Source organism: Hemitrygon akajei, chromosome 7 (genome assembly GCF_048418815.1).
Source record: "Hemitrygon akajei chromosome 7, sHemAka1.3, whole genome shotgun sequence".
Taxonomy (NCBI): domain Eukaryota; kingdom Metazoa; phylum Chordata; class Chondrichthyes; order Myliobatiformes; family Dasyatidae; genus Hemitrygon; species Hemitrygon akajei.
This window is the reverse complement of record NC_133130.1, coordinates 18297105-18369193: the sequence shown is the minus strand read 5'-3', so window position 1 is coordinate 18369193 and position 72089 is coordinate 18297105.

Below are 72089 nucleotides of genomic sequence, written 5' to 3'. Positions count from 1 at the left end.
TTTAATAACATTTCACAGAGTTGCTTGGTGTTCTTTTGCATTCAAAGGGTAGTTTTTGCCAGGATACTGACTCACCAGCAGTTGGCCCTTCCAGATACAGGGGTATTATTACTACAATCAATTGAAACACCTTGACTGCACACAGAGATCTCCATTTAGATAGATAGATAGATAGATAGATAGATACTTTATTCATCCCCATGGGGAAATTCAACATTTTTTCCAATGTCCCATACACTTGTTGTAGCAAAAACTCATTACATACAATACTTAACTCAGTAATAATATGATATGCATCTAAATCACTAACTCAAAAAGCATTAATAATAGCTTTAAAAAAAAAGTTCTTAAGTCCTGGCAGTTGAATTGTAAAGCCTAATGGCATTGGGGAGTATTGACCTCTTCATCCTGTCTGAGGAGCATTGCATCGACAGTAACCTGTCGCTGAAACTGCTTCTCTGTCTCTGGATGGTGCTATGTAGAGGATGTTCAGGGTTTTCCATAATTGACCGTAGCCTACTCAGCGCCCTTCGCTCAGCTACCGATGTTAAACTCTCCAGTACTTTGCCCACGACAGAGCCCGCCTTCATTATCAGCTTATTAAGACGTGAGGCGTCCTTCTTCTTAATGCTTCCTCCCCAACACGCCACCACAAAGAAGAGGGCGCTCTCAACAACTGACCTATAGAACATCTTCAGCATCTCACTGCAGACATTGAATGACGCCAACCTTCTAAGGAAGTACAGTCGACTCTGTGCCTTCCTGCACAAGGCATCTGTGTTGGCAGTCCAGTCTAGCTTCTCGTCCAACTGTACTCCCAGATACTTGTAGGTCTTAACCTGCTCCACACATTCTCCATTAATGATCACTGGCTCCATATGAGGCCTAGATCTCCTAAAGTCCACCACCATCTCCTTGGTTTTGGTGACATTGAGACGTAGGTAGTTTGAGTTGCACCATATCACAAAGTCCTGTATCAGTTTCCTATACTCCTCCTCCTGTCCATTCCTGACACACCCCACTATGGCCGTGTCATCAGCGAACTTCTGCACATGGCAGGACTCCGAGTTATATTGGAAGTCAGATGTGTACAGGGTGAACAGGACCGGAGAGAGTACGGTTCCCTGTGGCGCTCCTGTGCTGCTGACCACTGTGTCAGACCTACAGTCTCCCAACCGCACATACTGAGGTCTATCTGTCAAGTAGTCCACTATCCAATCCACCATGTGAGAGTCTACTCCCATCTCCGTTAGTTTGTGCTTTAAGATCTTGGGCTGGATGGTGTTAAAGGCACTAGAGAAGTCAAGGAATGTAATCCTCACAGCACAACTGACCCCATCTAGGTGAGAGAGTGATTTGTGCAGCAAATACGTGATAGCATCCTCCACTCCCACCTTCTCCTTATACGCAAACTGAAGCGGATCCCGGGCGTGCCTGGTTTGTGGCCTCAGATTCTGTATTATCAGCCGCTCCATGGTCTTCATCACGTGCGACGTCAAGGCAACAGGTCTGAAGTCATTCAACTCCTTTGGTTGTGGTTTCTTTAACTTATTTAACTAATAATGTAAATTCTAAAGCCAACTGGCTGCACCAGTGATGATTTGGTGTGTCATATTAAAGGGGGAGGGGTGAATACAATCAATTAATTTTTATTTTATAGTTGTAATTATTTTAGATCACTTTGAAGAGATTTGTTTTCACTTTGACATGTAAGAGTCTTTTTCTGTTGATCTGTGTCAAAAAAAGCCAAATTAAATCTGCTGAGATTCAATGTTGTAAAACAAGAAGATATGAAAACTTCCAAAGGGGGTGAATACTTTTTATAGGCACTGTATGTCTGAATGAGACATGCCAAATACAGAGATCAGAGCTGTAGGCTTCTTGATTCACAAGATGGACTGAACTGCTGATTCAGAAAAGGCAAAGGGTGGAGATGTGTGTTTTATGATAAACTCTCGGTGGTTCGCTGACGTGGCAGCTTTGTCAAACTCGTGTCTCCCTGACCTTCAATGTATAACAGTCCAATTCCATCCATTCTCCAGGTAACATCAATGTATAACCCTTAGCACCAGAGGGTGCATAACACACTGTTATGCTAAGATAAGGAATGCCTACCGTTCCATGCCCACACAGCATTTGGGGAAATCCATTCACTTGGCAGATTTTCTCCTACTTATATACAGGCAGAGGCTAAAGAGCAAAACTCCAGAGATTAGGACAACAAAGAGGTAGTTGTGGGAGGCAGAGGTGTAGCCATGAGATTGCTTCAAGTCGGTGGATTGGGCTGTGTTCAAGGACTTACCTGTGGATTGAATTAATTCACCATGGTTGTCACGGACTTTATTAAAACAGTTGTAGATGAGTGTGTCCCCACAAAATCATTTAGACTCTTTCTCAATCAGAAGACCTGGACGAATCATGAGATCTGCAATCTGCTGAGGGACAGATGAGAGGCATTCAGATCTGGTGACCAAGAAAGTTATAGCAGGGCCAGGTATGATCTCTGAAAGCCATGTCATGGGCAAAGTGGCAGTCTGGACAAAACTGAATCAATGAAGGATTCTCAACAGCTGTGGCGGGGTTTAAATACTATCACATCTTATAAAGTTAAAGCAAGGGACATGGGGACAACAGGCCTTTGCTTCCATATGACCTCAAAGCCTTCCATGCTCACTTTGACCAGCAAAACATGAACTCCCACAGATGACCTGTGATTTCAGTCTGTGTTTCTTTCTTTTTCTCGCTTGATGCTGGCAGGAGATTGTGCTGGAGTCCTGGGTCTTGTGGAAGGGTTCGTCGACAGTTCATGTTATAATGTGTTCCTGCTTTCTGAAGGTCGTTCCTTTCTTTTTGGGTGATTTAGGTCATGGTGGCCTGTAGATAATGAACAACACAGTGCTAGATTGAACTGAACTGAATATGCTTGGACTCTTTCGATTTTGTGTTTTTCACTCTTTTTTTTGCCTTTTGCACGATTTGTTTTTCTTACACGTAGGGGGTGGGTTGTTGGTATAATGTTTTTCCATGAACAGTTTCCAGGTTTTTCTTGGTTTCGTGGCCGTTGGTCAAAAGATGAACCTCAGGGTTGTATACTGCATATAGACTTTAAGAATAAATGTATTGTGAATCCCAGCATCTGCAGAATATCTTATTGCAGTCTGGCTTCCACACTTTAAAGCAAGGTTGATGAGTTTTTGTATTGCACATCAGAATAGAATGAATACAGGCGCAGAGCCATCAAATGCTCTTCGTATTACCAGCCGTTCAAAACTGGAATCATTTTCATAGAATGCCATGGACTCGATCCGAGACATCCCTGATCCTGGCAACGGGGAGGCAACATGCCATCTGGGTGTTTCTATCACACCCACAGAACCTCGTCTCTGTTCCTGACTAAGGAACCCCTTATCAACACGGTAGTCCTCTTCCTCTATGCTCTTCTGGGCCACGACACCGGACTCAGTGTCAGAGATCCAGTCAATGTGTCTCCCCTACCCTCCTGGTAGGGATCATCCCCCTCAATAGTACCGAAAATTGTATAATTGTTATTGAGGAGTACAGCCACAGGGGTACTCTGCACTGGCTGTACACTTCCCCTCCTTCTGACAGTCACCCAGCTACCTGTCTCCTGCAATCTAAGGGTGACTACCTCCCTGTAGCTCCTGTCTATCACTTCCTCATTCTCCCAGATGTATGGAAGGTCATCGAGCTGTGGCTCCAGTTCCTTCATACCTTCTCTCAGGAGCTGCAACTCAGTGTACCTGGTGCATATGTGTATCTCTGGGAGACCTCCTACATCTCACACACAGGACAGAGCTCTGCCCTGGAACCTTTCTCACTAAGCTACAAAGCCCTAACAGATGTGGAATAGATGAGCAGAGAGAGAAAGCTATAAGATACTTTACCTCACCCAAGCCAGATGAGCCAAAGTCACTTTAAAGACTGGCTGCTCTGCCTGCACTTGAGTTATTTTTTCGGTCCCTTCTAATGAATCCCTCTTGCTGATTGGTCACTCCTCTACTCAGGGAAGCTGCCAGGAAACTCTGCCTTTCAAATCTCGATCACCATCCTGGTTAAAAGGTAGCCCTGACGTTAATTGTCCAACTCGATCACTGACATATGTCGTGGAAGTTGTTATTTTGTGGCAGTGATGCAATGCAATACTTAAGAAATCCTATACATTTCAATAAAATATATTAAAAATGAAATAAAATAAGCAGTGCAAAAAGAGCAAAAGTAGATTTCATTGTCCGTTCAGAAATCTGATGGCAGAGCAGAACGTTCCATGTGTGTCTTAAAGCTCCCGTACCTTCTCTCTGATGGTAGCAGTGAGAAAAGGGCATGTTGTTATCAGACTATGCAACAATATCTGCTATGGTAATGAAATAATTCTGAGCATAGATCCACATCACTGCTCACGTTATTCGATCCATACATCCAATATTTGGAGATCAGAGTAGAAAGGCATGGCTAGATAAATGCAAGCACATTATCATCATCATGTGCCATGCTGTATGTACGATGTGAGTGATCATGGTCTATCTGACCATGGTTGTTCCTGGCAAACTTTTCTACAGAAGTGGCTTGCCATTGCCTACTTCTGGCAGTGTCTTCACAAGATGTTTGATCCCAGCCATTACCAATACACTTCAGAGATTGTCTGCCTGGTGTCAGTGGTCTTATAACCAGGACTTGTGAGATTCACCAGCTGATCATACGACCATCCACCACCTGTTCCCATGGCTTCATGTGACCCTGATCAGGGGACTGAGCAGGTGCTACACCTTGTTCAAGGGTGACCAGCAGGCTAGCAGAATGAAGGAGTGTCATTACACCTCCTTTGGTAGAGTCATATCCCAACCCCACGAGCCCTATATCTGCAAATACGTATTTCCCCAAATAAGAACCTAGGATATAGAACCTTACAGCACAGTACCGACCCTTGAACCCACAAAGTTGTTGCATCTGTAGGGCTTTCAGCTTCTCTACGATCTGTCTAAGGCTTTCCCTCCTAAATAACCTTGCATTTTTCTGTCATCCATGTGCCTACTTCTGATTAAGATGTTGCTTCTGAACGCGCGTGACAGCTTCTGGTAGTCAAAAAGATAAGAAATCCGACTAAAAATATCACCAAAAATACCTTTTCTGTGGTAAAATGTGTTAAATTATCGCCACAAACAGTGAAGGGATGAATGATGGTGAGGCGAGTTCGTGGAGTGTGGCAGGATCATTGCAGATGGAGTTCAGATGCCCATATAGCTATCCGGGTGAGAGATTGAATCACTCTGGGCTCCAGAAGGAGGTCAGGGCCTGGGCAGAGAAGTTCTGGCGCTCGTTCAACTGGCCCGGGTGCGAGGTTGGATCATCGTGAGAGCCAAGCTGATCTGAAGAGCCTGAGAGCGGCTTCGGACTGGGCGACAGAATCTGGGCCCAGAGTGAGTCACTGGGCAGTGAAATCTGGGCCTGGAGTGAGTTGCTGGATGGTGTGGTCAAGGCCCGGAGCCTTTTGCTGCAGCTGGGTCCAGGTGCAAGGTTCCATGTGTTATTTAGACAATTTAAGCACCAGCCCAGATCAGAGGCTAATCTTGCTTGCTCTCTGCAATCTACACTCCTCTCTCCGGGGTGTGGAACCCTTCGCTGTTCCGTTGTTGGGTCAATTCAAATGCCAGACCAGATAGACTGAAAAGACAGCATGTTGGTTGGGATGAGAGCCAATTCCACGCACTCTCTGCAATGGTCAGTCTTCTCTTCATGGAGCTGAGGCTACGTAACCTGCTCCAGCTGCTGTGCTCTGAGCCTGCTAATGTGATGAACCGATAAGCGAGGCTTTGGGCCTACTCTGGACTGATCCGGGGTTCGGATCAGAGGACTCAATTTTGTTTCAGAATGCTGTTGTTCCCTTCAATTGTTTGCATGATTTGTATTTGTTTTTCTTTCTCTTGCACATTAAGTATTGGTCTTCTATTTTTTATTTTGATTCTTTTTACTTCTTTAATTGAGTTCTTTCAGATTTCTTACTGAAGACTGAAACTTGACACATTTCTTCAGGCATGGTGTCAGAATCAGGTTTAATACCACAGATATATGTTGCAAAATTAATTGTTTTGTGATAGCAGTACGTAATAATTTTAAAAACTATAAATTACAATAAGAAATATAAATATAAAATTAAATTAAGTAAGTAGTGCAAAAAGAGAGCCAAAAAAATAGTGAGATCGTATTCAGGTCCATTCAGAAATCTGATAGCAGAAGGAAAGAAGCTGTTCCTGAAACATTGAACATGTGTCTTCAGGCTCCTGTACCTCCTCCTTGATGGTAGTAATGAGAAGAGGACATGTCCTGAGTGTTGGGGGTCCTAAATGGTCTTGAGGCATCGCCTTCTAAAGGTGTCCTCGATGTTCCCATTATGGAGCTGACTGAGCTTACAACTTTCTGCAGCTGATTCCAATCCTGTGCAGTAGCCCTTCCATACCAGATGGTGATGCAACCAGTTAGAATGTTCTTCACAGTGCATCTGTAGAAATTTACAAGAGTCTTTGGTGATTTAACAAGTACCTTCAAACTCCTAATGGAATATAGCCACTGTCTTTGTAATTAGATCAATATATAAAATTGAGCAGTATCGTAGCAACACCCTACTTGAATATTTCATACACAATTCCATACACTATACTGTGGAGTGTAAATCTCACCACCACGGTTTGGACAAGCACGATAGATCTCACTTCCAAAAGGTTATTAGTTAGCCAGACAGGCTTAACAGCAACTCAACAGTTTCATGGCTGTCATTACTGATGTCACGCTTTTAATTCTAAGCTAATTTAATGAACTGAATTCAAATTCCTTCTATTGAGATAGGATTTGAACTGATGCTGCCAAATTGCTCATCCATGCCTTTGGGTTGCTGGCATTGGGACATCAGCAGAATTCCATCAGGAAGCAAGAACTGTTCAGCATCAGAATCAAGTTTATAATCGCTAACATATGTTGCGAAATTTGCTGTTTTATGGCAGCAGTACAGTGAAAGACATAAAAAGCTATAGTTTACAAGAAGAAATATTTAAAAAACTAAATTAAACAGTGTAAAAGCGGAGCAAAATAGAAAGTGTCCATGTGTTCATTGATCATTCAGGAATCTGATGATGGTGGGGAAGAAGTTGCTCCTGAAACACTGAGCGTGCATCTTCAGGCTCCTGCATCTCCTCCCTGATGGAAGCAATAAGAGGGCATGCCCTGGGTGAAGGGGCCCTAAATGATGGATGCTGCTTTCCTAAGGCAAAGGCTTTTGAAGATGTCCATGACGGAGGTGAGGCTTGTGTCCACGATGGAGCTGGCTGAATCTACAACCCTCTACAGCTTTTTCCGTTCCTGTGCATTGGAGCCTCAGAAATCAGGCGGTGGTGCAACCAGTCAGGATGTTCTCCATTGTACATCTGTAGAAGTCTGCTAGTGTTTCTGTAGAAAAACAAATTCACTCATAGTTCCATGGACGACAATGAGACAGATCATTGCTATTTACCGTGTGACAGGGGATATAAGGGGACTTCCTCTATTTCAGGATTTTAATTTTCACAGGAGAAGGAGGGGAGACGTTATAGAGATATACAAAACCAAGAGTGGTTATAGTAAAGATGATTGTATGCAGGTTTTCCCCCTCAGGTTGGATCATACTCGAACTAGGGGTCATAGGTTTAGGGTGAAAGGTGAAATATTCAATGGAAACTGAGGGGAACTTCTTCACTCAGAGGGTGGTCCACGTGTAGAATGAGCTGCAAGCAGAAGTGATGGATGGGGGGGTTCAATTGCAATATTTAAGTGAAGATTGAATAGGCACATGTATGGAAGGGGTTTGGAGGGGCAGCACATAATGTAACTATTAGTGTATATTGTTGTTCATCCATCCTCATCACTAGAGTAACACTAGAATACTACAGCACAGTACAGACCCTTCAGCCCTCAATGTTGTGCTGATCCATATATTCCTTTAAAAAAAAGTACTAAACCCACACTACCCTGTAACCCTCTACTTTTCTTTCATCCATGTGCCTGTCCAAGAGGCTCTTAAATACCCCGAATGTTTTAGCCTCCACCACCATCGCTGGCAAGTCATTCCAGGCACCCACAACCCTCTGTGTAAAAGCTTCGACACCATTATGATGATGATGGTGTTGAGACTAGCACTTGATTTGGATTTAAGTGAGGGAGAGTTGCGCAGCGTCAGCCTCACTCTCTCGTCCCAATTCCCATCTGGATCCAGTGGCAAGACAGAGTCGAGACAACTGGAGATGGGACGAGGTGCAGTGGATGACCAGGACATCTCCTGTGTCTTGTCGTGCTCTACGCGTTCCACAACGCTTGCAGAAATGGCCTTCTTGACCGCTGGGCTTTCCATTGGTCTCATCTGCTCAATCCGCCGGAGTCTGTCTTCACATGCTGGGATAGACAACTCCCTATCTGTTACACAAGCAAGGCAGTGGACAAACCCAAATGCAGAACATAGGCATGGAGGTAGAGTCAGGAGGCATTATTAACATAGTAAGTGTGTAGTCGGTATCCAGGAACAATGCTAGACTTTTAGAACTGGCAGTCCTAAGAACCACAAAACAAGGTTATTCACACCAGAGTCAACCAACAAACTGGCAGCTCCTTGTTGTGATCACAGGGTTTTTATACTGCATTTGCTGATGGAAAGCAGGTGTTTGTAGTTAGTGGAACCTGGGAATGATTGGAAACTAAACGAGGTGATTGAGGCCCAATTCATGAGGACGATTACCAGAAAGGACCACAACACTATCTCACTGAAGGTTTGAGACCTGTCGGCTACTCTGACCTGGTTTAGCCAGCTTGTCGAAGCCATTGCCCGGGGTGTGGCCGCTATCGCATGTGAACAGCTACGGGGAGCTACAGGTGAGAGCCGAGTGCCAGGTGGGGACTAAAAGTGGGCTAACTGCCTTGTAAAGGACGTGACATGTTCCCCCACCAGAGGCGCTACCCCTCCTTGACACTCCATACACCCCAGTGTATATATAGCACCAGTGATCAGCAATCAGGGATCAATTCTCGCCACTGTTTGTAATGAGTGGGTATGTTACACCCCGTGAATGTGCGGGTTTCCTCCGAGAGCTCCAGTTTCCTCCCACATTCTAAAAGTGTTGTAAGGGTTTTAGAAACAGCTTCATCCCCTCCGCCATCATATTTCTGAACGGTCGTTGAACCCATGAACACTATCTTGTTATTCTAATTTTTTTTCACTATCTTTTTAACTTCCCTCTAGTTGTTGCATTCTATGTTGGCGCTAGAAGCATGGAACCTGTGAGCTGCACCCAGCACATCCTCGGACTGTGATGATCATTGACCACAAACAAAACATTCCACTGTATATTTCCATATTTTAATATACATGTGACAAATAAAGCTAATCTCTGATTCTTTGGAAGGCATGGCTCCAGGTGATGGTTGATGGGATTGAGCAGGAGAATCAGAATCAGATTTAGTATCACCGGCATATGTCATGAAGTTTGATAACTTAGCAGCAGCGGTACAATACAATACATGATACTATAGAAAGAAAAATAAATAAATAAGTAGACCAATTACAGTAAATATATATATATTAACTAGATTAAAGATAGTACAAAAACAGAAATTATATATATTTTAAAAAGTCAGCTAGTGTTCATGGGTTCAATGTCCAGTTAGGAATCATGTAGCAAAGGGGAAGAAACTGTTCCTAACGTGCCTTCAGGCTTCTGTACCTGTTGCCTGATGGTACAATGAGACTTTTTTGTCCTAGTTGCACATAGTTTATGTTTAATTTGTGTTTCTCTTGTGCAGGGGTTCCCAACATTTTTATGCCATGGACCAATACCATTAAGCAAGGGGTCCATGAAGCCCAAGTTGGGAACCCCTGCTCTTGTTTATCTGATGCCATGTGCCTGTGATGCTGTTTTTCATTGCACCTGTGTATACATGTACTTGCGATTACAACAATAAACTTGACTCTTATTTGACAAAAGTGCTTTCTTGATATTTGAAGTTTGGGATGTACTCTCGAAGTAGCTTTGGTGAGTAACTACAGTACATTTTACAATGCAGCCTCAGTGTGTCATTTAGGGAGAAAATAGAATGTGGGCCACAGAACTACATCTGTGGGCTCCATTATCTCAGAAAGCATATGCTGCCTTTGGAGAGGATCTAGAGCAGATTCACAAAAATGATCCCAGGAAGGAAAGCATTAATATATGAAGAGCATTTAATGACTCTGCACCTCTCTCGCTGTAGTTTAGAAGAACGGGGGGGGGGGGGATCTCATCTAAACCTATTGAAAGCTAAAGACCTAGATAGAGTGGACATGAAGAGGATGTTTTCTACTGCACGGGAGTCAAGGGCCAGAGGGCAGAGGACATCTCTTAGCCTCCTCCTCCCTCTGTCCGATCAGTGTCATGTGAACTATGGGTGCAGGTGATGGATGGTCATGAGTAACTGGTGCATATCACAAGTCCTGGTTACGCGACCACTGTCGCCAGGCAGACAATCTCTGAAGAGTCTTGATAATGGCTGGTGTCAGCTGTCTTGCAAAGACACGGCCCAGAAGGCAGCAATGGCAAACCACTTCCGCAGAAAAATTTGGCAAAAACAGTTTACCATGATCGCCTACGTCATACGACATGGCACACAAAGAACAAACTGAACGAACATGAACACAGTGAACTGTTGCTGTAACGTGACAATTAGAAATCAATATTACATTGGAAGACACATTAACACTGCTGTGGAAACATGGGGCAGAGGAAATCTCACCCCGGGGCTTCTTTACATCTTATCCCAGTTCCCTAGAAGAGAAATAGTAACTGCAAATCCAACCGTCTGAACCATTAAAAAGTGAAGTGAGGCAATATGAAATTTGTGTCACTGAAGGAAGAGCTTGTGTTTGCATCGTATCTTTCACAGGCTCATGACTTACTTCAACTAAATTACAGCGCTGAGCTCATTCCAGATGGCATTTTGTCAAGCTCCAAGAACACTCTGTGATACTCCGAGGTCACTGGTGGTCACATAGATCAATAGTTTTCTTGCAATTATATATTTCCAGAGTCACTGTAGGAAGTTAAGTAGACGATTTGTTTGTCTTCGAAGCTGAACCATTCTCTTCTCTCTTGTTCCTCAGTGTTTCCAATAGCTTTTCCTTTTATAGACTCAATGGACAGCTTGAGACTTCTCCCCAGGGTGAAAGTGGCTAATACATGTGGGCATAATTTTAAGGAGATTGGAGGAAGTAGAGGGGGATGTCAGAAGTAAGTATTTTACACATACAGTTAAGGATGTGTGGATTCCTGTAAATGCCTGCAAGAAAATTAACTTCACGGTAGGACTTCATTCCTTGGAAGGTAGAATATTGAGGGCAGATTTGATAGAGGTATACAAAATTATGAGGGGTGTAAATAGGGTAAGTACAAGTAGGCTTTTTACCCTGATGTTGGCTGGGAGGACAACTAGAGGTCATGGGTTATTGGTGAAAGCTGAATAGTTAAAGGGGAACATGAGGGGCAACTTCTTCACTCAGAGGGTTGTGAGGGTGTGGAATGAGATGCCAGCTCAAGTGGTGCATGTGAGCTTGATTTCAACATTTAAGAGAGGTTTGGATAGGTGCATGGAAGGTAGGGGTATGGAGGGTTGTGGTCCCAGAGCAGGTCAATGGGTGTAGGCAGCACTGAAGGGCCTGTTTCTCAAGGTACTTTTCTCAAAGCTGCTGCACAGGCTGACAGTGTTGTTAAGAAGGCATATGGTGTGTTGGCATTAATCAACTGTGGGACTAAGTTCAAGGGCCATGAGTGAATGTTAGAAGGATATAAGACCTTGGTCAGACCCCACTTGGAGTACTGTATTCAGTTCTGGTCACCTCACTACAGGAAGGATGTGGACTCTATAGAAAGAGTGCAGAGGAGATTTACAAGGATGTTGTCTGGATTGGGGAGTGTGCCTTATGAGAATAGGTTGAGTGAATTTGGCTTTTTTCTCCTTGGAGTGACAGAGGATGAGAGGTGACCTGATAAAGATGTGTAAGATGATGAGAGGCATTGATCATGTGGATAGTCAGAAGCTTTCTCCCAGGGCTGAAATAGCTAACACGAGGTGGCACAGTTTTAAGGTGCTTGGAAGTAGGTACAGAGGAGATGTCAGGGGTAAGTTTTTCACACAGAGAGTTGTGGGTGCATAGAATACACTGCTGGTGGTGGTGGTGGAGGTGGAGGTGGATACAATAGGGTCTTTTAAGAGACTCTTAGATAGGTACATGGAACTTAGAAATGTAGAGGGCTATTCGGTAGGGTAACTCTAGGCAGTTTCTAGAGTAGATTACTTGGTGGGCACAACATTGTGGGCCAAAGGGCCTGTAATGTGCTGTAGATTTCTATGTTCTATGTTCAATGGTCTATTTCTGAGTTGCTAACAATTTGATTTTTAACTGGAAACTTGTTTCCTCTCAGCATGCTTGAGGGATAAATGTAGGCCAGCAAGCTAGAAGAACTTTTTTGCCATTCTTCAGTGAAATGAGACAATTTTTTGTTCACCCATTCACAGCAGTTGTTAAATGGCTCCTTCTGAAAGTGTCTCATCTCTAGATCCTTGGTTGTTTTATTATTACTGGCAAATGTACTGAGATAGAGTGAAAAACCCAGTGTGCAGTACTGGCAGATCATCCTGTACATAATTATATCAAAGTAATAACATCAGTTTGCCTAGTGAAAAATAGATGGAGTCCTCTCAGTGCCTGAGACTGAATAGGGAAAACATAGAACTTTGGACATAGAGTAGTACAGCATAGCGCAGGCCCTTCAGCTCACAATGCTGTGCTAACCTATAATGTATAAACCTACTCCATGATCAATTTAAATATTTCCTCCCATGCAGCCCATAATGCTCCACTTTACCCTACTTCCATGTGCTCTTAAATATCCCTATAGTATCAGCCTCTACTACCAACCCTGGCACTGCATTCCAGACACCTACCACTCTATGCAAAAAACCTGCCTCTGATATCTTCCCTAAAGTCTCCCCCTCTCAGTTTAAACTGGTGTCTTCTGGTATTGGCCATTCCCACCCTGGGGAAATGGTGTTGACTCTCCACTCTAATCGTGCCTTTCATAATGTTATACACCTCTATCATACTGCCTCTCATTCCTTTTACATTCCACGGAGAAAAGCACTAGATCACTCAGCCTTTCCTCTTAAGGCATATTTGCTGATCCAGGCAACATCTGTTTATTACTTCCCCCAGTGCTCTCTCATTCTTCCCTTTCTCCCGTAGTCCACTCTCCTATCCTATCAGATTCCTTCTTCTCCAGCCCTTTACCTTTCCCACCCACCTGGCTTCACTTGCCATCTTCTAGCTTGTCCTCCTTCCCCTCCTTTTTATTCTGGTGTCTTACCCCTTCCTTTCCAGTCCTGATGAAGGGTCTCGGCCGAAAATGATTCTTTATTCCTCTCCATTGATGCTGCTCGACCTGCTGAGTTCCTCCAGCATTTTGTGTGTGTTACACTGAATTTCCAGCATCTGCATTATCTCGTGCCTTTAACATCCTGGTAAAGCTCTCACCCCTTCTAAAGCTTCCATATTCTTCCTATAATGAGGGGATAAGAACTGAACAGAATCCTCCAAGTGAGGATTGACCAGAGTTTTACAGGACTGCAATGTTGCCTTGAAGCTCTTGAACTCAAGCCCTTGACTAATGAAGGCCAACACACCATACGCCTTCTTAACCACCCTTGCAACTTAGATGGCAACTTTGAGGGATCTCTGGGTGTGCATCCCAAGATCCCTCTGATTACATTGCAAAGAATTCTGTCAGTAACCTTGCGCAAATTTCCGGGTTGAAATCTATTCACTATTTCTCTGCCCAGTTCTGCACCCTTTCAACCTATGGCAACCTTCCAAAAGATTCACAACTCCATCTCATCTGCAAACTTACTAACCACCCTCCATTTTCTCATCCAAGTAATTTATAAAAATCACAACAGATCTTGCAAAACAATAGTCACTGACCTCAAGACAGAATACACTCTTTCTTCTACCACCCTCTACCTTCTATAGGCAAACCAATTCCAAATCTACGCAGCCAAGTTTCCTTGGATCCCAATACTTGTGACTTTCTGGGTAAGCCTATCATGGGGAATCTTGTAGAAAGCTTTACTAAAAATCCATGTACACCACATCTACCACCCTACCTTCATTCATTGGTTTGTCACTTCCTCAGGAACGTCAATCAGGCTCATGAGGCATGACCTGCCCCTAACAAAGCCATGCTGACAATCCCTTATCAGACTATGCTTCTCCAAATGCTCATAAACCCTGTCCTTAAGAATTCTCTCCATTAGTATATCCACCACTGACATAAAACTCACCTGTCTATAATTCTCAGAATTATCTCTACTATCTTTTTTGAAAGATCTGTAAGGCTGTAGACTCATGCAGCATGGAAACTTGTCCATCACTCTAACTCTGTAGTTGGAATGTTTCTGGTTTCTGGTCAGTCCTTTTCTTGTTCCAATTTTGGGTGATTTTGAATTAGGAAGGCATGCAGTTAACAAAAATGAGCTGATCTAATTATGTCTGGACTCCTTCGATTTTGTATTTTATATTCTCTGCTTTTTGCTCATTTTGTTTGTTACTGTTTACATGATTTAATTTTTTTGCCTGTGGGAGGGGAATGGTGTCTGATGAATTTCTTTGAACAGGTTCCATGAGTTTCTTTATTTCATGGTTGTCTATGGGGAAGACAAATTCCAGGGTCGCATACTGCATACATTCTTTGATAATAAGTATACTTTGAACTTTTTGAACTTTGCGTTCATTCATAGCAACCAAGATGCCCATCTAAGCTAACCTCATTTGCCCACAACTGTCCCAGATCCTAAATAATTTCTATCCTTACATCTGTCCAAGTGTATTTTTAATGTTGCTACTACTCATGCTTCAAGATCTTTTTCTAGCAGCTCATTCCATATGTGGACTGACCTCTGGGTGAAGAAGTTGCTGCTCTTGATGGGGACATCAAATTTCTTTAGTGTCCTGAAGCTTAGCCACACAGTCACGATTGAAGAGAGAGTAAAGCAATGGGAATAAGACCATAAGATCATTGTTTCCTCTAAGCTACAGGGGGGCACAGCCATGCAGTAACTGAAATGTTCCCACACACATAGCCTTTGTTGTCATGCAGCTGTAATTTTCTTTTTATATAGTGTTTTATTAAAGTGCTATGCAGCTTTCAGGCCATGTAAAAAATTCCAGCTCAGAGAAATGGCTGGTCTGCGCAGCTGTTAAAAAAAAACGGAGGGAACATTGCATGAGACCATAAGATAAAGATTCAAGATTCAATGCCAGAGTAGCTGCTGAGTCTCTGCACAACGTCATGTTACATAGAGGTGGAAAAGAAATGAGCAAAATTAGGCAATTCAGTCCATTAAGTCTGCTTTGCCATTCATTCTTGGCTGATGTTATTTTATCATCACTATTTCTCTGCCTTCTCCCTACAAACCCTTAACCCTCTAATTAATCAAGAATCTATCAACTTGTACCTTCAATGAACCCACCTACTTGGCCTCCACAGCCCTCTGTAGCAACAAATTCCACAGATTCACCACCCTTTGGCTGAATAAATTCCTCCTCATCTTATTTCAAAAGGGACATTTATCTATCCTAAGGCTGTGCCCTTGGATTCTAGACTGTCTCTCTAATGGAAACATTCTCTCAACATCCAATCAATCAGGCCATCCAGTATTTGGCTGGTTTTGATGAGATCTTTATTCATTCTTCGAAGCTCCATTGAGTACTGGCCAAGATTCATTAAATGCTCCTCATACATTAAATCTTTCTTTCCTGGGTTCATCCTAGTGAAACCCCTCTGGAACCTCTGAAGGGCCAATGCATCCTTTCTTTTACATTTAGGGTCCACAACAGCTCACAGTATTCTAAATGCAATCTGACCAAGACCTTATAAAGTTGGGTTGAGTTTTTCTCTGATTTTGGCAATTTACTTGCAAACGTTTCATCATCATACGAGAAGATTGATTCCTGGGATGGCAGGACTTTGAAATGAAGAAAGATTGGATCGACTAGGCTTATACTCACTGGAATTTAGAAGACTGAGGGGGGATCTTATTGAAACGTATAAAATTCTAAAGGGATTGGACAGACTAGATGCAGGAAGATTGTTTCCGATGTTGGGGAAGTCCAGAATGAGGGGTCACAGTTTAAGGATAAAGGGGAAGCCTTTTAGGACCGAGATGAGGAAAAACTTCTTCACACAGAGAGCGGTGAATCTGTGGAATTCTCCGCCACAGGAAACAGTTGAGGCTGGTTCATTGGCTATATTTAAGAGGAAGTTAGATATGGCCCTTGTGGCTAAAGGGATCGGGGGTATGGAGAGAAAGCAGGTACAGGGTTCTGAGTTGGATGATCAGCCATGATCATACTGAATGGCGGTGCAGGCTCGAAGGGCCGAGTGGCCTGCTCCTGCACCTATTTTCTATGTTTCTATGTTTCTAAGACATCATCAGTGTTCTGTTGATTATGGTGTGTCCTTGGCCTTTATATACTTATTAATCAGCTGATTGATAAGCATTCAAAGGACACACCACAATTAATAGCACGCTGATTATGTTGCCTCGTATGGTGAAAAAACATTTGCAGATGAATTGTCAAGATTGGAGAACAACTCAACCCAACCATCAATCACCTGAGCTACATGCACATTTTCCAAATTATTTCCAACTTCATAAAGTCACAGCAATACTTCCTTGCTTTTATATCTTAGTCCCCTTTAAATGATTTAAATGGGATTAACATGGGTTAGAACAAATGGTGAACTGAAGGGCTTGTTTCTGACCCATGTCAATGAAGGCACTCCACTTCAAAGAATCAGTCTCAGAACTTAATAATAAACACAAGAGATTCTGCAGGTGCTGAAAATACGGAGTAGCATACACAAAATGCTGGAGGAATTCAGCAGTTCAGGCAGCATCTACGAAGGGGAATAAATAGTTTACACTTTGGGCTGTGACCCTTTCATCAGGACTTCATAGAGTCCCGATGAAGGGTCTCAGCCCTAAACATCGACTGTTTAATCAGATGCTACTGAGTTCTTCCAGTATTTTGTGTTGAGTCTCGCAACTTAGCTAACACCACAAAAACAAAACTGCCGATTTTTTTGTAAAATCTAATTTGTGGGATTTTGCTGTGCCCATATAGCTAAAATGACAGCATTTTTAAGGCAGTACTTTGGCTGAGGGACCCTTGGGGATGATAAATAGAATCATGTTGCCTCCTGCAGTGAGACACTGTATGATCTGTTCCTTTGGGTTTCTTTTATCCGTGCGAGAAATAAAAAGATTATTGAGTTATTCTGTGGTATAAATCACTTGTTATTCAGTAGACTGGCCAACAATATCCAGCATACAAATGTAGTCGAGCGTCTCAGAACACGACGCGATGGTTGACATCAATAAGCTTTAATTGGTGTCATAAAATCTCTTAATGTCATATCCTCTGATGGTTTATAAAAAGTCAATTTAATAAATTCCTGTTAGAATGCTGGAGATTTTGCTCATTAACTTCCATTTTGTCACAGTCAATGTCATATGAAACAGTATTCACATCGTAAAATATTTATTTATACAGGTATTTCTCTTGTGGCGCTCTGCACGGGCTGCCTGCCAATCTGAAGCATAACTGTGCAGTTAGATGAGGCAGGACATTCATCCCAGCTGAACCATGTTGGCAATTTTTGGAATTGGTTTATCATTGTCACGTGTATCGAGGTATATAAAGTTCAAAGTTCAATATACATTTATTATGAAAGTATGTATACTTTATACAACCTTGAGCTTCATCTCCTTACAGGCAGCCACAAAACAAAGAAATCCAATAGAAGCAATTTATAAAAAGATTGTCCAACACCCAATGTGCAGAGAGAGAAAAAAAACAAACCATTCAAACAATAAGAGTAAGCAAATGGCACTCAAAACTGAAGTTCACGAAAGTGAGCTAGTTGCAGGCCACAACCTCAGTTCAGGTGACTGAAGTTCAGTGCAGAGTTGGGTACAACTTGCTGAGCAGCCAGCTGAACATCGGCTCGATGCTCACCTCCAGTCTAGACACCCTTCCCTTTTCAATATGGCCTGATAAAAGGCATAGATTGAGTAGATAGCCAGTGACACTTTTCCTAGGGTAGAAATGACTAACAAAAGGGGGCATGATTTTAATATGATTGGGGAAGCGTATAGAAGAGATGACAGTAAATGTCCACACTGGGGTCAATGTCGAAACTAACACAAGAACAATGTTGACGTTGACATCAAGAACAGTGTGGTCACTGACCTCAGCATGGAGAATGACCGCAGTCCAGACATTAATCTCAGCGTCGACTTCCTGATCAGTGTGGATATTGACTCCACTGTGGACATCAAGATCAGTGTCAACATCAAGATCTGTGTGGACACTGAGATCAGTGTGGACATTGACCCCACTGTGTACCTCAAGATCAGTGTTGACGTTAACCCCTGTGTGGATATTGAGATCAGTGTGGACATCAAGATCATTGCGGACATTGATGCCAGTCTGAACATTGGCCCCCAGGGTGGACATTGAGATATGAGTTGACATCAAGATCAGTGTGGACATTTACTGTAGTGTAGATATTGACCACAGTGTGGACATTGAGGTAAAAGTGGACTTTGAGATCAGTGTGGACATTAAGGTCAGTCTGAACATAGACTTCAGTCTGGTCATTGACCCCAGTTGGGACTTTGGCCGCATTGTGGACATTACGGTCAGTGCAGATGCTGAGATCAGTGTAGACATTCACCTCTGTGTGGGCATCAGGATCAGTGTGGACATTGCCCCCATGTGAATATTGGTCACAGTGTGGACATTAAGGTCAGTGTGAACATAGACTTCATTTTTGTCATTGACCCCAGTTGGAACTTTGGCCTCATTGTGGACATTACGGTCAGTGTGGATGTTGTGATCAGTGTAGATATTAACCCCTGTGTGGACATCAGGATCAGTGTGGCCATTGACCCCAGTGTGGACATGGAGATCAGTGTGAACATTGCCCCCATGTGAATATTGGTCACAGTGTGGACATTGATCCCAGAGTGAACATTGAGATCAGTGTGAACATTGACTCTTGTGTGAACTTTGTGATCAGTGTGGACAATAAACACAGTGTGTCCATTGACAGCAGTGTGGACCTTGACATCAGTGTGGACATTGAGATCTCTGTAGATATTGACACCAGTATGGATGTTGAGTTCAAAGTGAACTCCAGTTTTGAGTGCTATTTGCTTACTCAAATAAGGGCAAATACTAACTCAGAATTCTCACCCTTCACTGGGGGATGGGGACTTATTAGACATTCCAAATCAGAGCACTCCTTCCCCTCGCTAAGCAGAAATGGGAGAACCCAGTCCTTGAGGTCTCTGCCTCCAGCTACGGGAGACTTGATTTGCGATTCAGCCTGTTCCCTTACACTCTCCTTCCTCCTGGAAAGTATGGATAGTCCCCCTCTCCTGGGGCCCCGATAGTTCCAGGCAGATCCACTGCCGTTATGTCAGCACTAGTCTGAAATAAAACAAAGTCTGCGCCCACCATTTTATCAAACTTCCGCACCACAATCGTAACTTTGCCTAAAGCTTCAACAGCACTTAAAAGTCGAATTAACAATTCATCAGGAGTACAGATACCATACCACTCAACACGCACGCATTCATTACGGGTAACCCTGGATTAACACCACCGCTCATCCCTGGTGGCATCCATACCCACGTATTGTAATCGCTTTACCAGACAATAGTTTAGCACAGACTTAAACACACACCCACTGGTTCAATGCTCAGGGCAATCACACATATCCAGCAAAATCAATCCCGAATGAGAACCCCACAATTGTAACCCTCGGGTTCTGTCATCTGCGTAAGTCTCGGGAAGACAGTCTCTGGCCCCGCCAAACGTGTGAGATTGAGGTGTAAAACCTCTTGTTTGTGTGGATGCTGCGTGACGTGCTACCCTGTTACAAATCTGTACCACGAAATAACAGACAGTACACCATATGCAATTAAACGATTTGGCTTTATAATTCTTAATTTGAAGAAAGGGTTAGTAAAGTAAAACAAAAAGCAAAGGGCCCATTCTAATGACACAGTCTAATGTGTACAAGTTGGAGCTCACAGTTTCCCTTCCACTGGTCCTCCATCGATTTCCCCAGGCCTCATCAACTCCCGGCCCCACTCCAAGTCCACTCCTTTCTGGTGTCTATGACCTCTCTGTTCTGGCATCTTCTCTCTCCATCTTCCGCCTAACAAAAGACCCAGATCACCTCAGTGTCAGGCACACAGCCAGAAAAAACACTCCCCTCATTGGACAGCTCACATTATCTCTAACCATAACTCAAACACTGCTGCTGCAGCATGACCACTATATTAGCGGTGAAACCTGTCCCAGGGTGTTACACGTACATTGAAAACAGTGTGGATATCGAGATCAGTGTGCATATTGAACACAGTGTGGATATTGACCCTAGCGTGGACTTTAAGCTCAGTGTGGATTTTGACCCCAGTATGGACATTGTGATCAGTGTGGACATTGACTCCAGTAAAGTCATTGACCCCAGAATGGACACTGTGATCTGTGTGGAAATTAACCCTAGTGTGGACGTTGAAGAAATAGAACACATTGAGATATGTGGACATTCAGAATAGTGTGTGTCAGTACCTCAAACTGAACATTGTCTTTTTGTGTATTTCCCCTTAGCTGTCAGTCTGTGGTTTTGTATTGCCATGTGCTCCTGTCCCCACTCCTGCTCTACTCCGGCCAGTACTCCGCCTCTCATCTGTTTCTCATTATTACCTGTATTGCTGCCACCTGTGTCTCATTGTGCTCCACCTATCATCTGCCTCTCTGTTTATTGCTCAGTGTATCTCAGTCCTGTGTTTTCACCTGTTTGTTTCCTGATTGTGTTTTCCTGAGCCTTTCCAGCATTTGTATTTGTACTCTGTCCGTCTGAATATCGACTCTGCCTGTTTCCTGCTTCTGGTTTTTGGATTTCTCTAGAATATTTGATCTCCACCTGAACTTTGATGCTGCCTCTGTTGCCCCTCTGGATTCGCTACTCAGTAAACCTCACAGTACTGGGTCTGTGATTCGATCCCTGCTTCAGCACTATGACAGTACTATCTGGCCAGAATGGATCCAGCAGACCCTGGTCGTCTGAGAGCTGCCCTGGAACAACAGGGAGTGATGCTGGGGAGACACCAGAACCAGCTGGACTCCATGTTCAGGGCAGTGGAGTCGCTTTCTACCAACGTAGCCAATCTTGTGGCCCATACTCAGTCAGTCCAGCTGTCCCAGAGTGCCCATCGAGATTCTGCGACTGCATCTTCTGCCCTGCCCTCCGCGTTCTCACTTACTCCTCCTGTCCAACAGCCCCATCTGCCTCCTCCAGAAACATACTCAGGAGAGCCTGCTCTTTTCTTCCCCAGTGCACCCTCATTTTTGAACTACAACCAACAACCTTTCTGACTGATTGAGCCAAGGTGGCCTACGTCATCACTCAACTGTCCGATTGGGCGAGAGAACGGGGAACAGCCATTTGGGAGGCAGGCTCACCTTTTTGCATCAGTTTTCAGTTATTTTCTGAGGAGATGAGAAAAGTGTTTGACCACTTCAACATGGGAGAGAGGCGGCCTGTGAAATGCTGCTCGTGCACCAGGGGTGCAGATCAATGTCAGATTACGCCGTAGAGTTCTGGACCCTAGCCACCCCCAGCAGCTGGAACTCAGAGGCACAGTACAACACCTTCCTGAATGGCCTCTTGAAGACATCAAAGATGAGCTGGTCTCCCAGGACCTTCCTGCCGCCTTTGTAGCCCTGGTGGATTTGGCCATCCGTATTGATGTTTGCCTTCAACAGCGCTGCAGAGAGAGGGGTTCCAGAGGGTCCCTGTGGGCATTGGGTGAGTTCCAAGCTCCTCATCAGTCTACATTGCCCTGCTGTTTGCCCCCATCTACTATTCCCGTTCCACAGCCCGAAGCTATACATGTTGACCGTACCCGCCTGACACCGACTGAAAGACAAAGGAGGGTCAGCACACGTTCCTATCTGTACTGTGACCAAGCAGACCACTTCATCCCCACCTGCCCAGTAAGAGCCAAGCAGTCACCAGGAGGATGAGGAGTCCTGTCCAGCCCTCCTCGACGCCACTCACTCTCATACCTGCTTCTCTGGAGTGAGATGTCCAACGGCGAGCGGTCTCCATCTTGGTCAATTCTGGTGCGGAGGGGTGTTTTATCGATTCTGGATTGGCTGCCCAGTGGGGTCTACCCACATCTGCTCTCCAGTCACCATTGGTGGTCATTGCATTGAACGGTCAGAGACTGGCTAACATCATCCATGTCACAGCCCCGCTGAGCCTCAGTTTATCCAGCAACCATCATGAACAGTTAACCCTTTATGTTATTGATCTCCTTAAGCTCCCATTGTCCTGGGCCATCCCTGGTTAGTTAGACACAACCCCCACACTGACTGGCTCAGTCGCAAGATTGTAGGCTGGAGCCCATTCTGTCACTCTCACTGCCTCTGCCGTGCTCAGATCCCTTTGTCTCCAAGCCCAGATCCCCCTGAGGAATTTCCGCACCTGAGTGCCATCCCTACTGAATACATGGACCTCAAGGCTGTGTTCAGCAAGCCCCGGGCCACTTCCCTACTGCCTCATCGTCCGTATGATTGCACCATTGACCTCTTGCCTGGCACATCTCTCCCAAGGGGCCGCCTGTATTCCCTGTCCGTACCTGAAAGAGAAGCCATGAGTAAGTACATTCAAGAATCTCTGGCTGCAGGCATCATCCGACCGTCTTCCTCCCCTGCTGGTGTCAGATTTTCCTTCGTTGAAAATCTTCGTTTGAATCCCAGTCTGGGCATCGACTCTGTGTGGACACAGAGATATGTATGAACATTTACCTCAGTGTGAACATTTACACCAGTGTGGATATTGAGATCAGTGTGGAAATTGAACCCACTGTGGACACTAACCGCAGAGTGTACATTGTGTTCACTTATTATTATATGTTTGGACTTTGACCCCAGTGTGGACATTAAGATCAGTGTTTATATTGACTCGTGTGTGGACATTGAGATCAGTGGGTATATTGACCCCAGTGTGGACATTGAGATCAGTGGGTATATTGACCCCAGTGTGGACATTGAGATCAGTGGGTATATTGACCTGTGTGTGTGGACATTGAGATCAGTGGGTATATTGACCCCAGTGTGGACATTGAGATCAGTGGGTATATTGACCTGTGTGTGTGGACATTGGGATCAGTGGGTATATTGACCCCAGTGTGGACATTGGGATCAGTGGGTATATTGACCCCAGTGTGGACATTGAGATCAGTGGGTATATTGACCTGTGTGTGTGGACATTGAGATCAGTGGGTATATTGACCTGTGTGTGTGGACATTGAGATCAGTGGGTATATTGACCTGTGTGTGTGGACATTGAGATCAGTGGGTATATTGACCCCAGTGTGGACATTGAGATCAGTGGGTATATTGACCTGTGTGTGTGGACATTGAGATCAGTGTTGACATTGACTGTAGTGTGAACAATGATATCTGTGCAGACATCAAGATCAGTGTGGACATTGAGATCAGTGTTTATATTGACTCGTGTGTGGATATTGAGATCAGTGTTTATATTGACTCGTGTGTGGATATTGAGATCAGTGGGTATATTGACCCCAGTGTGGACATTGAGATCAGTGGGTATATTGACCTGTGTGTGTGGACATTGAGATCAGTGGGTATATTGACCTGTGTGTGTGGACATTGAGATCAGTGGGTATATTGACCCCAGTGTGGACATTGAGATCAGTGGGTATATTGACCCCAGTGTGGACATTGAGATCAGTGTTTATATTGACTCGTGTGTGGATATTGAGATCAGTGTTTATATTGACTCGTGTGTGGATATTGAGATCAGTGGGTATATTGACCCCAGTGTGGACATTGAGATCAGTGGGTATATTGACCCCAGTGTGGACATTGAGATCAGTGTTGACATTGACTGTAGTGTGAACAATGATATCTGTGCAGACATCAAGATCAGTGTGGACATTGAGATCAGTGTTTATATTGACTCGTGTGTGGATATTGAGATCAGTGGGTATATTGACCCCAGTGTGGATATTGAGATCAGTGGGTATAGTGGCCCCATTGTGGACATAGACCCCACTGTGGAGATTAAGGTCGATGTGGATTTTGATTGTAGTGTGGACATTGTGATCAGTGTGGACTGTGACCCAGTGTGATCACTGATCCCAGTGTTGACATTGACTGTAGTGTGAACAATGATATCTGTGCGGACATCAAGATCAGTGTGGACATTGAATCGCAGCGTGGACCTTGAGTATACTGTGGACATTGACGCCAGTGTGGACATTTGCCCTAGAGTGGGCATTGAGATCAGTGTATATATTGACCCCAGTGTGGACATTGTGGACATTGACACCAGTGTGGACATTAAAGTCGGTATTGTGGCGACCCACTTTCTGCGCAGGCGAACCGGCTCACAAATAGCCAGCGCGCGGGGGGAGACTTTGGTAATGCACCTCTGATGTCATTTCCACCCGGAGAGGGTGGGTGCTAGGGATTAAATGCCAGCGCCGCGAAGTTTGAATAAACTAGTCTCAAAACGACTTACCGACTGCGTGTTGTTATTTCAGCGCTGTGTGTAGCACATCACTACATTGGTGACCCCGATGGTCCAAAAGGGATTTGGACCAAAGATGACCGACTCTTCATCTGTTCACGCAGTTTCACTAAAACTGCCGACTTTCTGGACGCTGTGACCACGCGTGTGGTTTAGCCAAGCAGAAGCCCAGTTCCAGATTCGGCAGATATCCTCTGATTCCACGCGTTACTACCACGTGGTGAGCGCCCTTGACCAGGAGACGGCCGCCCAGGTTGCAGATTTCATACAGTCGCCCCTGGAAGAAGGCAAATATGAAGCATTCAAAGTGCTGCTCATTGGGACCTTTGGCCTCTCACGGCGTGAGCGAGGTGCCCGCCTGCTTCACCTGGACGGTTTGGGAGACAGACTGCTGTCAGCATTGATGAACGAGATGCTGGCCCTAGCTGACGGACACAAGCCCTGCCTCATGTTCGAGCAAGCGTTTCTAGAGCACCAGCCCAGGGACATACATCTGCTGCTGGCCGACGCAGATTTCAGTGACCCCCGGAAGGTGGTGGCCCAGGCAGACGTGCTGTGGAAAGCCAAGAGGGAGAGCGTGGCGTCCGTCAGTCAGATTACCAGGCCACGCGCCCAACAGCGGACCAGACCAGGCCTGGCAGGGGGGCGCACACAACACAGAGGCAGGAGTGAGGAGGCCAGTGAACAGTGGTGTTTCTACCACCAGCGGTGGGGCACAAAAGCCCGCCATTGTCGCCCGCCCTGCAAGGGCCAGGGCCAGCTGCCGCTAATGACTATGGCGGCTGGCCACCAGGACAGCCTCTTGTACGTCTGGGAAAAACAGTCGGGACGCCGCTTCTTGGTCGACACCGGAGTGGAAATCAGCGTCTTGCCCCCAACGGGGTACGACACCCGCAACAGGAAGCCGGGACCCACCCTGAGGGTCGCAAACGGCAGCACGATACGGACCTACGGCACCCACACAGTGCAGCTGCAGTTCGGCACCAGCCGGTTCACGTGCGACTTCACACTGGCCACGGTGGTCCAACCACTCCTGGGGGCAGACTTCTTGCGAGCTCACAGCCTGCTGGTCGACTTGCAAGGGAAAAGACTGGTACATGCCGAGACTTTCCAGACGTTCTCCCTGAGTGAAGCCAAGTTGCCGGCCCCACACCTGGACTCCATCACGCTGTCGGACAACGAATTCACCAGAATCCTGGTGGACTTTCCATCGATTCTGGCACCGCAGTTCACGGCAGCCATGCCCAGACACGGGGTTCAGCACCACATTCCGACCCAGGGACTACCCCTCCACGCCCGCGCACGAAGGCTCCCCCCAGAAAAGCTCCGCTTGGCGAAGGAGGAGTTCAAGAGGATGGAGGAATTGGGGATCGTACGGAGGTCCGACAGCCCATGGGCCTCCCCCCTGCACATGGTGCCCAAAGCAGCTGGGGGTTGGAGACCATGCGGCGACTACCGCAGACTGAACAAGGCTACAATTCCAGACCGCTACCCCGTGCCGCACATACAGGACTTTACAGCAAACCTGCACGGGGCAAGAATCTTTTCCAAAGTAGACCTCGTCCGGGGATACCATCAAATCCCGGTGCACCCTGAAAACATCCCCAAAACAGCACTTATCACCCCGTACGGCCTGTTTGAGTTCCTCCGAATGCCGTTCAGCCTGAAGAATGCCGCACAGATGTTCCAGCGGCTAATGGATGCAGTGGGACGCGACCTGGACTTTGCGTTCATCAATTTGGACGACATCCTTATAGCCAGCAGTTGTCGTCAGGAGCACCTGTCCCACCTCCGTTAGCTCTACTCCCGCCTGAGTGATTTCGGCCTCACGATCAACCCGGCCAAATGCCAGTTCAGGCTCGACACCATCGACTTCCTGGGCCACAGGATTACCAAAGACGGGGCAACACCTCTGCCTGCCAAGGTAGATGCGATCCACCACTTTGTCCGGCCCAACACGGTCAACGGCCTGCAGGAGTTTGTTGGTATGGTGAACTTCTACCACTGTTTCCTCCCTTCAGCAGCCCATATCATGCGCCCTTTGTACACCCTGATGTCAGGTAAAGGCAAGGACATTACTTGGGATGATGAGGCCGCGGCCGCTTTCGTTAAAGTCAAGGAAGCCTTGGCAGATGCCGCGATGCTGGTGCACCCCAGAACGGACGTTCCGACCGCACTCACGGTGGATGCATCTGACACAGCAGTCGGTGGGGTGCTGGAGCAGCTCATCGAGGGGCGCTGGCAACTCCTGGCGTTCTTCAGCAAGCACCTACGACCACCCAAACTCAAGTACAGTGCTTTCGACCGGGAGCTGTTGGCACTGTATCTGGCAATCCGGCATTTCAGGTACTTATTAGAAGGCAGGCCGTTCACCGCGTTCACGGACCACAAACCGTTGACCTTCGCATTCATGAAGGTGTCCGATCCCTGGTCGGCTCGCCAGCAGCAACATCTGTCCTACATCTCCGAGTACACGACGGACATCCAGCATGTCTCGGGAAAGGACAACATCGTGGCGGACGCACTCTCCAGACCAGCTGTCCAGGCCCCGTCCCTGGGGGTGGACTATGCAGCACTGGCGGAGGCGCAGCAGGCAGACGACGAGATGCCCAGCTACAGGACCGCAGTCTCGGGTTTGCAGCTGCAGGACTTTCTCGTAGGCCCAGGTGAGAGGACCCTCCTGTGCGACGTGGCTACCGGCCAACCTCGCCCCATCGTCCCGGCAGCCTGGAGGCGGCAAGTTTTCGACTCCATACATGGTTTGGCACACCCATCTATCAGGACAACCTTCCGGCTGGTCTCCAGCAAGTTCGTGTGGCACGGACTTCGCAAGCAGGTCAGTGAATGGGCCAGAAAGTGCGTGCAGTGCCAAACAGCCAAGGTGCAGCAGCACACTAAAGCCCCGCCTCAGCAGTTCGAACCCACCCACCGGAGGTTCGACCACATTCATGTGGATATCGTGGGCCTCCTACCATTGTCCCGAGGAGCACAGTACCTCCTAACGGTGGTAGATCGGTTCACGAGGTGGCCAGAGGCAGTCCCACTCACTGACACATCTGCTGATTCCTGCGCCCGAGCATTGATCGCAACCTGGGTAGCACGCTTCGGGGTACCAGCCCACATTACCTCCGACAGAGGCGCCCAGTTCACCTCCAGCCTGTGGTCAGCTGTGGCCAGCCTGTTGGGAACGCAGCTGCACCACACAACTGCCTACCACCCACAGTCGAACAGACTAGTGGAACGCTTCCACCGTCACTTGAAGTTGGCTCTCATGGCCTGCCTGAGAGGACCTAACTGGGTGGACGAGCTTCCCTGGGTCCTGCTTGGAATTCGTACAGCGCCCAAAGAGGATCTGCACGCCTTGTCGGCCGAGTTGGTGTATGGCGCACCCCTGGCCGTCCCGGGACAGTTCATACCAGCCCCAAGGGGGCAAGAGGAACCCTCAGCACTCCTGGACAGACTACGCGAAAGGCTCGGCAACCTGGCCCCCGTACCGACTTCACAGCACGGACGGACCCCGACCCATGTACCCAAAGACCTGCAGAACTGTAAATTTGTGTTTGTACAAAGGGGCGGACACTGGGCACTGCTACAGCGGCCGTACGAGGGGCCGTTCAAGGTGATCAACAACAACGGGTCCACGTACGTTCTGGACATTGGGGGGAGAGAGGAAGTTTTCATGGTGGACCGACTCAAACCAGCCCATGTGGACTTGGCGCAGCCAGTCGACGTTCAGGCACCACGGCACAGAGACAGACCTCCCAAACAGAGGCTGATCCAGACTGTGGACATTGGGGGGTGTATCGCCGGTTCTGGGGGGGTGGGGTTATGTGGCGACACACTTTCTGCACAGGCGAACCGGCTCACAAATAGTCAGCGCACGGGGAGAGACTTTGGTAATGCACCTCTGACGTCATTTCCGCCCGGAGAGGGTGGGCGCTAGGGATTAAATGCCAGTGCCGCGGTTTGAACAAACTAGTCTCGAAACGACTTACTGACTGCGTGTCGTTATTTCAGCACTGTGTGTAGCACATCACTACATTGGTGACCCCAACGGTCCAAAAGGGATTTGGACCAAAGATGACCGACTCTTCATCTGTTCACGCAGTTTCACTAAAACTGCCGACTTTCTGGACGCTGTGACCACGCGTGTGGTTTAGCCAAGCAGAAGCCCAGTTCCAGATTCAGCAGATATCCTCTGATTCCACGCGTTACCATCACGTGGTGAGCGCCCTTGAACAGGAGACAGCCGCCCAGGTTGCGGATTTCATACAGTCGCCCCCGGAAGGAGGCAAATATGAAGCATTCAAAGCCCTGCTCATTGGAATCTTTGGCCTCTTGAGGTGCGAGCGGGGTGCCCGCCTGCTTCACCTGGACGGTTTGGGAGACAGACTGCTGTCAGCATTGATGAACGAGATGCTGGCCCTGGCTGACGGACACAAGCCCTGCCTCATGTTCGGGCAAGCGTTCCTAAAGCAACTGCCCGAGGTCGTACATCTGCTGCTGGCCGACGCAGATTTCAGCGACCCCCGGAAGGTGGCGGCCCGGGCAGACGTGTTGTGGAAAGCCAAGAGGGAGAGCGTGGCGTCCGTCGGTCAGATTACCAGGCCACGCGCCCGACAGCGGACCAGACCAGGCACAATATGGGCTCTGACTCTAGTGTAGACCTGTGAGCTTCATAACCCTGTCTCTCTGCTGCTTGATTCTCTGCCATCAACTACAAAAGGCATCGATAGAGTGGACAGCTGGAGAATTTTTTCCAGGACAGAAATGACTATTACACGGGGGGTGGGGGGGGGCATAATTTTCAGGAGATTTGAAGAATTTGAAGAATCCTGGGTGACATACGAATCTCTTCAAACTCCTGATATAGCTGCCTTCTTTATGATTGAATCAATGTTGAGCCCAGGATAGATCCTCAGAGATGTTGACACCCAGGAACTTGAAACTGTTCACATTTTCCACCACCGTCCCCTTGTTGAGAACTGATGCGCATTCTCCCGACTTACATAAGTGTACTTCTTCTGAAAAAAAGATGATGGTAAATGATCACCGCAAACACAAAAGAGGCAAGCAATGGTGTAGCTGACTTGAGGGTTAAGGTATGTGGCTACGAACGAGGTCAAGGCGTGTTCAAGGAGAATTGGTCGGAGTCGGAGATAGAATTAGAGTGAGCAGAGTGGAGAAAAGTCGGAGCGGAGGAGAAGCAGATTCGAGGTCCATCGAGAGCGAGGTTTGATTGATCTATGTGCCAAGCCAACTTGGAAAGATCGGGCATGGGTCAAAATGTGGCAGCAGGGTCCAGGCCCAAAGTATATCAATGCAGTCACGGAAGGGAGAACAGCCCGAAGTTTAGACAGTTTAAATGCCGGCAGGATGGATTGAAAGGGCAGGGTGTCTGGATCGGAGACAAGGGCAGGGCCAGTTCTGCTCACTGCTCGTCAGCATTTGCTCCACTCTTCATTGAACTGGGGCTGAGGCTGTGAGCTGCTCCAGCTACCCTAGATTCCCTGCCTAAGGACATATTTTGTTTCTGGATGCTGCTTGCTTGCTTCTATTATTCACATGGTTTGTTTTTTTTTCATCTCCATCTCCTAAACATACTTTGATAATAAAAGAAAGATGGATGGCCACTCACACTGGAAGAGCAATGACCTCCAGGGTGAGGTGGGAATTTCCTGAACATTATTGGCATGATTAATTTTCCCCCTTCTGGGTCAGAAGCTTTCCACAATCTCTGTGACTTTGATTTGCCAATAACTCTTGCAACTGGGATCAGTTTGTTTTTGTCACAAGGACCAAGGTGACGACTCTCTCAAATCTCTACAGGAGTACTGTGGAGAGCATTCTGGCTGGCTGCATCACTATCAGATATGGAGGATCCAATGCACAGGACTGGAAGAACTTGCAGAGGGTTGTAGACAACCAGCTTAATGACAGGCACAATCCACCCCACCATCAAGGACATCCGCAAACAGCCATGCCTCAGGAAGCTAGTATCCTTCACCAGCGAGGACCCTGCCCATCTGGGATGTGAACACTTCCCATTGCTCTCATCAGGGAGTCTGAAGACCCACATTCAGCACTTTAGGGATATGCCTCTCTGCCATCAGGTTTCTAAACAGTCAATGAATACTACCTTGCTCTTCCTTTCTGCACTATATTCACTGATTTATATTTTTTATTGCAACTTGTATTTTGGTTCCTAGAGGCTGTTATAACCAGGGTTGGTAGTGGAGATAAGCTCCCACTACCTACTAAACGCTCCCAATGGTGTGCATCTCAAATAGTCTCTGACAGCCAAGTCCAGGTCCGAGCCTTCATGTGTGGCTTAGCTTCTAAACCTGACGGAATCATTTCTGCTGACAGGAGGAGGGGCAAAGGCAGGTTCCTGGCATTTTATAACCAATCGCTTTGGGCAGATGGGGCTCATCCGCCATGGTTGGCAGCTCATCTACGATAAGAAAAACTCTGATCTAAAACCTCTACTGCCTCCTGGGGAGTGCTTCAGGAGTACGCCGAGAGGGAAAATTCCAGAGCCGGTGCCCCTGAGGCGGGATATATATATTGATTTCAATGCTGACTGGCAACTCCTGCAATGCCACTGTGCCAAACTGTATTGGTCTCTACTGTTCCTTTGGACTCGTCAGCTGCATGGAGAGGGGCAGCCTGCCACATGGACAACGGTTTTCTCTCCACATCATACTGCTCTGGCCCGCTTACCACATAGGCATCCAGGCACCACATCCACCGTTAACCCTGACCAACGGAGGGCCTCAATAGCACACTTCCATACCGCTGCTACAAAACAACAGATTTCACAAATATGTCAGTGATGATAAAGCTGATTCTGATTCACAATCTGATTCTGAAAAGCTTATCCTGCATACCGTCCATACACACCCATTCATTCCAACAGTGCATTGAAGTAGTATGAGGGAAAATAATAACAGACTGCAGAATAAAGTGTTACAGTTACAAAGAGTACAGTGCAGGTAAACGATAAGGTCCCAATATCAGAATGAAGTAGATTATGAGATTAGTACTCCATCTTATTGTACTAGGAGACTGTTCAATGTTCTCATAACAGTGGGGTCGAAGCTGTCCTTGAACCCGGTGGTACACTTGGATCAGTGACTTTGTCAAGATACTGATTATTGACTACAGCTCAGCATTTAACACAATCACTCCTACAGTTTTGATCTGTACCTCCCTCTGCAACTGGATCCTCAATTTCTTAACCAGAAAATCAAATCTGAAATAGCATCTCCACCTCGCTGACAATCAACACTGGCGCACCTCAGGGGTGTGTGCTTAGCCCACTGCTCTACTCTCTCTACACTCATGACTGTGTGGCCAGGCACAGCTCAAACTCCATCTGTGAATTTGCTGATGATGCAGCCATTGTTGGCAGAATTTCAGATTGTGACGAGAGGGCGTACAGGAGCAAGATATATCAACTAGTTGAGTGGTGTTCCATCAACAAGCTTGCACTCAATGTCAGTAAGACCAAATAACTGATTGTGGACTTCAGAAAAGGTAAGATGATGGAACACACACTAGTCCTCATAAAGGGATCAGAAGCAGAAAGGATGATAAATTTCAAGTTCATCCTCATATATAAAACAGTGTGGAGGATCAGCGCAATTTTGGTCCACGTCCACAGGACACTCAAAGCTGCAGTGCAGGTTGACAGTGTTGTTAAGAAGGCGTACGGTGTGTTGGCGTCCATCAACCATGGAATTGAGTTCAAGAGCCAGGAGGTAATGTTACAGCTATACAAGACCTTAGTCACACCTCATTTGGAGTACTGTGCTCAGTTCTAGTGACCTCACTGCCGGAAGGATATGGATACTATAGAGAGAGTGCAGAGGAAATTTACAAGGATGTTACCTGGATTGGAGAGTGTGCCTTATGAGAACAGGTTGAGTGAACTTGGACTTTTCTCCTTGGAGTGACGGAGGATGAGACATGACCTGATAGAGGTGTATAAGATGATGAGAGGCATCGAACGTGTGGATAGTCAGAGGCTTTTTCCCAGGGCTGAAATGGCTAACACAAAGGTGCATAACTTTAAGGTGGTTGGAAGTAGGTGTAAGGGGGATGTCAGAGGTAAGCTTTTCGCAGAGAGTGGTGGGTGTTTGGAATGTACTGCCAGCAACGGTGTTAGAGACGGATACAATAGAGTCTTTTAAGAGACTCTTAGATAGGTACATGGAGCTTAGAAAAATTGAGAGCTATTTCGTAGGGAAACTCTTGGCGGTTTCTAGAGTAGGTTACATGGTCGACACAACATTGTGGGCCAAAGGGCCTGTAATGTGGTGTCGATTTCTATATTCTGGTGATATTTAACCTGGTTCTGATTCTGATAGATAGGAGGGCTATGGTCCAGATGCTGGTCAAAGGGATGAGGCAGAGTAACAGTTCAGCACAGATGGGATGGGAAAGGATCCGTGCTGCTGGGCTCTATGGCTCTGTCTGTGTGACAATGATTTCAGGAGTTTGTATCTCCTGCCTCATGGGAGAGGGGAGGGGAGAAGAGGGATCATCTGGTAGGGGTGGTATCTTTGCTTTACTGAGGCAGCAGGAAGTGAAGACAAAGTCCACGGAGGGGAGGCCGGTTTCCATGACGTGCCGAGCTGTGTCCACAACTTTCAAACATAAGCACAAGATTCTGAAGATGCTGGAAATCCAGAGCAACACACAAAATGCTAAAGGATCTCAGCAGGCCAACAAGCATCTATGGAGAGAAATAGAGCTGACATTTTGGGCCAAGCCACTTCATAAGGGCTCTTTGCAGTATGTCCACAGCTCTCCACAATTTCTTGCATACTTCATACTGAAACAATATTTTTCCTCTATTAACAACCATGATTTGCTATAAATCCCTGACATCTGGACAAACAGCAGCATATGTAACTGAAAACCTGGACCTCGTAAGCTTCCCCGCCTGCCTACTACATTGAGCCAGGCTCCTCCGCATGAGCTGGTGCATGTCTCCACTATGTGTGTATCCCAAAGGCGTCCTACAGAGGGAAATCCTGGCTGGCAAGATCATAGCTGCTGGACAGCAGCTGCAACTCTAAAAAATGCATGCAGAGGAAGCGTACCATTGATTAGAACTCCCAGGGCTAAGCTCCAGACTCTAGCACGGAGCTTGCCAAATGGTGCCAACGTACAGCCCTGATGTGGTAGTGAGTTCTCTGAGGAAAGGGTCAAGTCAAAGAGTTCTGGCACTTTTCCCACACTCAGCTTCAAAGTCATGAAGTGAATTGCTCAATAGACTGTTGGTGGAGAGCTAAGTCTATTGTCTGGGGTACTGTGCAGGTTGAGTTAGTGGTGGTTAGCACTCATTTCAAGAGGACTAGAATATAAAACCAAGGATGGAATGCACTGGTCAGACCACCCTTGGAGTATAGTGAGCAATTTTGGGCTCCATAACTAAGAAAGAATGTGCTGGCATTGGAGAGGGTCCAGAGGATATTTACAAGAATGATCCCAGGAACTTGGGCATGCTATGTGGGTGCTGGAATTTGTGGCCACACTTGCCCAGGATGCCCCCAGCACATCCTTGGGTGTTTTGGTTGTTAACACAAATGACACATTCACAGTATGGTTCAGTGTACCCGTGATAAATAAATGAGAATCTGAATGAAGGGGTCAACGTATAAAGAGCGTTTGACAGCTTTAGGACTGTACTCGCTGGAGTTTAGAAGAATGGGGGAGGATCTTGTTGAAGCCTACCAAATATTGAAAGGACTAGATAGAGTGGATACGGAGAGGATGTTTCCTATAGTGGGAGAGTCTACGATCAGAGGGCACAGATAGAGTGGATACGGAGAGGATGTTTCCTATAGTGGGAGAGTCTAGGATCAGAGAGCACAGATAGAGTGGATACGGAGAGGATGTTTCCTATAGTGGGAGAGTCTAGGATCAGAGGGCACAGATAGAGTGGATACGGAGAGGATGTTTCCTATAGTGGGGGAGTCTAGGATCAGAGGGCACAGATAGAGTGGATACGGAGAGGATGTTTCCTATAGTGGGAGAGTCTAGGATCAGAGGGCACAGTCTCAGACTCAGACCCCGTAAGCAAGGTCCATACTGAGGTAGAAAGAAAATGAAGAGTTCACTTAAATGTATGAAAGGTCTGTTCAAGACTCCAATTAACCTTAGGATAGAAGCTATTCTTGAGCCATAAGACCACAAGACATAGGAGCAGATTTGAGCCATTCAGCCCATAGTCTCTGCTGCACCATTTGATCATGCTTGATTCATATTCCCTCTCAACACCATTCTCACCACAACCTTTGATGCCCTTATGAATTAAAGACCCGTCAACTTCCAGTTTAAATATACCCGAGGACTTGGCCTCCACAGCTGTCTGTGGCAATGAATTCCACAGATTCACAACCTCAGGCTGAAGAAATTCCTCCTCATTTCTGTTCTAAAGGAATGTTTTATGATCAGAATTGGAATAATGTTTAAACAACAAATTTCATAACAAATACCAGTGATATTAAACTTGGTTCTGATTCTGTTCTCCCAACACCTCTGTACACACTGACCTAGTGAGCAAATTTTCACACTTGCTGTTCCACCCTTTAGGGATCTGATTTATGTATTCTTTTCTATGTGATTAAGCACATCCAGCTTTTATTTTGTTTGAGATCTGTTTTGGGTCACTTCCTGTGGAGTCCGGAAATAGGAAGTAGGAAAGCTCTTTGGCTGGCAGAAAGCCAGAGGTTTATGTCAGGAGCTAAAGAAGTTTCTATCTAAAGCCATTCTGTTGTTTCTCCAGCAGAAGCATTGCTTCTAAGTTGATGTTATATTGCTTAGAAGTTAATGGAGAGGTATCAATAAGACTTTGCTGAAATAGAATGCTATTTTTGAGTTTATTAGACAGTACCCTAGATGGTAATGGTTACCTATCATCCTTACCTGTCAGAATTCTATAATATTTACCTGCAGAAAACTTAATGGAATTCTTACTTACCTGTGCAGGCATACTTGTGTGAATGGAACAATGTGGTAATTGCAGGGTATTTTGTTGTTCTTCAGTTTCACTCCTTATTCACTATGTCATGCCACTGAGCCTGCAGAAAACCCAAGGAGCTAGGGGCTATACCCTGACTCTCATGTCATTTCTCGCTGAGGTTTGACTGGATGACTAATTGCTGTTGCAACACCCCAGTGAGGGCAGTACAGTCAGCAATACTGCCCCTCAGCGCAGCACAGTAGCTCAGTATCTAGTGCAACAATATACACCAGCAGTGATCAGAAGATCAGAGTTCGATACCTGCCACCTGTCCGTATGGCTTCCGTCTGGGTGCCTCAGTTTCCTCCCACACCCCAAAGATGTTCAGGCGAGGATTAGTAAGTTGCTGGCATGCTACTTTGGGGCTGGAGGCATGCCAAACCTTGCGGAGGCATGGCAACTCTCTGCGTTACTCCAATTCTGCCCTCTTCCACTCCCATGAGTTAATGACTTATGATGGGAGCCCAAGTGCCAGAACAGATCGTGGAGAGATTGTGGAGGCAGATGTCATGAAGAGCTCAGGCAAAGTCAGGAATCCAAAGGTTGAGCATGGTACAACTAATGTCCTGAGGCGCGTATATTTCAGTGTAGGAAAGGCTGATGAGCTCGGGGCGTGGATCAACACCTGGAATTATGACATTGTAGCCATTAGTGAGACTCGGTTGCAGGAGAGGCAGGACTGGCAGCTCAATATTCCGGGATTCCGTTGTTTTAGATGTGACAGAGCAGGAGGAATTTAAAGAGGAGGGACGGTGCTACTGGTCATGGGAAACGTCACAGCAGTGCTCAGCCAGGAGAACTCATCTAGTGAGGTGTTATAGGTGGAACTAAGTAATAAGAAAGGTATGACCACATTAATGGGGCTATATTACAGACCATCTAACAGTCCACGGGATTTAGAGGAACAAATTTGTAGAGAGATCACAAACTGTTGCAAGGAACATAAGGTTGTACAGTAGGATATTTTAACTTTCCACATATTGAGTGGAACGCCCATACTGTAAAAAGACTAGCTGGAAAGAGTTTGTCAAAAGTGTACAGGAAAGTTTCCTTAATCAGTACATGGAAGTCCCCATGAGCGGTGTGGAGAACTTGATCTGCTATTAGGTAATGAGACAGGGCAGCTGACAGAAATTTGTGCAGGGGAACACTTTGCATCCAGTGATCACAGTGCCATTAATTTCAAAGTAAATATGCAACCAGATAGATCTGGTCCGCAGGTTGAGATTCTAAATCGAGAAAAGGCCAATTTGGATGCTATCAGAAAGGATCTGGCAACTGTGAATTGGGACAGTCTGTTTTCTGGCGGAGGTGTACCTGGTAAGTGGGAAGCCTTCAAAAGGAACATTTTGAGAGTACAAAGTTTGTATGTGCCTGTCAGAATAAAATGTAAATATAACAGGTGGAGGGAACCTTGGTATTGAAGTGCTGGTTAAGAAAAAAAAAGGTGCATAGCAGGTATAGGCAGATAGGTGCTTATGGAGTATAAGAAATAAGAGAACACTTAAGAAATCAGGAGGGCTAAAAGAAGGCATGAGGTTGCCCTGGCAGACAAGGCAAAGGGGAATACTAAGGGATTTTACAGATATGTTAAGAGCAAAAGGATTGCAAAGGACAAAATTGGTCCTCTGGGAGACCAGAATAGTATTCCATGAGTGGCGCCAGAAGAGATGGGGGTGATCTTAAATATATTCTTTGCATTTTTTCTTTGCCAGGACTTGAGAAACTGAGTTACAGAGAAAGGTTGAATAGGTTAGGACTTTATTCCCTGGAGCGTAGGAGAATGAGGGGAGATTTGATAGTGGTGTATAAAATTATGATGGGTATAGATAGAGTGAATGCAAGCAGGCTTTTTCCACTGAGGTTAGGGGAGGAAAAAAACCAGAGGACATGGGTTAAAGGTGAAGGAGGAAAAGTTTAAAGGGAACATTAGGGGAGGCTTCTTCACACAGAGAGTGGTGGGAGTGTGGAATGAGCTGCCAGATGAAGTGGTAAATGTGGGCTCACTTTTAACATTTAAGGAAAACTTGGACAGGTATCTGGATGAGAGGAGTATGGAGGGATATGGTCCAGGTGCAGGTCGGTGGGACGAGGCAGAAAAATGGTTTGGCACAGCCGAGAAGGGACAAAAAGCCTGTTTCTGCGCTGTAACGTTCTATGGTTCAATTTTATTTACTCAGGAGATGGAGATAGAATCTATAAAAGTGAGGCAAAAGAGCACAGCTTCATAGACATTGTACAGATTACAAAGGGGGAAGTGTTTGTTGTCTTGAGGCAAATTAGGGTGGATAAATCCCCAGGGCCTGACAAGATTTCCCCTTGTATCCTGCAGGAAAAAAGTGTAGAAAATGCAGGCACCCTAGCAGAGATCTTTAAATCATCCTTAATGATAGGTGAGGTACCAAAGGATTGGAGGATAACCAAAGTTGTTCTGCTCTTTAAAAAGGGCTCTAAAAATAAATCAGGAAGGTATAGACTGGTCAGCCTGACATCAGTACAGGGAAAGTTATTGGAAGGTATTCTAGGGAACCAGATTTATGAGTATTTGGATAGATATGGACTGATTAAGGATAGTCACCATGGCTTCATATGCGATAGGTCGTGTCTAACCAGTCTTATTGAGTTTTTGAGGAAGTCACCAGGAAAGTGGATAAAGGCAAGGCAGTGGACCTTAGCAAGCTTCCACATAGCAGGGAGGTCAAGAAGGTTCAGTCGCTCGGTACTTGAGATGAGACAATGAATTGGATTAGACATTGGTTTTGTGGGAGAAGACAGAGAGTGGCAGTAGGTGATTGCCTCTCAGACTGGAGGCCTGGGACTAGTGGTGTGCTGCAGAAACTGGGGCTGGGTCTGTTGTTGTTTGCCATCTACATCAATGATCTGGATGATAGTGTGGTTAACTGGATCAGCAAATTTGTGGATGACACCAAGATTTGGGGTGCAGTGCACCGTGAAGAAGGTTATCATGGTTTGCAGAGGGATCTGGTCCAGCTGGAAAAATGGAGGATGGAATTTAATGCAGACAAGTGTGAGGTGTTGCACTTTGGGAGGACCAACCAGGGTAGGCCTTACACTGAACAGTAAGCCACTGAGGACCAAACAAAGTAATCCGGGAATACAAGTCCATAATTCATTGAAGGTGGCATCATAGGTAGATAGGGTCATAAAGAAAGCTTTTGGCACATTGGCCTTCATAAATCAAAGTATTGGGTACAGGAGATGAGATGCTATGTTGAAATTGCATAAGACATTGATGAGGCCTAATTTGGAGTATTTTCTGCAGTGTTGATCACCAACCGACAGGAAAGATGTAAACAAGGCTGGAAAGAGTATAGAAAAACTTGACAAGGATGTTGATGGATCTGGTATGCATGAGTCATAAGGAAATATTAAATAGGCTAGAACTGTCTTCTTTAGAACATAGAAGATTGACAGGAGATTTGATAGAGGAGTACAAAATTATGAGGGGTATTGATAGAGTAAATGGAAGCAAGCTTTTTCCACTGAGGTTGGGTGGGACTATAACCAGAGGTCATGGGTTAAGGGTGAAAAGTTTAAGGGGAAAAGTCGTGAGAATGAGCTGCCAGCACAATTGGTGCACGCAGCTTGATTTTGACATTTAAGGGAAGTTTGGATAGGTACACGGACGGTAGGAGTATGGAGGGCTGTGGTCCTGGTGCAGGCCAAAGAGCCTGTTTCTGAGCTCTACTTTTTTTAATATGACTCTGAGACTCCCATGACTATAGCACTATAGGGCAATTAAAACAAACCCTTATGCCATCTTAAAAGTTTCTTCACCAGGCAGTTAATCTGATCAACCAATCTAGTTGTCCCCCACGCCCCCACACACTCCTCTCTGTCTATTACCTCTGCCACTGCACTGTAAACACTTTAAAGTACTTTTCATAATGTTGTTTACATTGTAAATACATGTTGGTGTTTATGTATTTATACACATGTTATTCCATATCTGTACTTCTAACTTTAATTTTACATATACTGTAATTCTTTATTCTTAATAATTGTTGAATGATATCATGCTTTGACCAACACACCACAGCAATTACCTAATACAGGTAAATGTATTGTATACGGTGAATAAATTTGATCTTTGATCCTTGATGACTTCCACTGCCAGCCACAGGTTCTGTCATTTAGACCTTGACCTCTCTTCACCCTGAATTCTGGCCTCCAACTCCATCGCGCTCACAGGAGCCAACTCAGGTGAAGAAGGCATATGGCATGCTTACCATCATGGATTGGAGCAGAGAATATCAGCATGAAGACATTAGAGTCTTGTGTTTGGTACTGGTCACCACTACACTGATGTAGAAAGATATGATTGCACCAGAGAGATTCAGGATGTTGTCTGAATAAGGAGCCTTTACTTATGGAGAGAGAATGAAGAGGCTCAACTTGTTTTGCCTGGAGCAAAGTCCAAGGCATATTTGTTACCATGTTCTACAGTGAGACTCGTTTCTTTCAGGCATTTACAGAAAAATAAAGAAATACAATGGAATTTATGAAAAACTGTACATAACATAGACCAACAAAGAAGCAATATGCAAAAGAAAATGCATTGTGCAAGTAAAAATAAATAAATAGATTGATAAACATATAGATAAATAATGAGTAAACAAATAAATAAGTAAGTAAATTTCATCTTCAAGGACTGATGTCACAAAAAGTTGACATCCATCATTAAGAACATCTGATGGCAGAGGGGAAGAAACTGTTTCTGAAATATTGAGTGTGGGTCATCAGGCTCTTGTACTTCCTTCCTAATGGGGGCAATGAGAAGAGGGCACGTCCTAGATGGTGAGGGTCCTTAATGATGGTCACTGCCTTCTTGAGGCATGGCCTATTAAAGACACAGAGTAGTAAATACCTGGAACTCACTAATAGTTGAGGTTGTAAAATCAGATACAATCACCACATGTAAGAGTTATTTAGAAAGAAACTTAAATAGGCAAGGTAAATGGGCATGGGCCTAAAGTAGGAAAATGGGATTAGCGTACATGGGCACAAAGATTCACATGGACTTGATGGGCTGAAGGGCCTGCTTCTACTGTGTGTGAGAGTGTGGTGAAGTGGATTGCACATGTGTCTGCATGCCTTACACACAAGTGTGCATGTGTAAAAATGCTGTTGTGCATATGTTTGTGTATGAGTGTGGAAGTGTGTATGGATGTCTTTTCACATGCACATGTATGTGAGTATGGTTGGATGTATGGATATGGCATTTTTCTGTGTATGTGTGACAGAGAGGGAAAGTACATGTGAATGACAAGGTGTGTGTGCGCGCGCGCGCGCGACTGAGTGTGTGCGTGTGTGTTTGTGACTGTGAGAGTATGTGAGTCGGTGTGAGTGATGGACTGAGGCATTAGTGTGCATTGTTTGACTGCACACAGTCCCAGGGTCTGATGGAAGCCCTTTGCTGGGACTGCACACTAATCACTCTGTCCCTGCTTTGTTTCGGACCAGCTCGCTGCTACACTCAGACCACAGATGACACGCTGCCCATTTATTCTGAACAGATCTTGAAAGCTTCAGCAACAAACATCTGCTGTTCAGCAGCAACACTAAATTGTCAGATCAGAGTTGCAGCCAAATACTTGGCTGTCAACCCTCCCCTCCCTCCCAGGAAACATGCCCCCACACAAACTGACTGACAACTCCACCTTAATTAATAATCCAACTGTGTGAGATTCGTCGAGCCTCTATTTTGTGGTCAGTTTTCTCAGCTCAACTCAATGGCATAGATTAACTAATTTATCCATTTAACTGGACTCAAATTGGATTGACCACTCTGGTCCATTCAGGGACTCATCGTCCTAACACCCTCAGTGTCTCGGAAGGAAATTTGCTTGCGATGAAGTTGTATCTCTGTGCAATATTATTGACTGTACTTAACAATATTTTTATACCTCGAGGCTCTCTCCTACTTGCGTACCACAGCTCCAGTCGGCAATGGCTGCCATGTTGGTGTCAGCTGCTGTAAATGGTAATGAGCTCCAATTAAAGGAGAACTATAATTTCAAAGTGACTCGTTGTTTACTTTATGCTGGCAGGAGGAACCAACAATTAATCAGGCTCGAGTGACACACACTCTAGAACACTGAACAGTACAACACAGGATCGGGCCCTTCAGTCCACGGTGTTGTGCCGAACTAATTAAACTGGTAATTAAGTGCCTCGTCCCTTCTGCTGACACAAGGTCCATATCTCTCCATTCTCTGCACACTCACGTGCCTATCCCAGGAGCCACTCAGACATCTCTATCAGCACCCCTGCCAGTGCATTCCAGCTACCCAACACTCTCTGATGGTGAAAAAGCTTCCCCGACAAATCTCCCTTGAATTTAGCCCCCCTCACCTAAAATGCATGCCCTCTGGTATTTGACATTTTGTTACTGGGGGAGAAAGATACAGGTTCTCTATCGATGCCTCTCATGCTCTTAAAAACTTCTAGTAAATCTCCCTTCAGCCTCCGCCACTCCACAGAAGACAGCATCTGTGCAAATGAACAAACAGCTGGCGTTTCACTTTATCGGGACTCGAGTGCGTTAGATTTCAGATTCAGATTTGTTGTTGTTCCTTCCCACGTCTTGCAGCACATCGCGTGGCAACCTTGCTGCTTCTTTCGCAGTCTTCTCTGTTTTTCACAAAGCCAATTTGCTGGCTTGATGCACAGATGGAAATCGTGCAAAGGGTCAGCTATCAGGACCGCTCGCCTCGAAGTCCAGCGCAGATGCCACTGGACGGCGAAAATCAGATTTATCTATTATGTCTGTATTGAAAGATACAATGAAATACGTTGCTTGCATTAACAACTAACCCACCCAAGGATGGGATGGTGGCAGCCCAAAAGCATCGCCACACATTCTAGCGCCAAAATAACATCCCAAAAACGTCACATGGAACAGCAAAAGCAGAAAAAAGCAACTACAAAACAAAACAGGACAACAGCAGCAAAACAATCCCCTTTCCCATCCCTCCCACCCAACCACTCACACACCCAGACAGGCCTTCAACCCCAGAACAGGCTATTTCTGGGTCTCCAGTCCTTCACCCTGGATCTTCAGACTCACAGACGTCAGGCATCCAAACTTTGAGCTTCACCCGAGATGGCCAATCACAGGATTGGCCAACCTTTTCTCATAGTCCATGCCCTCAAATCCAGAAAGCATCCTGGTGAACTTCTTCTGCACCTTCTCCAAGGCCTTCACATCCTCCTTTAATGGGATGATTAGAACTAAAGTCCATTCTCCAGATGTGGCCTAACAGGGATTTTATAAGGCTGCAGGTAAATGCAGCTACAAGGGTGGAGGTAACTGAAATAAATGTTGTGCTTTCATCCTTAAAGGATATAAGCAAGTCATGACCTTAAAGAATAGAATTAAGATAGAAGCATAGAAAACCTACAGCACAATACAGGCACTATGGCCCACAAAGCTGTGCCGAACTTGTCCCTACCTTAGAACTATCTAGGCTTTACCCATAGCCCTCTATTTTCCCAAGCTCCATGTACTTATCCAGGAGTCCCTATCGTATCCGCCTCCACCACCATCGCCGACAGCCCATTCCACGCACTCACCACTCTCTGCGTAAAAAAACTTACCCCTAACATCTCTTCTGTACCTACTCTCCAAGCACATTAAAACTGTGCCTTCTTGTGCTAGCCATATCAGCCCTGGAAAAAAGCCTCCGACTATCCACACGATCAATGCCTCTCATCATCTTATACACCTCTATTAGGTCACCTCTCATCCTCCATTGCTCCAAGGAGAAAAGGCCGAGTTCACTCAACCTATTCTCATAAGGCATGCTCCCCAATTCAGGCAACATCCTTGTAAATCTCCTCTGCACCCTTTCTATGGCTTCCACATCCTTCCTGTAGTGAGGCGATCAGAACTGAGCACAGTACTCCAAGTGGGGTCTGACAAGTGTCCTATATAGCTGCAACATTACCTCTCGGCTCCTAAACTTAATCCCACAATTGATGAAGGCCAATGCACCGTATGCTTTATTAACCACAGAATCAACCTGCGTTGCAGCTTTGAGTGTTCTATGGACTCAGACCCCAAGATCCCTCTGATCCTCCACACTGCCAAGAGTCTTACCATTAATACTATATTCTGCCATCATATTTGACCCACCAAAATGAACCACCTCACACTCATCTGGGTTGAGCTCCATCTGCCACTTCTCAGACCAGTTTTGCATCCTATCAATGTCCCGTTGTAACCTCTACACTATCCACAACACCTCTAATCTTTGTGTCATCAAAAAACTTACTATCCCATCCCTCCATTTCTTCATCCAGGTAATTTATAAAAATCACAAAGAGTAAGGGTCCCAGAACAAATCCCTGAGGCACAAAACTGGTGACCAACCTCCATGCAGAATATGACCCATCTACAACCATTCTTTGCCTTCTGTGGGCAAGCCAGTTCTGGATCCACAAAGCAATGTCCCTTTGGATCCCATGCCTCCTTCCTTCCTCAGTAAGCCTTCCATGGGGTACCTTGTCAAATGCCTTGCTGAAATCCATATACACTACATCTACAGCTCCACCTTCATCAATGTGTTTAGTCACATCCTCAAAAAATTCAATCAGGCTTGTAAGCCACAACCTGCCCTTTACAAAGCCATGCTGACTATTCCTAATTATATTATGCCTCTCCAAACATTCATAACTCCTGCCTCTCAGGATCTTCTTCATCAACTTACCAACCACTGAAGTAAGACTCACTGGTCCATAATTTCCTAGGCTATCTCTACTCCCTTTCTTGAATACTGGAACAACATCCACAACCCTCCAATCCTCCAGAACCTCTCCCATCCCCATTGATAATGCAAAGATTATTGCCAGAGGCTCACCAATCTCCTCCCTTGCCACCCACATTAGCTGGGGGTACATCTCGTCCGGTCCCTGTGACCTATGCAACTTGATGCTTTCTAAAAGCTCCAGAACATCCTCTTTCTTAATATCTACATTCTCAAGCTTTTCAGTAAGTCATCCCTACAATTGCCAAGATCCTTTTCCGTAGTGAATACTGAAGCAAAGTATTCATTAAGTACCTCTGCTATCTCCTCCAGTTCCATACACACTTCCCACTGTCACACTTGATTGGTCCTATTCTCTCACGTCTTATCCTCTTGCTCTTCAGATATTTGTAGAATGCCTTGGGGTTTTCCTTAATCCTGTCCATCAAGGCCTTATCATGGCCCCTTCTGGCTCTCCTAATTCCATTCTTAAGCTCCTTCCTGCTAGCCTTATAATCTTCTAGATCTCTATCATTGCCTAGTTTTTTGATCCTTTCGTAAGCCTTTCATTTCTTCTTGACTAGATTTATTACAGCCAATGTACACCACAGTTCCTGTACCCTACCATCCTTTTCCAGTCTCATCTGAATGTACCTATGCAGAAATCCATGCAAATATCCCCTGAACATTGACCACATTTCTTCCGTACATTTTCCTGACAACATCTGTTCCCAATTTATGCTTCCAAGTTCTTGCCTGATAACCTCATATTTCCCCTTACTCCAATTAAGCACTTTCCTAACTTATCTGTTCCTATCCCTCTCCAATGCTATGGTAAAGGAGATAGAATTGTGATCACTATCTCCAAAATGCTCTCCAACCAAGAGATCTGACACCTGACCAGGTTCATTTCCCAATTCCAGATCAAGTACAGCCTCTCCTCTTGTAGGCTTATCTACATATTGTGTCAAGAAACCTTCCTGAACATATCTAACAAACTCCACCCCATCTAAACTCCTTGCTCTTGGGAGATGACAATCAATATTTGGGAAATATAAATCTCCCACCATGACAAACCTGTTATTATTACACCGTTCCAGAATCTGTCTCCCTATCTGATCCTCGATGTCCCTGTTACTATTGGGTGGTCTATAAAAAACACCCAGTAGAGTTATTGACCCCTTCCTGTTCCTAACTTCCACCCACAGAGAATCAGTAGACAATCCCTCCATGACTTCCTCTTTTTCTGCAGCCGTGACACTATCTCTGATCAGCAGTGCCACGCCCCCACCTCTTTTGCCTCCCTCCCTGTCCTTTCTGAAACATCTAAAGCCTGGCACTCTAAGTAGCCATTCCTGCCCCTGAGGCATCCAAATCTCTGTAATGGCCACAACATTATAGTTCCAAGTGCTGATCCACACTCTAAGCTCATCCGATTTGTTCATAACACACCTCACATTAAAATAGACACATCTCAAGCCATAGATCTGAATGCGTCCCTTCTCTATCACCTATCTATCCTCCCTCACACACTGTCTCCAAACTTTCTCTATTTGTGAGCCAACCTCCCTTTCCTCTGTCACTTCAGTTCGGTTCCCACCCCCCAGCAATTCTAGTTTAAACTCTCCCCAGTAGCCTTTGCAAACCTCCCTGCCAGGATATTGGTCCCCCCTCGGATTCAAGTGCAACTTGTCCCTTTCGTACAGGTCACACCTGCCCCAGAAGAGGTCCCAATGATCCAGAAATCTGAATCCCTGCCCCCTGCTCCAATCCCTCAGCCATGCATTTATCCTCCACCTCATTCTATTCCTATACTCACTGTCACGTGGCACAGACAGTAATCCTGAGATTACTACCTTTCAGGTCCTGCTTCTCAAATTCCTTCCTAACTCCCTGTAGTCTGCTTTCAGGACCTCCTCCCTTTTTCCTGCTCCATGTCGTTGGTACCAATATGTACCACGACCTCTGGCTGTTCTCCTTCCCACCTCAGGATATCGTGGACGCAATCCCGGACCCTGGCACCTGGGAGGCAAGCTACCATCTGTGTTTCTTTCCTGCGTCCACAGAATCGCCTGCCTGACCCCCTAGCTATATCACTGCTGCCATCCTCTTCCTTTCCCCACCTTTCTGAGCCACATGGAGGACTTTGGATCATTTTTCTATAAATTGTCTCACATCCTGTTTCTGGGACTGTCATTTTAAGAGCATTGGCAGGCGGGTCTTCGCCAGGGATCCTGCTCCTCTCCGCCACCTGGTGTTCACTACTGGAAGTGCAGACTATTCAACCACGGCAATCACACACAAAATGCTGGGGGATCTCAGCAGGTCAGGCAGCATCTATGGAGGGGAATAAACCGTCAACGTTTCAGGCGGAGACCCTTCTTCAGGACTGGAAAACCATCAGGGCTGTAACCAGAATAAGCAGGTGAGGGGATGGGAAGGAGTACAAGCTGGCAGCGAACAGGTGATGAAGGATGAAGTAAACACAAAATATTCTACAGATGCTGGGGTGAAAGCAAGACGAACAATACACTGGAGGAACTCAGCAGGTCGGGCAGCATCAGGATGAAGTCCTGATGAAAGGTCTTGGCCCACAATTTTGACTCTTAATTCCTCTCTATTGATGCTGCCTGACCAGCTGAGTTTCAACATTTTGTATGTTCACAGATGATAGGTGAGACCAGATGAGGGGGAAGAGAGGATGAAGTGAGAAGCTGGGAGGTAATAGATGAAAGGCTGTAAAAGAAGGAATCTGATAGGAGAGGGGAGTGGTCCATCTGCTCTTTTCTAACTGTCCTTTCCTGTGGCCAATGGGGAAAAGTGGAAGGGAAAGTGGATTGGGCAGGAAATTAAAGTTTAAAAGTTCAAAGTTCAATGTAAATTTATTATCAAACAACCTAGAGATTCCTCCCCTTACAGGCAGCCAAAAAAACAAAGAAACCAAATAGAACCCATTAAAAAAGGCTATCAAACACCCGATGCGCAGGAAAAAAATTGTGCAAACAATAAAAGTAACCAATTAACATTCAGAACTGAAGTTCATAAAAGTGAGTTCACAGCTACAAGGTCAGTCATCACTGCAGCCATTCCAGGAGTCCATTAGTTGCAGGGGTCAGTTCAGCGCAGAGGTGAGTAAACCTCGTAGAGCAACAAGCTGAACACCGGCCAGTCACTCTGTTCTGGTCCTGACATCCTGATCTTTTCAATCTGGCCCAGCGCTTAAATCGGCCAAACCTCAGGTTGTTCCTCACTCTCAGACCCAGACCCATGCACCCGCGACCTTGATTCTCAATCAGAATCAGATTTATTTTCACTGACTTTTACCTCTTGAAGTTTGTGGTTTTGTGGGAGTAGTCTGGTGCAAAAACATTAAATTTGTAAAATTTATACTTTTTAAAATTTCTATCCCAACAAGACCATGCCACTGATTTACACACAAGTGACTATTTAACCTTCTAACCCGTACATCTTCGAAATGTGGGTGGAAACCGGGGTAACCTAAGCGGTCAAAGGGAGAATGTACCAACTCCTGACAAAAAGTGGTGGGAATTGAATCCTGGCCACTGGCACTGTAGTAATTCATTGGTAGACTTCTGTGCTGTCCAAAATAACAATAAAATAAATAAATAGTGCAAAAAATAGCAATACTACCATAAGGCAGTAAGACATAGGAGCAGAATTAGGCCATTCAGCCCATTGAAACTACTCCACATGGTTGATCATGGTCCCGAGGGGGAGCAATATCCTTACGGGCAGGTGTGCTAGAACTATTGGGAGTGGTTTAAGCTAATATGGCAGGGGGGTGGGAACCAGGATGATCGAGCTGAGGATAAGCCAGTAGGATTATAGTAGCTGATGTAATATGCAATATGAATGTAAGGAAGGACAAGCCAATGATTGGGTACAACTGCAGACAGAGCAAAGAGTTAAATTGTACCACAGGGGCAAAATTCATAAAGATGAAGAATGTAGGACTGAAGGTGCTGTATTTAATTGCATACAGGTTTCGGAATAAGGTGGACAAACTCATGGCACAATTAGGGATTGGACAGTGCGATGGGGGCATCCAAGAGTCATGGTTGAAAGAAGGTCATGGTTGGGAGCTGAAAGAAGGGCAATATGACAGATAACTACCCAATAATAAAAAAGCAGGCTATGGGAAGATTTTCAGTTATATGAAGAATAAAAGGGAGGTGAGAGTTGATATTGAACCACTGGAAAATGATGCTGGTGAGGTAGTAATGGGGGACAAAGAAATGCCAGATGAACTTAATGGGTATTTTGCATCTGTCTTCACTGTGGAAGGCACTAGCAGTGTGCCAGAGGTCTGTAAGAGTCAGGGAGCAGGACAGTGACATTGCTATTACAAAGGAAAAAAGTGCTCGGTCACTCAAAGGTCTTAAAGTGGATAAGTCACCTGGTGGACTATATTAGAGATTCCCGAGAGAGGTTGCTGAAGTGATAACAGATGCATTGGTCATGACCTTTCAAGAATCACTTGATTCTGGCATGGTCCCGGAGGACTGGAAGATTGTAAATGTCACTCCACTCAATAAGAAGTGAGGAAGGCAAAAGAAAGGAAATTATAGGCCAGTTAGCCTAAACTCAGTGGTTAGGAAAGTGTTAAGGTGTATTATTAATGGCGAGATTTCGGGTACTTGATGACTAATGATAAAATAAGTCAAAGTCAACACGGTTTCTGTAAAGGGCAATCTTGCCTGACATATCTGTTTCAATTCTTCGAGCAGGGTGGACAAAGAAGAGGGAGTGGATGTCATTTACTTAGATTTTCAGAAGGCACTTGATAAGATACCACATATGAGGCTGCTTAACAAGAAAATCCTATGGTGTTAGAGGCATAGATAGTGGAATGGCTGACAAGCAGGAGGCAGTGATTGGAAATAAGAGGAGGCCTTTTCTGGTTGGCTGCCGTGACTAGTGGTGTTCCTCAGAGGACAGTATTCGGACCACTACTTCTCACATTGTTTATCGATGATTTAGATAGTTGAATTGATGGCTTTGTGGCAAATGATATGTGGAACCGTTGTGGAACAACACTAGTCACTGGCAGCCAGTCAGGAAAAGCTCCCTTTATTCCCGCTCTTTGCATCCTACCAATCACCTACTGCTCTATCCATGCTAGAATCTTTTTCTGTAACACTATGGGCAGTTATCTTGTTAAGTAGCCTCATGCGTGGCACCTTGTCAAAGGCCTTCTGAAAATCCAAGTACACCATATCGACCGATTCTCCTTTGTCTATCCTGCTTGTTATTTCCTCAGAATTCCATCAGATTTGTCAGGAACGATTTCCTCTCAAAGAATCCATGGTGATTTTGGCCTACTTTATCATGCACCTCCATGTTCCCCGAAACCTCATCCTTAGTAATGGACTCCAACATTTGCTTAACCACTAAGGACAGGCTAACTGGCCTATAATTTCCTTTCTTCTGCCTCACTCCCTTCTTAAAGAGTGGAGTGACATTTGCAATTTTTCAATCCTCCAGAACCATTCCAGAATCTAGTGATTCTTGAAAGATCATTACTAATGCCTCCACAATGTTTTCAGCTATTGGTTTCAGAATGTTGGGGTATAGCCCATCTTGTCCAGGTGACTCAGACCCTTCAGTTTCCCCAAGAACCTGCTCCCTAGTAATAGCAAATACATTCACTTCTGCCCCCCAACACTCTTAAATTTCTGGCATACTGCCAGGGTCTTCCACAGTGAAGCTGATGCAAGATATTTATCCAGATGATCTGCTATTGATTTGTCCTCAATTACTACCTCTCCAATTTCATTTTCCAGCTGTCCAATATCCACTCTCAACTCTCATCAAATAATGATGGGTTCGTGCCTTTATGGACAGTTCAGAAATCTGATGGCATTGATGGTTATAAGATATGAAGTTGTAATGGAATTCTTTGAAAAAATAACAAGCAGCATAGACAAAGGAAAACTTTGACAAGGTGCCACACATGAGGCTGCTTAACAAGATAACTGCCCATAGTGTTACAGAAAAAGATTCTAGCATGGATAAAGCAGTAGGTGATTGGTAGGAGGCAAAGAGTGGGAATAAAGGGAGCTTTTTCTGACTGGCTGCCAGTAACTAGTGTTGTTCCTCAGGGGATGGAACAGATTCTATTTATGTTATATGTCAATGATTTGGATGATAGAATTGATGGCTTTGTTGCAGTTTGCAGATGATATGGAGATGGGTGATGGGGCAGATAGTTTTGAGGAAGTAGAGAGGCTACAGAAGGACTTAGACAGATTAAGAGAATGGGCAAAGAAATGGTAGATGGAATACATTGTCAGGAAGTGTATGGACTTGAACTTTGGTAGAAGAAATGAAAGGGCTGTCTATTTTCTAAATGGATAGAAAATACTAAAGACTGAGGTGTGAAGGGACTTGGGAGTCATTGTGCAGAATTCCCCATAGGTTAATTTGCAAGTTGAGTCTGGGGTGAGGGAGGCAAATGCAATGTTTGCATTCGTTGCAAGAGTACTAGAATATAAAAGCAAGGATGTAATGTTGAGACTTTATAAAGCACTGGTGAGGCCTCACTTGGAGTATTGAGAGCAGTTTTGGGCCACTTATCTTAAAAAGGATGTGCTGAAACTGGAGAAGGTTTAAAGGAGGTTCACAAAAATGATTCTGGGAACGAATGGCTTGTCAAATTAAGTGCTTTGATAGCTCTGGGCCTATATACACTAGAATTCAGAAGAGAGTGGTGACATCATTAAAACCTATTGAACGTTGAAAGGCCTTGACAGAGTGGATGTGGAGAGGATGTTTCCTGTGGTGGAAGAGCCTAAGACCAGAGAGGTATTCCTTTAGAACGCCAGTGAGGAAGAATTTCTTTAGCCAGAGAGCAGTGAATCTGTGGAATTCTTTGCCACTGGCAGCTGTGGAGACCAAGTCTTTATGTATATTTAAGGCAGAGGCTGATAGATTCTTGATTAGTCAGGGCATGAAGGGATACGGGGAGAAGGCAGGAGATTGGAGCTGAGAGAAAAATGATGAAATAGCGGAGCCTAATTCTGCTTTGATATCTTACTGTCTTAATTTAGAGTATTGTGTGCAATTCTCGTAATCTGTCTACAGGAATGATATCAATATTGAAAGAGTACAAAGAAAATTTACAAGATTGTTGCTGGGACTTGAGGACCTGAGTTATAAGGAAAGGTAGAATAGGTTAGGACTTTATTCCCTGGAGCGTAGGAGAATGAGGATATTTGATTGAGGTATACAAAAGTATGAGAGTTATAGATATGGTAAATGCAAGAGACTTTTTACGAGGCTGGTTGAGACTAGAACTTGACATCATGGGTTAAGGACAAAAGGTTTAATACTTATTTGGAACCTAAGCAGGGAACTTCTTCACTTAGAAGGTGGTGAGAGTGTGTGGAAGTGGTAGATATGGGTTCAATTTCAGCACTTAAGGGAAGTTTGGATAGGTACATGAATGGAGGGGGAGGGGGTATGGAGAGCAATGGTTCAGCTGCAGGTCAATGGGACTGGGCCGAATAACAGCATGGACAAGATGGGCCAAAGAGCCTGTTTCTGTGATGTAGTCCTTCATGTCATCAAATGGCAATCAGCAATGGGCATCACAGTGAGGGCAACATTGTAAATGAGAATTGTCCCTGTCGGGTTTTCTCCCGAGTGCAATAATTGAAAGAAAAGCCAACTCACACAAAATGCTGGAGGAACTCAGCAGCAGCTCTGGAAAGCAATAAAGAGTTGACATTTCAGGCCGAAACCCTTCATCAGGACTGGAAAGGAAGGGGGAGGAAGCCAGAATGAGAAGGTGGCAGGACAGCTAAGAGTACAAACTAGAAGGTGATAGGTGAAACCAGGTGAGAGGGAAGGTAGGTGGGTGGGGGGGGGGGGAGGACACAGTAACAAGCTGGGAGAGGATAGGTTGAAAAGGTAAAGGGCTGAAGAAGGGGGAATAAGATAGGAGAAGGGGAAAAAGGGGAGGCACCAGAGGGAGGTGATAGGCAGGTGAATAGAAGGGGTAAGAGGGGAGCCAGAAAGAAAGAAGAGGTGGAGGGAAGAGATTACTAGAAGTTAGAGAACCTGATGTTCTTTCATCAGGTTGGAGTCTACCCAAACCAAACAGGAAGTGTTGCTTCTCCTACGTGAGGGTGACTTCATTGTGGTAATAGAGCAGGCTGTGGATTGATACGTTTTTTATAATTTATTTGGGTTGGCAGGGTAGTGTAGTGGTTAGCACCAGCGAGATGGGTTCAATTCCCGCCCGTGTCTGTAAGGAGTGTGTACTTTCTCCCTATGGCCGCGAGGGTTTCCTTCAGTTGCTCCGGTTCCCTCCCACAGTCCAAAGGTGCACCAGTTGGGAGGTTAATTGGTCACTATAAATTGTCCCGTGATTAGGCAAGGGTTAAATCAGGGGTTGCTGGGCCTGTTCCGTGCAGTGTCTCAATAAATAAATTTTTTTAAAAAGGCCATGGACTGATGTGTTGAAATGGGAATGGGCAGGGAGATTCAAATGGTTGGCCTCTAGGAAATCCTGCATGTTGCAGACGGAGCAAAGGTGCTTGACAAAGCAGTGCCCCAATCTACATCGGGTCTCACTGATGTAGAGAAAGACGCACTGTAAAGAAGCAGCGGAAAGAAAGGAGTATGCAGGGAAGAGTGTGCGACCTTGAAAGGAATAAATTTACTGAAATAAATAGTGCTGGAAATAGCATTTGATTTTCAAGATTGCCCTGTAGGCATACTCTTCAGAGTCCAGGGTCGTTGGGGATGAGATGACAGGGCTTGTGTCCTTGATGCAGACACAGCCTTGGGCATAACAAGGACAGAGAGTTTATTGACGCACATTTCCATTCACGGATAAACACCATGTCTATAAATTAGTCAGCCTGACGCGTGCTGTGGGCGAGCTTCCAAGAGGGGACAAAGCGATCACTCAGATATTTTTGGAGGCAGTGCGGAATTGTCAAACCTGACAACTGCAGAGGATCGTAGACCCAGTCATCTCCATCATGGGCACAAACCTCCCTGCCTTCGAGGACATCTTCAAAAGGCAATGCTGCAAAAATGTGGCATCCGTGATTAAGGACCGCAACCACCCCTGACATGCCCTCTTCTCATTACTACCATCAGGGAGGGAGTATTGGAGCCGGAAGACACACACTCAATGCTTTAGAAACAGTTTCTTCCCCGCCATCATCAGATTTTAGAATGGACCATGAACCCATGAATACCGCCCCTGTATTTTTGCTCTCTTTTAACACTATCTATTGAGCTTGCTATATAATTCTTATTATAATTTAGAACATAGAAATTTACAGCACATCACAGGCCCTTCAGCCCACAATGTTGTGTTGACCATGTAACCTACTCTAGAAACTGCCTAGAATTTCCCTACTGCATAGCTCTCTATTATTCTAAGCTCCATGTACCTAGGAGTCTCTTAAAAAGCCCTATTGTATCCATCTCTACAACTGTTGTTGGCAGTGCATTCCACGCACCCACCACTCTGAAAAACTTACTTCTGACATCTCCCTTGTACCTACTTCCAAGCACCATAAATAGTGCCCCCTCATGTTAGCCATTTCAGCCTTGGGAAAAAGCCTCTGTATATCCACACGATCAATGCCTCTCATCATCTTATACACCTCTATCAAGTCACCTCTCATCCTCCAGTACTTCAAGGAGAAAAGGCAAAGTTCATCCAACCTATTCTGATAAGGCATGCTCTCCAATCCAGGCAACATCCTTGTAAATCACCTCTGTACTCTATAGTATTCACATCCTTCTTGTAGTGAGGTGATTAGAAATGAACATAGCACTCTAAGTGGGACCTAACTAAGGTCTTATATAGCTGTAACATTTCCTCATGGCTCTTGTGCACAATCCCATGGTGAATAAAGGCCAACACACCATATGCCTCCTTCACAACACTGTCAACCTACGCAGCAGCTTTGAGTGTCCTATGGACAGAAACCCCAAGATCTCTCAGCTCCTCTACACCACCCAGTCTTAAAATTAATATTTTATTCTGTCTTGAAATTTAACCTACCAAAATGAACCGCTTCACACTTATCTAAGTTGAGCTCCATCTGCCTCCTCTCAGCCCAGTTTTGTATCCTGTTGGTGTCCCACTGTGACCTCTGGCAACCCTCCTGACTATCCACAACACCTCCAAACTTTGTGTCATCAGCAAACTTACCCTCCTACCTCCTCATCCAGGTCATTTATAAAAATCACAAAGATCTGCTCTGGGGTCCCAGAACAGATCCCTGTGGAACACCATAGCTCACGGACCTCCATATAGAGTGCGAACCATCAACAACCACCCTTTTCCTTCCGTGGGTAAGCCAATTCTGGATCCACAAAGCAAGGACTCCTTGGATCCCATGCCTCCTTACTTTTCCAATGAGCCTCACATGGGGAACCTTATCAAGTGCCTTGCTGAAATCCATAAACACTACATCCACTGTTCTACCTTCATCAATGTGTTCTGTTAAATCCTCAAAGAATTCAATCAGGCTTCTGTTTTATGAATTGCACTGTACTGCTGCCATGTAACAGCAAATTTCACAACATGTGTTGGTGATTGGGTGGCAGGGTGGAGACATATCTCTACAAAAGGAGATGTAAAGTGCTCTTTTCCTCTGCTAGCCTGCAGGTGTGGGCAAGGTAAGCCACCCCGCACCCCCCGATCAGGATCATGTGAAATGATGGGAGCTAGTGGTGTCCATCACAAGTCCTGGTTATACGACCACTGATTCCAGGCAGCCTTGTGAAGACACTGGCCAGAAGAATGCAATATCAAACTACTTCTGCGGAAATCTTCCCCATGTCTTACGACATGGCACGTGATGGACGAACGTTGGTGATAATAAACCTGATTCTGAACTCAGGATGAAATTAACATAGTTGGACATTGAAAGGCAGAAGTGATGTTGTGAATTTGAGTTCTCCAAAAGCACTTGAAGCTTCCTGGTAAAAGTATTCGATGGAAGTATTATCACATTTCTACAGTACATAATATAGAAAGGGGCACAATACATTATGGTATGAAGGACTTAGCATAACGTCTTCAGCAATTGGGGTTCAATTCCCACCACAGCCTGTTAGGAGTTTGTATGTCCTCCTTTTGACCACATGGGTCTCCAGTTTCCTCCCACATTCTAAAGACATATGGGTTAGTAAGTTGTGGGCATATTTTGATGTACATGTGCCAATTAAAGCTAATCTTATCTTTAAGAATGGAGGCCATTTAGCCGATTGAGTCAATGCCAGGTTTTGGAGGTTTGCCATCATTCTCATTCTCTGGAACCTATCCTCTCTTTCTTGGATGTCCAACAAATGCCCCGGAATCTTTTGCAACTCACCTGCACAGTGTGGGCAATTAACAGTAGCCCATTAATATCCCAAGCAACTCTCCTTTGAGAAAACCAGAGCATTTGTTCTCAAGCAATCCAGCAATTCTCTCTTCCTCTCCCTCTCCCTTTCCCCTTCCCCTTAACCCATGACCTCTGGTTGTAGTCTCACCCTCAGAGGAAAAAAGCATGCTTGCGTTTACCCTATCTATACCCCTCATGATTTTGTATATCTTTATCAAATCTCTCTATCTTCTATGTTCTAAGGAATAAAGTCCCAACCTGTTCAATCTTTCCTTATAACTCAGGTCCTCCAGACCTGACAACATCCTTGTAATATTGTTCTGTACTCTTTCAACCTTATTTACATCTTTCCCTGTAGGTAATTAACCAAACTGCAGACAATATTCCTAATTAGGCACCTAATTTATACATCTTTAAAATAACATCCCATCTCCTGTATTCAATACATCGATTTATGAAGGCTATTTGCCGAAAGCTTTCTTTACCATCTACCTACCTGTAACATAATTTTCAATGAGTTATGGCCCTCTATTCACAGACCTTTTTCTTCAGTCGCACTCCGCAGTGCCCTACCATTCACTGAGTGAGACCTATCCTGGTTGGGGCTACAGATGTACAATACCTCACTTGTCTGCATTACATTCCACCTCCATTTTTCCAGCTGATGCAGATCCCACTGCAAGCCATAATAGCCTTCCTCAGTGTCCACCCCCAATCTTGGTGTCATCTGCAAATTTGCTGATCGACTTAGCCACATTATCATCCAGATTGTTGACATAGATGACAAAAAACAATGAACCCAGCACACATACTGATAGCACACCACTAGTCACAGGCCTCCAGTCAGAGAGGCAACCATCTACTGCCACTCTCTGGCTTCTCCCACAAATCCAGTGTCTAATCCAATTTACTATCTTATCTTGAATGCTGAGTAATTGAACCTTCTTGACTAACCCCCCAATGCAGAACCTTGTCAAATCCCTTGCAAAAGTCCATGTAAACAGGATCAACTGCCTTGCCTTTACCCACTTTCCTGGTAACTTCCTCAAAAAGCTCTAGAAGATTAGTTAGATGTGACATAGCACAGAGAAACCCATGCTGAGTACCCTTAATCAGCCCATGTCCATCCAAATACTTATATATCCAATCCGGCAGAATACCTTCCAATAACTTTCTCACAACTGATTTCAGACTCATCAGCCGATAATTTTCTGGTTTATGTCACTGAAGACTCACACAAATTTCTACAAATGCACCACGAAGAGCATTCTAACTAGTTGTATCACTTTTCGGTATGGAGAACTATACCTGATTTCAAGCCAAAATGCAGATCATTTCCTTACATCAGTGCAGTGGGATAATACACAGGAAAACAATGTCTGGCTTTCTGCCTTGCATGAAAGATATTTAGACCAGGTACTGAAGAGATTGCAAACTGTTGGCTGAATTAGCGAATATCATCTATAAGAGGAGTTTTGGAGTAAGGGGACATATGAAGCTATCAGGCAGAAACCTGGAAGCATAAATTGGGAACAGATGTTCTCAAGGAAATTTACGGCAGAAATGTGGCAAATAGACAATAGGTGCAGGAGTAGGCCATTCAGCCCTTCGAGCCAGCACCGCCATTCACTGTGATCATGGCTGATCATCCACAATCAGTACCCCGTTCCCGCCTTCTCCCCATATCCCTTGATAAAGTGGCCTGGTTGGCCACAGTACAGACAGGAACAGGTGCTGATTCTCCTTTGTCTTTCCGTCGGCATCAGGCGGGTACAGTCAACCTTCATAGTTTCGGACTCTGGAACAGGAATTGTAGATGTGGGCAAATGGCAGGGCAATATAGACTGATGAGGAGCTTGGAACTTACCCAGTGCCCCCAGGGACCCTCTGGAACCCATCCCTCTTCAGCGCTGCTGAAGGCAAACCTCAATACGGATGGCCAAATCTACCTGGGCTTCAAAGCTGGCAGGAAGGGTGGGAGACCAGCTCATCTTTGATGTCTTTGGAGAGGCCATTCAGGAAGGTGTTGTACTGTGCCTCCGAGTTCCAGCTGCGGGGGGTGGCTAGGGTCCAGAACTCTACGGCGTAATCTGACACTGATCTGCGCCCCTGATGCACGAGCAGCATTTCACGGGCAGCCTCTCTCCCATGTTTGGAACGATGAAACACTTTTCTCATCTTCTCAGAAAATAACTGAAAACTACTGCAGAAAGGTGAGCCTGCCTCCCAGACAGCTGTTCCCCATTCTCTTGCCCAACCGGACAGATGAGTGATGACATAGGCCACCTTGGCTCAATCAGTTTGAAAGGTTGTTGGTTGCAATTCAAAACTGAGGGTGCCCTGGGAAGGAAAAGAGCAGCAGGTACCAGGCTCACAGGAGTGCTTTTCTGGAGGAGGCAGACGGGGCTCTTGGACGGGAAGAGCACGCGAAGACGTGGAGGGCAGGGCAGAAGATGCAGTCGCAGGATGTTGATGGGTGCTCTGGGACAGCTGGAGTGACTGAGTCTGGGCCACAAGATCAGCTACATCAGCAGAAAGCAACTGCACTGCCCTGAACACAGAGTCTAACTGATTCTGGTGTCTCCCCAGCATCACTCCCTGTTGTTCCAGGACAGCTCAGACGACCAGGGTCTGCTGCATCCATTCTGGCCAGATTGTATTGTCAGGGATCCAATCACAGACCCAGTACTGTGCACACAGTGAGATTAACTGAGTAACAATCCCAAGGTGCAAAACAAAGTCAACATCAAACTTCAGGCAGAGATCAAAACATCCAGGGCAATCGAAAACCAGAATTGCGAAACAGGCAGAGTCCAGATACAAATGCAGGAAAGGCTCAGGAAAATTCACTGGCACAATCTGGCAACAAACAGGTGAAAACACAGGACAGAAATACACTGAGCAATAAACAGAGAGGCAGATGATAGGTGGAGCACAATGAGACAGAAGTGGCAGCAATACAGGTAATAATGAGAAACAGATGAGAGACGGAGTACTCAGTGATACAGGGGCCGGAGTAGAGCGGGAGTGGGGACAGGAGCACATGGGGCATGAAAACAAACAAGAGCACATGGCAATGTAAAAACACAGACTGATGGCTAGGGGGAAACACACAAAAAGACGAAGTGCATCTGGAAGTACTGACAGTTGGTGGTGGAAGCAGATAAAATAGGGTCTTTTAGGAGACTCCTGGATAGGTACTTAGAAAATTAGAGGGCTATGGGTAACCCTAGGTAATTTCTAAAGTAAGTATATGTTTGTCACAGCAGTGTGGGCCAAAGGGCCTGTATTGTGCTGCAGGTTTTCTATATTTCTGTGTGTCTAAGAGATTGGACAAAGGTAGAACATTGGAGACCAAGGGGAAACCTGATAAAGGTTTATAAAGTTATGAGAGGCACAGATAGGATAGATAGCTATTATAAGAAGGATGTGGAAGCTTTAGAGAGGGTGCAGAGGAGATTTATCAGGATGCTGCCAGAATTAGAGAATACAACTTTGGAGGAATGTAAGCTTTTCTCTTTGGAGTAAAGGAGGATGAATGATGACAGAAATGACTAATATGAGGGGCCATATTTGAGGTGATTGGAGGAAAGTCTGGGGATGTCAGAGGCAAGTTCTTTACACAGAGAGTGATGGTGCATAATATACACTGTCAGGGAATGTGTTAGAGGCAGATACATTAAGGACATTCAAGAGGCTCTTAGATAAGCACATGGATGATAATGAAATGGAGGGCATGTGAGAGGGAACAGCACAACATTGTGGGCTGAAGAAATATATACAGCTCGTTCTTCATGTGCCACATCATGTGATGTGGGCAGTTGAGGTCTTTCCATGACTGCGCTAGCTCTTGGTAAATTTTTCTGCAGAAATAGTTTGCCATTGCTTTTTTCTGGGTAGTGTCTTGACAAGATGGGTGACACCAGCCATTATCAATACTCTTCAGAGATTGTCCGCCTGGCATCAATTGCCACAGAACCAGGACTTGTGACTTGTGATATGCACCAGCTGCTCATAAGGCCATCCACCACCTGCTCCCATGGATTCACGTGACCCTGATCAGAGTGGAGGGGGATGGGATTAAGCAGGTGCGACACCCCACCCAAGGGTGACCTGCAGGCTAGCAGAGGGAAGGAGCACCTCACACCTCCTCTGGTAGAGACGTACTGCATCTCCACCCCGCCACCCAAATATATACGCTATAACACACAATTAAAGTAGCAGTGTAAACAGAGCAAAAATAGTGAGGTAGTGTTCATGGGTTCACAGACCATTCAGAAATCTGATGGTAGAGGGGAAGAAGCTGCTCCTAAAATCGTTGAATGTGGCCGTCAGTCTTCTGTACCTCCTCCCTGGTGGTAGTAATAAAAAAAAGGCAATGAGGAAGTGGATATCAACACAGTCCCCTCATTAGAAGCCATCAGGCTCCAGAAACCTTATTATTACAGCTGTCAGATTTAATACAGTTCACTGTCTCCATGGGCTTTTCCAATTATGTCATCGGGAGCTTCTCTTCAAGCCAGAATACAGGCTTTGATTTAAACCAACAGGATATTTTTCAAAAGGATGTTATACACTTTACCATAATTCCCTTTGACCGCTCAGACACATCACTCATTTTCTTCATAATCTTCATTCGCAGGCCGAGGGTGAGGAGCATAGAGATTGAAGGGTTTACGGGGATCAGCGTTTCAAACACTCACTCACTGTGCAGAAAGCAGAATGCATTCTGCTGCTGAGACTTTCAAACCCTTGTCATTAAAGTGAAAGCTGAACCTATTTCTCATAACCGCAGCTCCAGTTCACTGATGCTGTCTTGGAGAACTTTATCTGCACCTACCTCTGGGTTGTAGGACTCTATGAAATTCCCTCTGTGAGGGTGCAGAACAGGCTTACCAACATCAATACCAATTTCTTGAGAGTAGCAAAGACTGAAGGGACGCTTGATCAAGTCTATGAGATTAGGAGAGACATGGATAGGGCAGACAGCTGAGATCTTCTGAATCAGAATCAGGTCTCTTCTCACCAGCATATGTCATAAAATTTGTTACCTTTGTGGTAGCAGTACAATGAAATACATAATAATACTGAAAAACTGTGAATAACACTCAATCTATAAATATAGTTAAATAAGTAGTGCAAAAATAGAAATAAGAAAATAGTGTGGTAGTGTTCATGGGTTGAATGTCCATTCGGAAATTTGGATGGCAGAGGGGAAGGAGCCGTTCCTGAATCATTAAGTATGTGCCTTCAGGCTTCTGTACCTTCTTCCTGATGGTAGCAATGAGAACAAGGCATGACCTGTGCAATGGAGGTCCCTAATGACGGACACTGCCTTTCGGAGGCATCACTCCTTGAAGATATCCTGGATACTACAGAGGCTAGTGTTGATGATGGAGATGACTAAGTTTACAACTCTCTGCTGCTTATTTCGACCTTGTGATATAGCCCCTCCCCCCCATACCAGAATGCTCTCCGCTGTACATCTGTAGAAGTTTACGAGTGTTTTTGCTGTCACACCAAATATCCTCAAACTATTTATGAAATATAACTGCACTTGTAGCTGGGTCCAGGTTAGATCCTCAGAGATATTAACACCCAGGAACTTGAAATTGCGCACTCTTTCCACTTTTGATCCCTCTGTGTGGATTGGTATGTGTTCCTTTGTCATACTTTTTCTGAAGTTCACAATCAGTTCTTTGGCCTTATTAATGTTGAGTGCAAAGTTGTTGCTATGACCCCACTCAACTAGCTGATATATTTCAGTCCTGTATGCTCTCTCATCACCATCTGAAATTCTGCCAACAATGGTTGTATCGTTAGCAAATTTACAGGTGGAATTTGAGCCATCCCTAGCCACACAGTCATGGGTGTAGAGAGCATTGAACAGTGGGCTAAGCACATATCCCTGTGGTGTGCATGTTGATTGTCAGCAAAGTGGAGTTGTTATTTCCGATCCACATAGATTGTGGTCTTCCAGTGAGGAAGTCAAGGATCCAGTAGCAGAGGGAGGTACAGAGACCCAGGTTCTGTAGTTTTTTTCCTCAGAACTGTAGGAATGATGCTGTTAAATGCTGAGCTGTGGTCAATAAACAGCATCCTGACATAGGGATTTATATTGTCCAGGTGATCCGAGGCCAGGCGAAGAGCCGATAAGATCACGTCCACCGTAGACTTTTATGGTGATAGGTGAAGTGCAATGGGTCCAAGTCCTTGCTGAGGCAGGAGTTAATTCTAGACATAACCAACTTCATCATCATAAGTGAGAATGCTACTGGATGGTAGTCGTTAATGCAGTTCACCCTGCTCTTCTTGGACAATGGTATAATTGCTGCACTTTTGAAGCAACTGGGAACATCCGACGGTAGCAATGAGAACCTGAAAGTGTCTGAACTCCCCCACCAGCTGTTTGGCACATGTGTTCAGAGCCCCCCCAGGTACTCCATCATGACCTTTTGCCTTGTAAGGGTTCACTCTTTTAAAAGAAAGCATGACATCAGCCTCCGAGACAGGGGTTACATGGTCACTGGGTTTTGAAGAGATCCTCATTCCTGTAGTTTTATTCTGCCTTTCAAAATGAGGGTAAAAAGTGTTGAGCTCATCTGGGAGTAAAGCATCACTGCCATTCATGATGTTAGGTTTTATTTTATTGGAAGTAATGGCCTGCAAACCCTGACAGAGTTGATGTGAATCTGATTCTGCCTCCAACCTCATTTGGAATTGTTCCTTTGCTCTGGAGTAGCCCTCCGCAAGTTGTACTTGGCTTTCTTGTACAGAACTAGGTCACCAGACTTGAATGCCACAGACTTAGACTACAAACTTCCTGGTTCATCCATGGCTTTTGATTTGGGTATGCATAGTTCTTGTAGGCACACACTCATCCACACAGGTTTTATTGAGGTTAATGACAGCTGGGACATACTCATTCAGACTCGAAGGTGAATCCCTCAATACAGTCCAGTCAACCAATTCAAAGCAGTCCTGTAAGCACTCCTGTGCTTCGCTTGTCCATACCTTCTTGGTCCTCATTGCTGGTGCTGCAGTCTTCAGTCTCTGCCTACATTCAGGGAGTAGAAGTACAGCCACGTGATCAGACTTTCCAAAGTGTGGGCAGGGGTTAACACAGTAAGTGCTCTTGATGGTGGTGTAGCAGTGATCTAAAGTGTTGGTTCCTCTGTACTACAAGTGATTTGTTAGTAAAAATTATTTAGAGATTTTTTCAAGCAGGCCTTGTTAAAATCCCCCAAAATGATGGGGAAAGCATCAGGAGGCACCCTTTCATGCCCGTTGATCTCATACCTTGGTTAGTCTAGAGCCTGTTTCACACTGATGTACACCACTACCAAGATGATGGGTGAAAGCTCCCACAGCAGATAAAATGGATGATACTTGACCACAAGATGTTCCAGGTCTGGTGAACAGGACTGGGACAGATTCGCTGTGTTTGTATACCATGAGGAGTTGAGAATTAAGTATGCTCCACCTCCTCTGTATTTTAAAGGCTCAGCAGTCTGATCTTTCAGGTGTACCTTGAAACCATCAAGTTTGGCATCTGACTCTCCACTACATAAGGTGTAGCCACCCAGTGGTCAGCCAACTTCCGCTTCCCAGGTAGCCCCAAATTCTTTATGAGAATTCTGTCTCCAGGCACCACTTGGGAGAACCTAACCTTTTGATTGTATCTCCTCGTTTCCTTGATTTTGCTTTGTAGTAAAGACCTCGAATAGTTCATAAGCCCTCCTCGTATCAGTTTCCTCCTCATATCAGACACACAATTCAGATAAGACTTCTATGGCAAATCTTCTCTGCCAGTCCCAAAACAGAGATCAAAGGGCAACCTCGCTTCATGCCCAAACAGCAGACAATACAGAAATTACCTGGTAGCTTCATTCTTCATTCTGTGTTCAGTTGTAGCAGTGGACCAGATGCACAGTATGTTGACTCCACTTGTTCAACTTACTGACCTCCAAGGTTCTGAGCATGTCTAGCAATGCCCGGTTGAACCTCTCGGGCTGAGTGCTCACCGCGCAGGTGATGAGGCGTAGTCCTTGACTTCTCGACTCCAAACATGCTCAGTAACTCATGTATGAGCCTACTCTGGAAATCCCATCCCTGTTCACTATGTATCCATCTGGGGAGGCCATAATGAATGAAGTACTTCTCCCATAACACTTTGGCCACGGTGATCACCTTTGGATCCTTGGTAGGGAAGGCTTGAGTATATCTGGGGTAGTGATCTGTAATAACCGAGACATTCACCGTGTTGCTGGAATCAGGCTTTATAGATAGGAAATCCACATATATCAGATCGAGTGGCCCCACATTCTGCAAATGGGGTAGCAGAGTGGCCCTCAGAGGCAGTGTCTTCCTCTGTACACATTGAATACACGACTTACAGTACTCTTCGACCTCCGGTTTCATTCACGGCCAGTAGATCCGATCTCTGGCTAATCCATAGGTCTTGTCAACACCCAAATGACTGGAATCATCATGAAGAGACGGTAACACAATCCTCCGATACTTCTCAAGCAGTAGCAACTGGGAATGCTGAGGTGTGTCTGGAGAAGATGTGACCTGGTATAAAATCTGGTTCCTCAACTCCAGTCTGTGTGGGGTTCTCTCAGCAGCAGAGATACAGCAGGATGTTTCATATTGTCCACTTGGGCTATATCCTCTTTCACAACTGCTGACCAAACGGTACCTTTGCAAGGGTCATCTCGCTGAACGGCTCAACTCAGACAACTGCTTTGTATTCAGAGTGGACAGGTTGCACAGACCAGTATATGTCCTGTAATGCCACAGGATTTTATTTTGTTAAGCATCCTCATGTGAGGCACCTTATCAAAGGCCTTCTAAAAACCTAAGTAGATGAAATTCACTGTCTCTCCTTTGTCCACCCTGCTTGTTAATTCTTCAAACAATTCCGACAGATTTGCCAGGCAAGATTTTCCTTTACAGAAACCATGCTGCCTTTGACTTATTTTATCATTAGTCTCCATGTGCCCCAAAACCCCATCCTTAGTAATAGACTCCGACGTTTTTCCGACCACTGAGATTAGGCTAACTGGCCTATAATTTCCTTTCCTTTGCCTTCCTCTCCTCTTAAAGAGCAGAGTGACATTTGCAATTTTCCTGTCCTCTGGGACCATGCCAGAATTAAGCGATTCCTGAAAGATCATGAACAATGCATTCATTATCTCTTCGGCAACCCCTTTCAGGACTCTGGGATATAGTGCATCTGGTCCAGGTGACTTATCCACCCTAAGACCTCTCAGTTTGCCCAGCACTTTTTCCATTGTAATAGCAATGACACTCACTCCTGCTCCCTGACGCTCACCGACCTCAGGCATACAGCTAGTGTTTTCCACAGTAAAGACTGGAGCAAAGTACTTAATAAGTTCATCTGTCATTTCTTTGTCCCCCATTACTACCTCACCAGGACATTTTCCAGTGCTCCAATATCAACTATCACCTCCCCTTATTCTTTATATAACTGAGTATCATGCTTTATGGTATTGGCTAGTTTGCCTTTTTATTTCATTATTTCCCTCCTTACAGCTTTTTAGTTGCCTTTTGATGGTTTTAAAAATCTTTCCAATCATCCAACTTTGCACTCATTGTTGCTGCCTTATATGCCCTTTTCTTGGCTTTTATACAGTCCTTAAATTTCCTTGTCAGCCAAGGTTGCCTAGCCCTGCCATGTGAGAACTTCTTCTGTGGGACATATCTATCCTGCGCCCTTGTGAACTATTCCCAGAAACTTCAGTCACCTCTGTTCTGCCGTCATCCCTGCCAGTATGCCCCTCCAATCCACCTGGGCAAGCTTCTCTCTCACGCCTTTGTAACTCCCTTTATTCCATTGCGATACTGATACTTGTGAGTTATGCTATCCCCTCTCAAATTGCAGTATGAATTCAATCATATTATGATCACTGCCTCCTAAGGGTTCCTTTACATTAAGCACACTAACAAGATCTGAGTTACTACACAACACCCAATCTAAGATAGCCATTCTCTGTGTCGGCTTGAGCACAATCCACTCTAAAATGCCATCTCATAGGCATTTAACAAATTCCCTCTCTTGTGATCAGCCACCAACCTGATTTTCCCAATCTCCTTGTACTGTATATTGAAGTCTCTTATTACAATTGTGACATTACCCTTATTAAATGCCCTTTCCAACTTAATTTGCAATCTCAACCCAACATCTTGGCTGCTATTTGTAGGCCTATACACCATTCTCAGACTTTTGTACTTTTGCAGTTTCTTAACTCCACCCACAGAGATTCAACATTCTCTGACCCTCTGTCACCTCTTTCTAAAGATGTAATTCCACCTCTCACCAACAGAGCCACACCACCGCCTATGCCCTCCTGCCTGTCCTTTCGATACAAAGTCTATCCTTTGATGTTAAGCTCCCAAATATGGCCTACATTCAGCTACGACTCAGTGATGCCCACAACTTCATATCGACCAATCCGTAATTGCACCACAAGTTCGTCCACCTTATTCCGAATGTTACACGCATTTAAGTACAACACCTTCAGTCTTGTAATCTTCACCCTTTTGAATTTCGATTTCAACTCTTTGCTCAGTCTGCATTTGTACCCAATCATTGGCTTGTCCTTTCTTACATACTCATTTGTGTCTGCACGTTTATTCACCATGAGGGGTTGATCATTAAGCATACTCCATCCACCTCCTCTGTATTTGAAAGGCTTAGCAGCCCCATCTTGCAGGTGTATCGTGAACCCATCAAGTTTTATCGCTGCGTCCTGGAATGAAGAGGGTTAACCAAGATTCCGAGAAACAAAAAATGTAACAGTTTTTAATGTCCCTCTGATACAGCACTCTAGCTCTGAGAGCTTCAATTTTATTTACCTGAGATCGTATGTTTGCCAGCAAGATGGTCGGAATTGGGAGTTGAAAGTCACGCCTCCTTGGATGAACATTTAAACCTCCTTTTCTCCCTTGGATGAAATGTGAGACATGCAATTAAGGTGAGAGGCGTATTGGTTTTTGTATCCGAATGGGTTCATTATTGTCACACGTACCAAGACACCATGTCTTGCATACAGTTTCTACAGATCAGATCGTTACTCAGTGCATTGAGATAGAAAAAGATTTTTACTCCTCATCTATGTGAAGGATGTAAGAAAGAAAGTCAATTTAATAAGGTAAAATAATAACAACGCAGAATAAAGTGTAGAAACTACCGAAAGAATGGAAATGAGGTGTAACCCTCTCACTGTAAGCTCGTAATCAGTTAGCTATTACGGTAAAGTCAATCTAACAGCGACATAACTCGCCAATGCATGGAATAACAATGAAAACTTAATTTCCAGTAAATAAACACATCTAGGGTGAATAAGATTCAGGTAAACACAAACAAAAATGTTTGAATATTTCCTTCTGATGGAAAATAAATGCAATTACTGTATGAACACAGCAAATTTACTGTCAGAAAACAATAATTTACTTCACACCAGTATAAACTTAAATCAAAACTATATTGACAAAATATTTTAAATTATAACAAACATAATAGTACTATATAATACAAAATAAAGAAAATGTCCATCGTATATATAAATATTAGTCTATATCAAGCACGTAATCATTGGAGCTCACTGTTGAGTAATAAATTAAGTTCACTTCACTTCCTTTACAAACAATACTGAAATGGTTTTGCACTGAAGAACCTGTCCCAGGAAACAAATACTCACACAATTTCCAAGGAAAAAGATGTTGAACTTTCTTCAACGTCGTGTTCTAACCAGCTAACTAAAAGTCAGCTGTGCATTCTCCGTGAGACAATTGTCTGCATGAGGATTTTCCAAAATCACTAATCTGTCCTTCCAAGTGGGTTCTGTGTGCTTCACTGCGTTCTTCTCCGACGTTTGTTGTCCGATTCTATTCTTCTTCTTCCTCCTTCTTTGATCCCGTACTCTCGAGAAAATGACTCCCCCAATGGTTTTCCCGAGCTCTCTCAAAGAAATGTTAACAAGACAAATCCTATTGGCTAATTCAACAAGCCTAACTTAATCAACTGAATTACTATTTCAAACAGAAACACAAGAAATACTCAATTGTGTAATGTAATTAAAGGAACTCATTGCATTTTGAGAAAATCTGCAGAAAATAAAATATCCAATAACATAACTTTATTAATAAAATAACGTATGGTCTTAAACCAGGGTATTACAAAGTTAAACAATAAAGTACACGATCATAACGATCCAACGCCATGGTTAAATTCAAAGGAGATGTGTAGGGGAATTCTTTTCCACACAGAGTGGTGTGTGTCTGGTATGAACTGCAAGGGGTGTTTGTGGAGGGAGCAAATATGACTGGAGGTGTTTAAAATGCTCTTCAATAGGCATATAAATGTGCAGAGATATGAAACCTGGGTAGGCAGAAGGGATTAGTATAGTTAGGCATTTAATTATAAGATTACTTTGTTTGATACAACATCATAGGCCAAAGGGCCTGTTCTTGTGCTGTACTGTTCTACGTTCTATGCTTATGAATGAAAGGTTTTGACTATAATAAAACCCAAGCCATTTTACTTCATCTGTGTTGCCCTAGGGTAGGCAATTCACTACACTATCAATAGGGGCTTCACTGCATCCAATTTTATGGATTTATAAGGCATTGGTCTGAGCAATTTTGGGCCCCTTGTCTAAGAAAAGATGTGCTGGCAATGGACAGAGTACAGAGAATTATCCCAGGAATGAAAGGGTTATGTATGAGGTGTGTTTGATGGCTCTGCGCCTGTAGTCACTGGAGTTTAGGAGAACAAGGAGGGATCTCATTAGGTCTAAGAGAGAATGCTGGAATTCTTTCCTTCGAGGAGTTTGGTGAACAATCTCAATGTTCCATGGCCACCTTTACCATATTTCCATAGTTACTATTACCATATTTATATTAAATCTTTCCATATCTCCTTCCAATGCGGCCATTCAGTCCATCAACCCTTCACTAACTCACAGTGAAATCCTATTCCTGAAACAAGGTTTTGACCTAAAGTGTTGACAATTTCGTTCCCCTACTTGACCTGCTGTGTTCTTCCAGTAGATCGTTTTTTGCTACAGATTCCAGAACCTGCCATCTCTAGTGCTTCCAATCCCGTTCCCACTTTTCCCAGGAACCTATCCACACGATTACCATCCACACCTGATTGCATCAATCATACATTTTACACATTAGTTCCAATTTTAGTTCTAACCCACTAACATCAAAATCTTAAACAGACCTCCTGAGCTAAAAGACAAACTCTTGATCTCCCACTCTACCTTGCCATAGCCCTTGCACTTTATTTGTCTACATCTGTCGTTCACGTAGGTTGGCCATCCGTGGGCTCGAGTTTCTCACATGTGTTCGGGAAAGTTTCCTTCATCAGTACGTAGAAATCCCATTGGGAGAGCATGTCATGCCATGCACCCCTAACGGAGCAGTCTGTCAACCCCAGTTTGGGAACCCCCGGTCTACATGGACTTGTATTGTCTCTGTAACTGCAACATTTTATCCTGCATTCTGTTTTAAAAACATAGAACATTACAACACAGTACAAGTCCTTGGGCCACAATATTATGCCAGACTTTTCACCTACTCCAAGAACAAGCTAACGTTTCTCCCCCAAATAGCCCACCATTTTTCTTTCATCCATGTGCCTACCTAAGAGCCTTTTAACTATCTCTAATATACCTCTCCCACCACTTCTGACAGTGTGTTCCACATAACCATCACTCTCTGTTTAAAAAAATCTACTTGTTACATTTCCCCTAAACTTTCTTCCACTTGCCTTTACAGAATACTCTCTTAATTATTAGTATGTCTTCTTAGGTATGAACTAATTATGGTCTGGAAAAATCTCTGACTGTTAACTTGATCAATGCCTCTTATCATCTTCATAAAATCACATCTCATCTTCCTTCACTCCAAAGAGATCACTCCTACCTCACTCAACCTATCCTCATAAGACATGCTCTCCAATCCAGGAAGCACCTTGGCAAATCTGAACACTCTCCAAAGCTTCCACATTCTTCCTATAATGAGACATCCAGAGCTGAACACAATATTTCAAGTGTGGTCTACAGGGTTTTATAGATCTGAAGCATTGCCTCCCAGTTCTTGAAAACAGTATCCTGACTAATGAAAGCCAACACACCAGAAGCCCTAACAACCTTTTAAAAATTAACAACTTTGCACTGTAACTTTGAGGGATCTATGAATATGGACCCCAAGATCCTGCTGTTCCACCACATTAACTATTTTGGAGGCCATTAGGGGGAAAAAGATTGTGTGCATCTATCCTATCTATGCCTTTCATAATTTTATACTCTTCTAGAAACATAGAAACACAGAAAACCTACAGCACAGTACAGGCCCTTCAGCCCACAAAGCCCACAAATATGTCCCTACCTTAGAACTACCTAGGCTTTACCCATAGCCCTGTATTTTTCTAAGGTCCGTGTAGCCATCCAGGAATCTCTTAAAAGACCCCTTTGTTTCTGCCTCCACTGCTGCCACTGGCAGCCCATTCAACGCACTCACCACTCTCTGCATAAAAACTTACCCCTGACATCTCCTCTGTACCTACTTCCAAGCACCTTAAAACTATACCCACTCATGCTAGCCATTTCAGCCCTGAGAAAAAGCCTCTGACTATCCACATGATCAATGCCCCTCATCATCTTATACACCTCTATCAAGTCACCTCTCATCCTCAGTTGCACCTAGGAGAAAAGGCCGAGTTCACTCAACCTATTCTCACAAGGCATGCTCCCCAATCCAGGCAATATCCTTGTAAATCTCCTCTGCACCCTTTCTATGATTTTCACGTCCTTCCTGTAGTGAGGCAACCAGAATTAGGCACAGTACTCAAGGTGGGGTCTGAGCAAGGTCCTATATAGCTGCAACATTACCAATCTCGGCTCTTAAACTCAATCCCACAATTGAAGAAGGCCAATGCACTGTATGCCTTCTTAACCACAGAGTCAACCTGCATAGCTGCTCTGAATGTCCTATGGACTTGAACCCCAAGATCCCTCTGATCCACCACACTTCCAGGAGTCTTACCATTAATGCTATATTCTGCTATGTCCTGTTTATTATTTATTGTAATGCCTGCATAGTTTTTGTGCATTTTATGCAGTCCAGTGTAGGTCTGTAGTCTCGTGTAGCTTGCTCTATGTTGTTGTATTTTTTTTTATTACGTAGTTCAGTCTAGTTTTTTGTACTGTGTCATTTAACACCATGGTCCTGAAAAACATTGTCTTATTTTTACTATGCACTGTACCAGCAGTTATGGTCAAAATGACAATAAAAGTTGACTTGACTTGACTTGACTTGATTCTGCCATCATATTTGACCTACCAAAATGAAGGACCTCACACTTACCTGGGTTGAACTCCACCTGCCACTTCTCAGCCCAGTTTTGCATCCTATCGATGTCCAACTGTAACCTCTGACAGCCCTCCACACTATCCACAGCACCCCCAACCTTTGTGTCATCAGTAAATTTACTAACCCATCCCTCCACTTCCTCATCCAGGTCATTTATTAAAATCACAAAGAGTAGGGGTCCCAGAACTGATCCCTGAAGCACACCACTAGTCACTGACCTCCATGAAGAATATGACCCGTCTACAACCAGTCTTTGCCTTCTGTGGGCAAGCCAGTTCTGGATCCACAAAGCAATGTCCTCTTGGATCCCATGCCTCCTTACTTTCTCAATAAGCCTTGCATGGGGTACCTTATCGAAGGCCTTTCTGAAATCCATATACACTACATCTACGGCTGTCACATCCTCAAAAAATTCAATCAGGCTCGTAACACGCAACATGCTTTTGACAAAGCCATGCTGACTATTCCTAATCATATTAAGCCTCTCCAAACGTTCATAAATCCTGCCTCTCAGGATCTTCTCCATCAACCTACCAACCACTGAAGTAAGACAATGGCCTATAATTTCCTGGGCTATCCCTACTCCCTTTCTTGAATAAGGGAACAACATCTGCAACCCTCTAATCCTCTGGAACCTCTCCCCGTCCTTATTGAAGATGCACTTGGTCTGGCGTGTAATGTCAGGATTGGTCTCCTTTCGGATTAACAGGCTCGAACAGCGTCCGACTCCAAT